General features: G+C 32.6%; 4 protein-coding genes and 1 pseudogene across 8 annotated transcripts; 4 read left to right on the top strand and 1 right to left on the bottom strand.

Moving 5' to 3' along the window:
- Positions 1-7,427: 7,427 nt before the first annotated feature.
- Positions 7,428-11,528, top strand: LOC139519169 (toll-like receptor 4). 2 transcript variants are annotated; one of them, XM_071311026.1, is made up of 2 exons: positions 7,428-7,611; positions 8,580-11,528. In XM_071311026.1, the coding sequence occupies exon 2, from the start codon at positions 8,589-8,591 to the stop codon at positions 11,073-11,075; it is 2,487 nt and encodes an 828-aa protein (XP_071167127.1). In that variant the 5' UTR covers positions 7,428-7,611; positions 8,580-8,588; the 3' UTR covers positions 11,076-11,528. The 2 variants fall into 2 exon arrangements, with proteins under 2 accessions (XP_071167127.1, XP_071167128.1); XM_071311027.1 differs by having other exon boundaries at positions 7,446-7,577.
- Positions 11,529-11,612: 84 nt separating this feature from the next.
- LOC139519173 (toll-like receptor 4) lies at positions 11,613-24,046 on the top strand. 3 transcript variants are annotated; one of them, XM_071311036.1, is made up of 4 exons: positions 11,814-11,859; positions 15,806-15,896; positions 19,305-19,526; positions 20,893-24,046. In XM_071311036.1, the coding sequence occupies exons 3-4, from the start codon at positions 19,481-19,483 to the stop codon at positions 21,786-21,788; spliced, it is 942 nt and encodes a 313-aa protein (XP_071167137.1). In that variant the 5' UTR covers positions 11,814-11,859; positions 15,806-15,896; positions 19,305-19,480; the 3' UTR covers positions 21,789-24,046. The 3 variants fall into 3 exon arrangements, with proteins under 3 accessions (XP_071167136.1, XP_071167137.1, XP_071167138.1); XM_071311035.1 differs by lacking the exon at positions 15,806-15,896 and having other exon boundaries at positions 11,613-11,859; XM_071311037.1 differs by lacking the exons at positions 11,814-11,859; positions 15,806-15,896 and adding an exon at positions 14,489-14,590.
- Positions 24,047-24,739: 693 nt separating this feature from the next.
- Positions 24,740-25,309, bottom strand: LOC139521285 (uncharacterized). The gene has a single exon (XM_071314758.1). The coding sequence runs from the start codon at positions 25,307-25,309 to the stop codon at positions 24,740-24,742; it is 570 nt and encodes a 189-aa protein (XP_071170859.1).
- Positions 25,310-32,439: 7,130 nt separating this feature from the next.
- On the top strand, positions 32,440-40,010 carry LOC139521284 (toll-like receptor 4; annotated as a pseudogene).
- Positions 40,011-45,792: 5,782 nt separating this feature from the next.
- On the top strand, positions 45,793-58,087 carry LOC139519164 (toll-like receptor 4). Of its 2 annotated transcripts, none has more exons than XM_071311001.1 (2): positions 45,793-45,936; positions 55,392-58,087. In XM_071311001.1, exon 2 carries the CDS (start codon positions 55,397-55,399, stop codon positions 57,926-57,928), a length of 2,532 nt encoding a protein of 843 aa, XP_071167102.1. In that variant the 5' UTR covers positions 45,793-45,936; positions 55,392-55,396; the 3' UTR covers positions 57,929-58,087. The 2 variants fall into 2 exon arrangements, with proteins under 2 accessions (XP_071167102.1, XP_071167101.1); XM_071311000.1 differs by lacking the exon at positions 45,793-45,936 and adding an exon at positions 47,377-47,401.
- Positions 58,088-61,556: the final 3,469 nt, after the last annotated feature.

The following is a 61,556-nucleotide window of genomic DNA, read 5'->3' as shown; positions in this document are numbered from 1 at the left end:
TTAATTGGATGTTATTGTAGCAATAAAACAGGGGACACGCGCCTCGTTAATCTCATCTGATGTTCCACATTGTGTGTACTATTATTACCTTAGGGTGAAGCCACATCTAATGTTGTTCCTATCAAGAACAATGAAGTATACTGTTAGAAAGGAAATAATATTTCATGTTTTTGTTTCAATAAATCCTTCAAGGGAAAGTTGAAATTTTTTTGTTTTTGTTTCCATTTTTAAGCGTGTGCTTTTCCTTTGCTCTACCAAGCTGACTGAAGCCATTCAACTTTTATGTTTAGTATAAAGTAAATTGTCAGCATTTCAGTTTATTACATATGGAAACAACAACACTACAAGGTCAATTAAATAGTTCAACTGAGAAATAAACAAACACAGAAAGGGTAGACGATGCATGAAGATACTGTTGTTGTTTTTTAACACATATACATGCCTTTCATCGTTAGGAATTAATCCAGTTACTTAGTACGTCTTTGATACTGCGCGGTATCAAACGACCCCTTTGGTACAGGGTTTCAATTTCCTTTTGGGCAAGGGAAAAAGGTTACGACTCGAATGATAACAATTTGGTTTCTTGTGTTAAAAAGAATGATCTGTATTGTAAACCAATAAAAAAGGAATTTATTGCTTAAGAACCACAACCTGATGATTCTAATTTGTTCATCCTTAAACGGTATAATGCATCTATGAAAAGAATGAATGTTTACAAAAACAGAATTAGTTGGTTCGATAAAATGCCTGGCCATTCACTTGAAACAATGAATAAAGCCATAGCAGAGTACATAGGAACTTATCCTATTGAAGTAGTTAACAAGCATGGTAACGCTAAACTGACAAATCAAGAATATATCAGAACATTACCTGATACTAAATCGCAAGTTAGATCAGAGATAGAAGCTGGTAAATCAGTTAAACAAATTTTCACTGATAACTTTGAATCTGAACATCAGCCACGTGACTCAAAATATGTCCAAAACGTTAAATATCATGTAAATAATGAAAAAAATCCTTTCAACAAACAAAATATTGCTGATGATATGCTGTCATTAACATGAATTCTGCCAAACATCCTTTTTTGAAAGAAATTGTTCAGACCACAGGCAAACCACTAAGTGTTATCTGCTACACATTTTACAGATTTCCAAATGAAACATTTTGCCAGTGCCTGTAAATCATCAATAGTTGGTGTTGACAGAACATTCAATTTGGGCGCCTGCTTTGTCACGACAACTGTTTTCCAGGAAAACAAACTTAAACGCAAATGGAAAAACACAAACCCAATAATAATGGGACCAATTTATTTGCATTGGGATGGTGCTTGCCACACCTACCAACGTTTTTTACTCATATTGCCTCAGTGCTTGATACAACAATTAGTGATACCTTGCTTAGTTATAGCAATCTTGTGATTGGTTCAGATGAGGAAAAGGCTTTAATTAAAGCTATATATATATATCAAAGACAGTTTTCCAACATCTGAACTAACATTGTGCACAATGAGTGAAAATGTTACAAGGCATTTGAGAACAAAGGTTGGCGTAAATGACAAAAACGCAAAACCAATTTTATCAGACTTATTTGGGGATAGCGGTCTGATAGAAGCAGATACTACGGTAGATTTTTCCACTAAGATTACTGATATAGAAAGAAAATATGAAGACTTCGTTGGTCCATATCTTACGCAAAAAGTTATTCCTAATCTATGGGATTACATGCATGTACAATGCACGCAAAACAGAGTCGAGAGATAGTGACCACATGGCATTGTGATAAGCTTTCGTAAGCATGCAAGCTCATTTTTTCTTAAGCTCCTAAATTATGGCTAGTACAAGAGAAAAAAGAGATAATGCTGGTGATAAACTCAAAGACATAATTGACAGTTTGAAGCCGAAAGCAACAAAACAAAACGAAACACACGAAAAAAAAAACGAAGATAGCGACAGTGAAAGTGATGGGGAATTTGCGGAGTCCTTTGAAAAGTTAACTGAGGATAATGACAATGAGAAAATTGATGCCTTAGAAAAGGAACTCAAACGTTTGAAACCCGAGAAAGGAAAAGTGGAGTTTAAACGAAAAATTGAAGAGGAAAAAGACAATCTTAAAAACCTTCAACTACTGCCAACAGTTCAGCCGTCCGTTGCCGCGTTGGTTAAAAATTCTACAAAAAGTGAGCAAAATCATGAATTTTCTGACATTATTGCATGTAGCACAGAGAAATCAGGCCAAGCAATGCAGATTGTTGATTTTCTTTGGCCAGAGCCTATCCCTCAGTTCCAAACCATAACACTTGCCGGGGATATGGAATTTCGGGAAGGCAAAAAGAAAACCTTAGACAAATTTCTATCGAAGAGTGGGGTTTCGCTAACATTAGAATTTTACAGAAATTGCTAAAAAGGAATACCACGTTAAATGTTAATACATATCTTAACTATACAGCTGACATATTCCGTCTCGCCTCAAAATATGTTTGGTACTCTATCCTGCTCTATGACAAACAGTACAGAGACATGCAGGCGGAGGAAAAATTTACAAGGGGGACGTATCGTCAGGATTTAAGAGATTTCAACTTGTGTCTAAACGTGAAAATCCAACAACGAGAGCCATGAACGATGCCACAAAATCGCATGGAAACAATCTGCTAATAACGATCGTCGGCGAGGCCCCTTTTTACCCGACGGGCAAGTAATCTGCAGGAACTTTAATAATAACTCTTGTTACCGCCAAGATTGTCGAATGATGCACCATTGTGCCATTTGTATGTCAAGCAGTCATTCTGCTATCTCAGGTCACGGACACAGCAGTGCCACTCATATTGATAAAGTCGCAAAAAAACCCGTATGCGCCTCAGAATTAAGATTAACTCATGAAGCAAAAAACTTAAATTGTTTACGTTTTGAGGCATGGTACCGATTGCTGCCTGCTTCTGTTGACGACAGAGATTTTATTTTAAACGGTGTAAAAGATGGTTTTGAGCTTAGTGTTGTTTATGGTCCGCATCTGCTTGTAGATAGGAAAAATTAAGGACCTCATTAATTTGTTTACTTATTTCTTTTGTAGGATCACTTTCTAAATGTTTGTAAAATTTTGTATTTGAAAGCTGACGATTCCCTTCTTCAATGTAGTCGGTTTTGTTGATCTCTACAACTGCACTTCCTTTGTCTGCTTGTTTAATAACAATATCATCACGGCTTTTTAAATTATTAATGGCTTGGCTTTAGAAAGCATTTCATTTATTCCAGAGTTGATTTGTTTATATGAAGAGATAGCAAAGGAGAGTAAAAGTTGGAGAAGCCGTAAAGAACAATTGAATTAAGTTTCGTCCCAACGTTTCATAAATCTGAAGGACTTTACACCCGGTGTTTGTGGTGTCAATTTTAATATTCAACCCGTTTGGTATTTTGTTGTTATAAATATATGATTTAATGTTTGAAACATGATGTTCAACTTGTATTTTCTGTTTTGTTAAACTTCGTAGTTTGTTAAAATAAGTTCTTTGTTTCATGATCTTAGCAGGAAATAGATATGAAAGGATTTCACACAAACATATGTGTAATGCGTCATAATGCGTGTTGCCTGCGAGAATAATATATAACACGCATCACACATATTTTTGTGTGGAATCCTTTCATATCTATTTCCTGATAACACTTGCTCCCAAAACTTCATAATGAAGGGATTCCGGGAAGATCGATAGTATCTGCAACCGAATTCGTGGATTACCATCTTAGACCACATGTTAGAACAATGCCATCTTACATTCAAGATACTACAGATTATTTGAAGAAAATGAATTCATTAAATCCCTTACCAAACAACACAATTTTGGTATCGATGGATGTGTCTTCTTTATACACAAATATTCCCAAAAATGAAGAAATAGTCGTAGTATGGAACAATCGTAAGGATAAACATCCCCCAACAGACTGTCTGGTTAAGTTGCTGAGACTAGTGCTTGAAAACAACAATTTTGTATTCAACGACCAGCACTACTTGCAGGTTGACGGTACCAGTATGGGAACCAAAATGGCACCTTCTTTTGCCAACATTTATTTTCACAAACTGATCCACGCTTAAATAGATTGAATGTTGATTGTTGTTATTTTTAGACATTATATACATATCATATTTATATATATATATGTGTATTTGTCATATGATACAGTTTTGTGTGCCATTATGTCGTTTCCTTTAAAAATACCGTAACAGAGAACTAGATTAAGAAGAATATGAGGCTATCACAGATGTGTCTCTTTTAGAATAATTCAAGAATTTCAGTTACTCAATAAAAGAAAGAAAGAATCGTTTTCGTCCGTATCAAATGTATATTATTTATAAAAAACAAGATATATGTATATAACAACCATGTATCCCGAAAAAGGAAACCTAGTTAAAATTAAAAACCAATTGTTCAGAGAACAATTGAAGGTCTTTCCACCAGTTAATATCTATTTTGATATTAAAATATAAAAAATCAGTTTAAAATGTCAGTTCATATGGCTTTATGATGTATAGATATGAATTTAAAGCAAAGGTCAAAATCTAGAACGTCAAATTAACCTATGACCTTGACCTCAATTTTAAGGTCACAAACTGAGGATCTCAAATCAAAAGACCCTAGGTCTCTAATATGTATGGTTAATAAGTTATATCACTTTACACATAATTTTAGATATGATAGGGGCAAAAACTCCCATTTGTTGTCTACGCACCCTTTCAACTAAAATTATGAAGTTACGACATGTCGCAACTAACAATTTATACAAAATAATTTGTTGATATCTTATAAGGTTAATGAAAATGAGTGAAAATAAGACAAATTCAAAAATTAGAATATGACCTTGACCTTTGACCTTGACCTAATTTTCATTTTTTTGGACCAAGGACCTCAAATCAAAAGATCCTAGGTCTCTATCACTTATGGTGTTCCAGTTTAAAATACATTTTAAAATTTCAAATACAAAAGGGGAAATAACTCTCATATGGAGCGTTCATATTGCTTCGGTCGAAATGGACAAATCATGCAAAAGATATAACGAGCAATTTTATAAAATAAATTTGTCGTAATCTTTTACGGTTGCGAAGGAGTTGTGAACACAAGCAAAACAGTGTTTGGGGAGATAACTCCTACAAAGAAAAGTATTCGGTTACGCAGGGTAAATTTCAAAAGCGCATAAACTGTTCGATATCATATACCAAATATCTAAGCGACATATTGCGAAACAAATGTTTATCGCAAGAACAAAATTTGGCGGAAGAAAAAAAAAAAAAAATTAAAAACCAATTGTTCAGAGAACAATTGAAGGTCTTTCCACCAGTTAATATCTATTTTGATATTGAAATATAAAAAATCAGTCTAAAATGTCAGTTCATATGGCTTTATGATGTTTAGATATGAATTTAAAGCAAATTTCAAAATCTAGAACGTCAAATTAACCTATGACCTTGAACTCAATTTCAAGGTCACGAACTGAGGATTTCAAATCAAAAGACCCTAGTCTCTAATATGTATGGTTAATAAGTTATATCACTTTAAACATAATTTAAGATATGATAGGGGCTAAAACTCCCGTTCATTGTTTACGCACCCTTTCAACTAAAATTATTTAGTTACAACATGTCGCAACTAACAATTTATACAAAATAATTTGTCAATATCTTATAAGGTTAATGAAAATGAGTGAAAATAAGACAAATTCAAAAATTAGAATATGACCTTGACCTTTAACCTTGACCTTATTTTCATTTTTTTGGACCAAGGACCTCAAATCAAAAAATCCTAGGTCTCTATCACTTATGGTGTTCCAGTTTAAAATACATTTTAAAATTTCAAATACAAAAAAGGGAAATAACTCTCATATGGAGCGTTCATATTGCTTCGGTCGAAATTGAACAAATCATGCGAAGGATATAACGAGCAATTTTATAAAATAAAGGAGTAGGGGCAATAAGGCCCTTATTTGGCCCAAAAATTACTGCAAATTTAAAAGTTATCATACATATTTTTAAATTACTGAAAAGTATTTCAGGTAGAAGGTATTCAGAAAAACAAAATAATTTTGGACATTGAACAAGTTACCCTGGCAACAAATCATGCGTTAATTTGCATATTTTGTAAAATTTTGTGATTTTCCTTGTTTTTCATCAACTTTTTAAGTATATTTTTGATTGGAAAAGTATGTGCGCACCCAAGAAACAACTTTATACTTGGTGAGATTTTGTCAATAGTAATAATAAAGCTTCAGTTCAATTATTTTGTTGTTTCTTGGCTGCGCACGATGTTTCCACAACAGATATTAAGATAGAAAACTGCATAAATTCTGAACTTTCATCGTTTTTGTGAAAACAGTACATATTGTGACGTAATTGTGACGTCATCACATAAGAATCTTAATGTTTTTTATTTATATTTCTTGACCCAATGCATTTCTAAAGATTATGTGCAAATTTGAAAAAGTTATCAAACATTTTATTTTCTTGGGCCAAAACCAGGCCTTAATGCCCCTACTCCTTTGTCGTAATCTTTTACGGTTGCGAAGGAGTTGTGAGCACAAGGAAAACAGTGTTTGGGGAGATAACTCCTACAAAGAAAAGTATTCGGTTACGCAGGGTAAATTTCAAAAGCGCATAAACTGTTCAATATCATATACCAAATATCTAAGCGACATATTGTGAAACAAATGTTTATCGCAAGAACAAAATTTGGCGGAAAAAAAAAATAATCAGAAGAAAAACAATAGGTCTTTCCACAGAAAAGTGGAAAGACCTAATAATCAGAAGAAAAACAATAGGTCTTTCCACAGAAATGTGGAAAGACCTAATAAATCTACATATAAAAACGAAGACAACTCTTTAGTAGAGATCAAGTGACGAAGTTAATAACTATAGGTCATGTGTATTGTTTATTTTCATATCGCTCAAGCATAGCTCAAACACTTTGCTATATTTTCGGTCCTTATTGGTTACATCACCTCATAGTTAGATATTCGAATGAGATTTTTTATTTCAAAATAATTTCACAAATATCTTAACCCAAACATATTTAATTTACTATATTCCGCATATAAATATATTTCATTAATTTAAGCCTTAGTGATTGGAATAATGTAGTCATTCTAGCTATACTAACTCTCGAAATGCTTTTCCGGTATGTATCATTCATTAAAGAAAATATGTGTTGCTTATTTTATTCCTTTAAAATATGATGTCTGTTGAAATGAAAGCGACAATGTTAATTCAATTCTATATTTTATTTATGATCATATCCTTTAAATTAAAATTAGAATAGAGTAAGAGTGTGGTAACAAAAGAAGATTCACAATAATTGTATTTTAAATATTTTGATTTAAAAAAACCAAGATTAATCTGAAATGAACGAGGACATGAGTAAAAATGTATCAAGACTTTTAGAAAACCTATTTACTGAAAATAAATATCGCAAGTGCTCAAAGGGTTCCGGTAAGGAAAGAGCATCTTCAAAATTGTGAAATTGTGAAATTTTCTTTTTGCGTACAATCCCCCATGGTCATTAATCTGATTTAATGTTATACAATTTGTCAGCGGAGAACGAGGTAAATGTTTTTTTTACAGAATATTCTTTTTAAAGTAAGTTAGCTTTAGATAATTTTCAATGATAATAACAATAATCATAATAATAATGAAGCTACTACTTTAACTTACAAAATTAATGTTACGCAGAAAAATGTACAAAAAATAAACAAAATACGTATTTTGATACGTCTTATTAAAATTAAGTCTATATCAGGCCAGCACAAGAAGATTACGCATGGTGCTTTTGCTGTTTATCCAGACCTACCTCATTATCATCTAAGATCCTGAATCTTATAATAATTTTGTTAATAATACCTTATATACTACACAAATTTCATAAAATAGAGTAAACACTTTCCTTTTTTTAAAGCTTTAAAATAAATTCTATCAATACTAGCAACATTCTTTGAATCTCTACAAATTTTTTTATAAATTAAATAAATGTGTTAGGATGGTTTTTGGACAAATATTGTTAAGACTGTCCAAAGATAGCTTCAAAAGGCATATTTTAGATAGGTCCTACACCATCCTTAATCCGAAAAGGACATTTTTTTCTATGATATGTTATTTGACATGGTCCCAGGATTAGATTTTCACTCATGGACCTAAATATCAGAGAAGTATATTTATTCATTAATGGATGGTGTGAATTATCATTATCAATTACTTATCAATTCTGTTTACCAAACCAACTTAAGCGAAAGTGGTGTCTGACATGAGACCTATATAATTAGGTTATAACATCATACTGTACCGACTAAAGTGTTTTCTAACCTCAGACCATTCACATGATTTACATAAGACATAAGACAATAACTAAAGTGTTTTGAGACATGAGACTTATTGCATTTAGCCATGACCTTAGACACCGATACACTTGCACACTTTGGACGTCAGATATACGATGCATACTATTTATTTTATCTATATATTTGTTTGTTTCATTAAAATTTATAGTACGGTTTTACTTTTTATTCACCTAATGATAAGTTGTACTGGAGTATTTGAATTATATTTTGTAGATTTAAATAATGTTCCTCATAATCAATCTGATGTTTGTATACCTAACTGTCGGCCATGTCAATACAGATGCTGCAAGAGGAAGGAAATGTTACTTTTCAACAAAATGTCGTTGTTTCTCAGTTTTACCGACACAAAACTACAACGCTGTATGTTCCAACTCAACGTTGCATGCCATTCCAGTCTTCAAAGATAACATACACAGCATCGATTTAAGCTATAACCGTATACAAAAAATTGAAAACAAACATTTTAGTAATAATGGCAATCTGAAGGAATTAAATCTGTCACACAACAAGATTAAATCATTATCAAAGAACAGTTTTTATGGACTGCGAAAATTGTCGATGCTGATTGTAAGCCAAAATGCAATAGACAGTGTAGAAACTAACACATTTTTCTATTTACAGTCTTTGGCATATTTAGACATGAAACACACTAGAATCAATGTTTCAACTCTGCAATCTCTTCCGTTTCTTAAAACATTAAGAATGGACTTCATACTGAATGAGAGTAACAATTTATCATTTACACTTTTGCATTTAAAACATCTTGACCTGTCAGGAATGTCTGGTAGATGTGAGGCTAGAACATTGACCGAGGATGTGTTTAAATATATTCCTAACATAGAGGATTTAAACCTTTCCGCGTGTAAAATCAATTGGATCTATAAGGGAACTTTTCAATTCATGAGGAATCTTTCAATATTAGACTTGTCTTATAATCCATGCCTTACATTTTCAGAGGCTGAAAATGTAACTCACGATTTGATATACACCTCCATCAAGGTTTTAAAAGTGAATAAAATTCATAAGACATTTCAAATGAATACGATGATCAAACGTTCACATTTAAGAAACTTGAAGGGAACACATCTTATAGAACTACAAGTAAATAGTAATAGAATACAAAAAATGGAGAAAGGGGCATTACTTCAGCTACCGAGTACACTTCGTACAATATCAATGTCCGATAATGAATTTTCATACGGCGATTATCTTTCGGATGTCATCTTTTTACCAGTTGAACATGCAAACATTTCCGAATTGTTCAAATCTCACATTCCTTCAAAATACGAGGAACGTTGCGAGCATCGAAACGAAAGCAATTTTCAGGAAGAGGAAATAAAAAACCACATTTCGTCAATACGACCAAATTTTGTTCCTTTGCCACGGAGGCTGAAATCAATTGTCTACCGAAATTGTTTGATTCGATACGAAATACCAGCAATGAAAATGTCGGAAAACTCAATCGAGTATTTTGATGGTCATCAAAATATGTTCTTCTCTTTGATAGGTCCATTGTGCCCCCTTGATCATATGAGATATTTGGATTTGTCTGGTAATATGTGTTCTAATGTTTCAAAAGTTTTTTTCAAGTGTATCGGTAATCTACAGATACTGCGATTACAAAATAATCTTTTAGGATTTGTTCTGCCTGATGATGTTAACGGTGAAGTATTACAATATGTTCCAGATCTTAGAGAAATAAACTTATCAGAAAATAGAATACCAACATTACCATATTATTTTTTTAAGTCACAAGTTTCAGTTCGACGTTTATACTTAGATGGTAATTTGTTAGATTATCTTATATTCAAGATTGACCATATGAAGGACCTTAATTTTCTAGGTCTATCTAACAACCGATTTTCGTATTTGGATAAACCAGCAAGGGATCAGTTAGAAACTGTATTTAAGAATAACAAAAATTTAAGCATTGATATAAGTGGGAATCCTCTAAAGTGTACGTGTGATACCAAAGATTTTATACAATGGATGGGAAACACTAAAATTATATTTAATAACCTGCATTTCTATTCGTGCAGATTATCTACCGATAAAAAACAAAACTTAAATAATCCAAATCGTTTATATGAAGTTTTGCAAAAAGAATGTGTCTCTTACACGTCCTTAGTTATAGGCTTAATATCATTGGTTGTTTTATTTGTTCTCATTCTGACTTTTGGGTTAGTGTACAGACATAGGTGGAGAATTCGATATATGTACTACATGGTTAAAATACGATATTTTGAAACTAAGCAAAAGACTCACGAGAGGAAGATATACAGATATGATGCTTTTGTGTCATACGAAAGTAATGATCGATCTTTTGTCCATGGACAATTTCTTCGAAAACTAGAGAATGATGCTGGATTGAAATTATGCATTCATCAAAGAGATTTTCTCCCGGGACGTGATATTGCAGAAAATATAACTTCTGCTATTCACGACAGTCGTAAAAGTGTCGTCATAATGTCTCCAAACTATCTAGATTCATATTGGTGTATGTTCGAATATAACATGGCAAGAGTTGAAAGTATTTATTCAAGAAACAAAGAAAATATTTTATTTCTTGTTTTCTTGCAACAAATGTCACCTAGAAGTTTGCCGTTACTTGTTTTAGAACTTGTGCAGTCACAATCGTACATAGAATACCCTAATGATGAATATGGAGACACAGTTTTCTGGGAAAAACTGAAAGAAGTTTTGACATAGACGCCCTTATACTTTAACTATGTCAAAGACTTATAATTGACGTTGATTTGCTGAACCTAAAGCTGTCACAATTACTTTCAAACCTAACACTGGGTTAGCGGGAAAAATCCGTTTGGTCACAATGTTCTTTATAAATAGAGGTATACGTAGGAAGTGTTTCCAAACTAACATTCAAGAAGATTTAAAAGAGGTTTGTTTTCTAATGTGAACTCTTTTTTTTTTATTATTTCGGAAACTTTTAACATATGTTAGCTGTGTGTGTTAAATTTTAGTGTTGTGTTTCTGTTACCGTCAATGATAAGATAACTAAAATTTATAAAAGTTTTAAACGTAAAAAACCAAACTCTTATTTCTTAACCCGGACTTGTCATTCGGTTTTTTTCCCCACTAATTTGCTTTATCTTGACATATGAATAATAATTTAAGTTTATAAATACCACCCCTCATATCTCATTACTTTTGTTTGTTTTCAATTTATTGTATTCTTATTGTCAATAAGTGTTTTATTGATTCATGTTGATTTTATAATAAAAATAGAGGTTATGGGTAATCGTCAATGATACAGGAACCATACGACAGAAACAATCAAAACACATAGAGTGCTACAATCTCCAACAGTTCCAAGAAATTATTCACTAATGAAAAACTGACGTGAAAAGAAATATTGTAGACAAACAAATTAATCACTTAGTCTACATCCTGCGTCAAAACTGTTACAATGAAGATTGTATTGCACTTGTAGTATCAATTAAGTAAAGGAAGAAATAACATCTATTTTAAAGCTGTAAGTGTTAAATTTAAAGTGGATTTTTAAATCAGATGATCTCGTCTGTTCTGCGAAGACTTTACAAAAAGTTTTTGGCTTTTCCCATTCTTTGTCATTGAACCTGCTTAAAATTATTACAGAAACGCACAACCTGTACATTGAAGTCATATCTGTCTTGTTTCTTAACCTCTTGTATCTCTATAGTTGTGCATATAAGAGTCACTGCAACTATCTTTTATTTTTGTATTTATCACGAATTTATTTCTGGTTTGATACCTATGTACACTACCGGGTCGATGCCACTGCTGGTTCACGTTTCGACCCAGGGGGTATCATCAGCCCAGTAGTCAACATTTCGGTGTTGACGTGAATATCAATATGTGGTCTGTTTTATAAATTTCCCTTTTACAAAACTTTGAATTTTTCGAAAAAACTAAGGATTTTCTTATCCCAGGCATAGATTACCTTAAAGGGAAATCACACTATTGTTTATATGCATCGCTCTCGGCGCCGCTATAGTGTCGTGGCCGTATTTGACGTCGCCGTTTTCAATTCCGTCGCAGTGGTTGCTTATTTCTAAAATGGCGGCCCGCTCGAAGGGACTTTTCACTAAAGCAGAAGAAAGCAAACCACGTTTTGATTTAAATGCAACAATGAAAATGCTACTTGAAATGGACACAATCACAATGTATGGCAACAAAAATAGCCGATAGTGGTCTTGATATGGTCTTGATATGAATTACTGTCCTCTCAACTCATTTTTGTATTAAAAAAACCTTTAAGCTGGGGTCACACATTCACGATTTTTACCGCCGTCCTTGACAGGACCATTCCCGATTAAAATTTGTCAAAAGTCTGATCAAGATCCTGTGAATCGTGGATGGAAATTCGATTTGTATCTTTCGCCAGGTAAAATTCGACCGAGTCTGTCACGACTGCGTCCCGATTCTACCGAATGTAATCCGACAGAGATCAGATAGTGACAAGACAGTGAACCGTCGCTGACGGAAGTTATCCGTTCGAAAACTGTCGGCATAATCTGGATGATCAGGTACTGTCGGAACGTAATCCTATCACGGTCCGCTCTATCGCATTGCAAACGGCTTTGTCTGGTCTCAGTCGTATTGTATTCTGTTATTGTCGGGACTTCTCCAGATCATTCCCGTTCCACAGGACACCGTCCAGAATACACAGAACATTGTTAGGAATTCGATCCGATACAGCAGAATCTGTCACGACATAGGCACGATTGTAATCCGACTAGACAAAATCGGCTGAGTTTCCCCGAATGTTACGGGACGCACCTAACTGTCGGGGTGCATAATGCGGGGTTCACACATTGCCGATTATTGCTCCCGTTTGAGATCAGACAGCGATACGACACGAAAAGTGAAAAAGTCGGATTAGTATCCTCAATTATCTGGAATGTCCTATTATTGTCTGAACGCAGTCGTTTTAGTTCGTAACAGATTCCTACTGGTCGGGAAGGGTCCGAATAGTTCGGCAAAGCACCCCGACAGTTAGGTGCGTCCCGTAACATTCGGGGAAACTCAGCCGATTTTGTCTAGTCGTATTACAATCGTGCCTATGTCGTGACAGATTCTGCTGTATCGGATCGAATTCCTAACAATGTTCTGTGTATTCGGGACGGTGTCCTGTGGAACGGGAATGATCTGGAGAAATTTGTTCGAACGGATAACTTCCGTCAGCATCGGTTCATTGTCTTGTCACTATCTGATCTCTGTCGGATTACATTCGGTAGAATCGGGACGCAGTCGTGACAGACTCAGTCGAATTTTACCTGGCGAAAGATAAAAATCGGATTAGAAGCGGATTTAGAACGGGATTGTCGGGATAAATTCGCTTGGAAACGGTTGAATATCGACGCTTCCTGAACAATATCTGATTGTTGTCGTGATTAAATTTTGAAATTTTGAATTTACATCCACGATTCATAGGATCTTGATCAGACTTTTGATAAATTTTAATCGGGAATGGTCCTGTCAAGGACGGCAGTAAAAATCGTGAATGTGTGACCCCAGCTTTAAGTTTACTGTAAAGTTAGTATAAAATCAAATCAAATATTTATTGATCTCGCAGATTTCTTAGTTGTATGAAACAATATTGTAAAAACAAAGAGATACTAAAACTTGTTGTCGATCAGTTCAATATAATCAACACGTAAATTGGCGAATATGAAATCCGTCCGGTCATTTTTTTTTGTAGAAAAAAACAATTTGTTTAATTATTTTGTTAAATTTTCATATAAGATAACTATTAATCTCACATATTTCTGAGTGGTATGAAAAAATATTGTAAATCAAAAGAGATATTAACACTTCTTGTCAATCAGTTCAAAATACGTAAAGCGTACATAGAGTGAAATCCTTCCGGTCATTTTTTTTTTGCTCAAAAATATTTTTTTTAAAACTATTTTAGTTAGATTTTCATATAAATAGTCTTGTATCTCTAAGGTATTCAAATATCAAAATAATCTATCAAATAACAAGAAAGTTCCGGTGAATATCCTGTCACAATCCGGGCAATCGTCCTGTCATTAATAGTGTAGCCCAGCTGTTGGCAGCGTATCGTCGCGATGCGGTATGTGGGATTCAGCGTATATTTTCCGGAAAAAAAATAACAATATATTATTACCACGAGAAACAGCATGTAAGCGTACAGCTTCCAGAACTTGTAGTTTTCTGTCCAGCATAGGGACGTAAACAAGAACAAGGAGTTTCTGTCGACTGTAAGTTTTCTCATATCACATGAAACGTCATTACTATATATAGTCTTCTATACTACATGTATAAACAATTCATCAAAACTTAATTTCACATTTGTATTTATCCGGCTCAGCCTGTCGGGTTATCGAAAGCAGGGTCAAAATTCATAAGTCAATATGTTCTAGTTCTGAATATGTATTTAACTTGTCACTGGTCGTTAATGTGTGAAGTGTTTGAAATATTATTTATTTCGCATGTGACGAAAGAAATTATCCAAGTGTCATCCATCTTTCCTAAAATATTCCTTTGGTATCTTACGTCTCTCTTTTCTCTCTATTTTTTTCTTTATCTTTTGGGGAGGTGGAGCACAAATGCACGAACACGAGTGATATCTAGAGTAATTATATAGTTGTTGAAATATCAAATGTTATTTAAGAATAACGCCATTTAAAAATCCCTGTAAGAAGCATACAAAATTTTACATCGGTTGCTTGCTGTCGAAATTAATGAAAACTTAGCACCGTATTATAAAATAAATCATACTCAATCTTTCTTTAATGCTTTGTAAAGGCTTACATAATTTAAGCACCAAAAAAAAATATATGTTGCTGTATTTCTTTAAACTGTAGCTACATGCAGCAAACTGTACGACTTGCAGATTAAAACATACGACGCTAGACGTCATAGCAATATGGGAATATCAAACATTATGCCTAGTTATTTTGGTCCTATTGATGACTACAACAACAAAAGTTAGAGCGCTATTTCTATATTTTGGTATAAAGCGATTCTTTAAGTTTTGATGACGTCATATCTCGAAAATAACATAGGTGACCCCAAATTTTTTTCCGCCTAAAATATTGTAATAAGTATGATCTGTCTAAATGCAAAATTTCAATGAATTATTATTAGTAGTATAATTAGTGTGATTTCCCTTTAACCGTGTTTGGCACAATTTTTTGGAATTTTGGATCCTCAATGCTCTTCAACTTTGTACTTGTTTGGCTTTATAACTATTTTGATATGAGCGTCCCTGATGAGTCTTATGTAGACGAAACGCGCGTCTGGCGTACTAAATTATAATCCTGGTACCTTTGATAACTATAAATATATATGTTTGTTTGACGTAATAAAATATTAAATAATAATCTTACATTTATGAATCGTTAGAAATAACAAAATGAAAAAAGAAACAAAGATATACGAAAAAAGCTTCATTAAATTCAAACATTATACAGGAAACCAGTCAGAAAAAGAGTTACAAAAATGCCAAACTTCTAGTGACTCGAATGATTCAACGTCCTCTATCGACCAATGAAGCAATCGATAGTGAGTCAGAATATAACAACTGGATTAGTCGGGTTAAACTAAAAAAAGAAATTCCATAAAAACTGACAATATGAACGTTATTTGTTTTTCAATCAACGAATCGAAAACAACTGTCACATCCTTGACTTGGAAAGAGCATTCTCTAAGGGAAATAGTGGGTTTATTGCTAGCCTAACATCCCGTTTGAATGAGTTTTGTTTCAAGTTCCTTAAAATTTGAATGAGCAACCTAAACAAACATAATAGGTTGATATGCCAAATTGGTATCCAGAAGCCAAACAGACACCATAGAAACTGGCAATTAGCAGTAAGAGAGGGACGAAAGATACCAGAGAGACAGTCAAACTCATAAATCGAAAATAAACTGATAACGCCATGGCTAAAAATGAAAAAAGAAAATCAGACAAACAATAGTACACATAACACAACATAGAAAACTAAAGAATAAGCAACACGAACCCCACCAAAAACTTGAGGTGATCTCAGGTGCTCTGGAAGGGTAAGCTCATCCTGCTCTACATGTGTCATCCATCGTGTTGCTCATGTTATAACAAATCCGGTAAATAGTCTAATTCGGTAGGACAAATTCATGAAAGGGAAGGAGATTGTAGTTACGACCTAATTTTTTTTTTATAGCAAACTGCATACAGAAATATCCATCTTTTTCAAGTCATGTGACAAATTAGTAATCTTATTGTAAATATGTTTATTGATAAGAACATTATAATCTACATAAATGGGAAATGGTCGAAGATTATTTCTTTCTGTTGTAAATAGTATACATTCATATATATATATATATATAAATTCCAACTGAATCCGAAGTCTTTAAAGACTTACATGTACATGTAATCCGTTGTACCGATTACAATTTTAGTCTGGTATGCATTAGTTTATTCATTACTTGAAATTGGTCTTTAACAGCTGTTAGTATCTGCGAGTACTTTTTTGGTGTATAGAATTATTTCGAGATATTATACACATCCGTCTGGAATGATTGTTCTGAATATGATCTTATATGCATGGTTCATTTGTCAGTGTGTAATTTAAAAGGTTTGGTTCTTTTCGCAGATACCTCAAGCGATAGGGTAACCATTTTTAGTGTATTAATTATAAATTCATCATCGAGATCAGGATTTATTGTGATATTGGTCAATAAATCCGAATTTGAAATTTACGCTAAAAAAGGGGGCCATTTTAGGACCTTACTGAACATACTCCTTTAGAAAAACAAACACGCGTTTCGTCTACAAAAGACTCATCAGTGACGCTCTAAAAAATGATAAACTTATCAGTAGCAAATTGGGAGAACAATTAGAGAGGTATGTACTCTTGTTGTAGAGATACATTCAAAAACTGACGTTATAATTGATGAAAAATAAAATTGAGAATGGAAATGGAAAACAACGTTTAAAGGCTTTCTTGAAGAACGAAACATACAACCCAACATCAAAACATCAAGACAACCAAGACACGACTTAATTTTGTTCAGACGACTTTTTATGCTCCTTCTTACATTAAAATTGGAGAAGTTTTGATAATTTCACTCGTACAATCTGCCTCTTGTAACTTTCTGATATATGTATCATATGTTTGTATTATCCTCTATTCAGCTTAGTTTTCAGATGAGCTTATGCCCTCCGTACTATCTTGAGAAAGATGGAAGTGTCAATTCTGTATGTTGGGGCTGATTTGATTTTAGAATCACTAACGGTTGTTTTATAGACGAACTGTAATTCTGCTGTACTAAATTTTAAGTCCGGTTAAATTTTGTAATTCTACCACCATATCATATGTTATGTTGTTAATTATCATTCAGATATATAATCGCCAAAGGTTACTATTAAAATGTTGATTATAACAACAGAATTATGTACTCAATATTTGAGGTATGTTAATATCTTATTTGGAAATTAGTATGGCGTTCATTATCACTGGACTAGTATATATTTGTTTAGGGGCCAGCTGAAGGACGCCTCCGGGTGCGGGAATTTCTCGCTACATTGAAGACCTGTTGGTGACCCTCTGCTGTTGTTGTTTTTTATTTGGTCGGGTTGTTGTCTCTTTGACACATTCCCCATTTCCATTCTCAATTTTAATATCGTTTACTTGATATTCTTAAGTGCGTTTAAAAAACATCAATCTAATCAATCAAACTAATGCATCGAAAACCTAGAATACCGTTGTCATTGATACTATGACGTGTGGTATGATTGTCTATCGAAAACCTAGAATACCGTTGTCATTGCCAAGATACTATGACGTGTGGTATGATTGTCTATCGAAAACCTAGAATACCGTTGTCATTGCCAAGATACTATGACGTGTGGTATGATTGTCTATCGAAAACCTAGAATACCGTTGTCATTGTCAAGATACTATGACGTGTGGTATGATTGTCTATCGAAAACCTAGAATACCGTTGTCATTGCCAAGATACTATGACGTGTGGTATGATTGTCTATCGAAAACCTAGAATACCGTTGTCATTGCCAAGATACTATGACGTGTGGTATGATTGTCTATCGAAAACCTAGAATACCGTTGTCATTGCCAAGATACTATGACGTGTGGTATGATTGTCTATCGAAAACCTAGAATACCGTTGTCATTGCCAAGATACTATGACGTGTGGTATGATTGTCTATGCCAAACTAATGCATCGGAAACCTAGAATACCGTTGTCATTGCCAAGATACTATGACGTGTGGTATGATTGGCTATGACACACCTGTCCACCACATTGCATTTGACAAAGATATAAGCAATGATTTGTCATCGTATGACTTTCATAAATGGGAAACCCGTGCTGTAAAGTCAGCTTAAAAAGGCCAAACATGAAAAATGTGAAACATTCAAACGAAAAAACTAATGTCCATAATAATCAATACAATTTACGAAAAACAAGGCAGAATATGTTGGGGTTCTTACCATGTCCTTGCATGGGACATAAAAAGAAATTTCAAGCCTCAGATTGACAAAAATCACAGAAAATAAAATGCATTAATAAAAGCAAGGGACTCACGTTGTGAGAGTACTCACAGCTACTTAAAGCTAGATCAGAGCAATTTTAATAAACAATCACGTTTTATAAACCCTATGATGAATGAAATATGTTTGACAAAAAGCCAAAACCTGTGCAATTATTCAACAATTAAAGGCTAGACAAATTATTGAAGTTGAAGATGATGATGACAGCTCTCCATTACGTATGGTGATGCACTTGGTTGTGGTGTGGCGTTCGAACAATCTCAATCTGTTTATTCCGGAATTATTTTGTAATAATACAAAACAAGGAAAAATAACATTATAAACAACAATGATGTTCAATGACTTAATAAATATTTTCGTGGAACTCGGTAACTATTGCTGAAGTTATTTACAGAAAAGAGTTTATTTTGTATTATAGAAAGTTCAGCATCGGTGACAAAAAAGGGATCGAATTGTCTATGTATGTTGGAAAAGGCGAATATTCCTGGTTAAAGTATATTACTTTGTAGTCTGTCATATAGGGCGACATACATATGATTTTATTGTCCATCTACATTTAAAGTCTATTGAGAAGGTCGCTTTTCAAACTAAATAATGAATGGTCACCAACAATTATCCATATCAGTTTGGAGGAAACCTGGTAAGTAAAACATATTTAAATGGTATTCATAATTGTACTTTTAACCATTTTATTTCCCCTCATTTTATTTAATCTTTTGAGATAAGTTAATTCACTATTTATATCAGTTTTGTTATAAGGTAAAGCTATTATTGTATATTTATTTTGATAATGCGCCTTATGATGGTAAAATAAATAAAATATACAATAACGAAACCTGGTTACAATATGTAAGCATCCATTTCGTCAGATTAACATGTCAGACCACCTTTTACAATTCTCTTTTTAATCTACGATATTTTTTTCCAAATTTCACAGCTTTTACAACTTCTCAGAAACCTGGTATATCTTAATTGTACAAAAACGACCGTTTGAAAGGCGACTATATAATACTAAAAAAAAACCTGGTATAATCTGGAGCGCAGTTATCCTCATTTGTTAATGCAAAATCATGGAAAAGTAAATTTTAGCTCTAAATATATTTTCACTAAAAAGGTTTATTTTTGTAAATTTGTCGATTAGTTTACTTAAACCATAAGTTACATGTAGTAAGTAAGATATATATTTTCTCTGAAATTGAATATGTATAAGGCATAAAGAAGCTTAAAAAATAAAGCACATTTTATGATCTGTTTGATTATTTTTTCTTTTAGGATTATTATAACAATATAAAATAAATGCGTTTTAAGTTATTGAGTAGAATTTTATAAAATAATTACACCTTATGTAAGAATCCTGGGTTTTGATTGGTTAAAATCCAGTTTATTTTCACTAATTTACTGTTATCAAATGAATATCGTTCATTTGTTAACGCCGCCGGGGGATATGCAAAAAGGATATGCCTTTTTTACCCTCTCTGCCGTGGTATTAGCCAAAACATACTCTATCCGACTGGACGCTTGTAACGTCACGATCATCAATGCGTTGCTGACGTTAACATTCGGTGTAATCAAACAGATATAGCATGTTCTTGAGGGGTATTTGCAAAAAATACCAGTCTTGAGAATGAATTTCCCTCGACTTACGGCTCGCGAAATTTAACATTCTCTCGACTGGTATTTTTTGCAAGTACCCCTCCTTAACATGATATATTTGTTCACGATAAAACAAGGGTTATTTCAAAATACAAATTTAACTCATGCTATTTTGTATTAATTTTGATAGGTAAAAAAAAATCTATATAACCATATGAATATTATGTATTTTGTATAAAATTAATAGAAATTTTGTTATAAATGAACACAAGGGGGGAAATAAGACTTCTACCCAAGGTTCATATTACTGTTTTATAATAGAGTCAATATTTTTAACATGTTCAATGATAGGGGAGTAACATGCTACCGAAATAATTGAACCAACTTATTTTTTTATTATCATTATTTTACAGAAAGTTCCAGACTGATGAAAAACTTAATAATAGTATGGCTTGTTCAAAGTTATGCAAATGTGGTTTCTGGCAGATTATGTCCATCAGATCCACTTTGTCAATGTACCCTCTTTAAACAAAATATGGATTGTTCTGATAGAAATATAACAGAAATTCCTGCATTACCAGCCCATTTAATTGAAATAAACTTCAGTGGAAATACGATCAAAGAAGTCCCGGATGACGTTTTCTATAACAACGGTTTACTTGAAATATTGGACTTATCACACAACCTTATTTCTAGTTTACATCAAAGGTCATTGTATGGACTAGTGAATGTTAAAAGACTACTTCTGAATAACAATTATATATCATATGTACATTGCTTAACCTTGACTGCATTGCAGAGCTTGATTGAATTAAACTTTAAAATGAACCTTTATGACTCATTGGGTTTGAACGTAACGGGAATTACGCTTATAACTGCCAAATTAGACTTTCGACAACCGACCAATATGACGAGAAAGTTTTGGAGCATGCCGACCCTCAGGAATATGGATGTATCTGGTGTGACTGGTATTTGTAATGTTACAACGCTAACATCAGAAGTATTCAAACTGTTGCCAAAACTTGAAACAATAAATCTTTCGGCATGCTCTATCAATTATATTTATATAGGAACATTTCGTAAATTAAGCAACCTAATCCATCTAGATGTGTCGTTGAACCGATGTTTGAAGTTTTCAGGTCTAGAGAATATTACCAACGATTTGCCATATACATCAATTAAAACATTGAACATAAACAAAATTCATCAAGCTAATGAATTAACTACAGAAATATCAATAAGACATTTCCAGAATCTCAAAAATACAACCGTAGAACTTTACACATTGAAGGCAACAGAATTCAACTAGTTGAATCTGAAGCGCTTTTGTATATACCAAAAACCATGCGAAATGTTTTTGCGGCGGACAATCAATTTTCTTTCGGAGGATTTATTAAGGATGTTCTGAATATTTCGATACACTTTGTAAATGTATCAAATATGTTTACACCACATTATCCTATTGAAAAACCAGAAATATGTGATTTTCCTGAAGACAGGTGTATTCGATCAGAAGATGGACATAAACGATACTTGCATTCGCTTGAAGAAGAACAGAACAATATTCAACCTTCTATATCGATCCCTCCGAACATGACAAAGGTTATTTACAGAGGTTGTAATTTACGATTCGAAATTCCTTTTCTCCGTGTATCAAGCAATAAGGTGAAGTTTATTGACGCTAGCTTTAATATTTTTTACTCGTGGAAAGGACCAGTGAAGTCATTCAACTACCTTGAGTACTTAGATATGTCGAACAATTTTTGTATAAACGTATCAAATAATTTTTTCTTGAGAGTTCCAAATTTAAAAAATCTTTACGTTCAAAATAATCTACTTGGATTTGTCTTGCCGAAAGATACCGATGGCGCAATACTACGATATGTTAAGAAGCTTCAAGTTATTAATTTAGCATATAATAGAATCCAACGGCTTCCATGGACGTTTTTTAAACAGCAAAGATTGTTACGAAAGTTGAATATAAGTAACAATATGTTAAATAATATCACATTTGATATAAGTCATATGGATCACTTGATGTACCTTGATATTTCAAAAAACAGACTGTCATCCCTTTCTCAAAGTTTCCGTGACCAGCTGCAAGAAAAATTCAAACAGAATGAAAAACTGAAAGTTGATATAAGCGGGAATAATTTTCAATGCATTTGTGACAATGTCGATTTCGTTCAATGGGTTTCAATATATCATCCACATCTTGACAACTTACATTTAACAAGATGCCAGCTTAAAGACAGAACCACACTTGACCTGAAGGAAGTTCAACATATATATGATATGCTTAGAAAGGAGTGTTCATCATATACTGCTCTGGTCATAGGAATTGCTATACTAATCGCCTTCTGTGGTTCAATAGTTCTTTGGGGTATGATATATAGACACAGGTGGAAAATACGTTATCTATACTATATAATCAAAAGTAAATACCATGGAACAATAAAAGCACCAAGCAGCACTGATACTCGCGAATATAAATACGATGCATTCATTTCCTACGACGAAAATGACTCAAATTTTGTCCACAATAATCTTCTACATCAACTTGAAAGAGACGGAGGACTGAAACTATGTATCCATAAAAGAGACTTTGTTCAAGGAAACGACATCGCGGCTTATATTACGTCATCTATTCATGTTAGTCGGAAAGTAATCATTGTCATGTCATGTCACTTTCTAGAATCGTACTGGTGTATGTTCATATACAACATGGCAAGAATGGAAAGTATTTATTCCAGAGATAAAGAGAATATTTTATTTATGATTTTCTTGGAACAAATCCAACCTGGGCAGTTACCACTACATATTCTTGAGCTTGTACAAGATCAATCTTACATTGAGTATCCGAATGATGAATATGGCAACACAGTGTTTTGGGGAAAGCTAAGAGACGTCCTTGTAGGTTAATATTGGTACAGATAAGAAGATATAACAGTTCGAAGTTCTAAACTCTCAGAACGGATTTAGAAGAATGACTAGTAGATGTTAGCCCTCATCTTCATATACAATAACGTAAACTTTGATTCCTTAAGTTTCATAATCTGTAATAAATAACATATTCCCAACATTTTACAATATTTCTAAACATGTGTCTGGGCATTGCAAAAATTCATGTTTTTCTCTGACTGTTTGTGACATCTTTACACTTAATCCATTTGATGTTGGATGTGTACGGATTGATAATTTAGTCTTAGATGAATGATTTTTAAAATTAATTATTATTGCCTTTAAACTAGCTGTCAGTAACTGCGAACTCTCTCAGATCTGTACTTTTTATTGGTGGGATAGCATTTCTGTATGCTTCCATCTGATGAGTTAAGCCTTTTTCAACTGATTTTTATTGGTCGTTCTTATGTTGTACTGTTACACCATTGTCCCAGGTAAGAGGAGGGATGGGATCCCACTAACGTGTTTAACCCCAACACATAATGTATATATGTGCCTGTCCAAAGTCTTGAGCCTGTAATTCAGTAGTTGTCGTTTGTTGATGTGCTACATTTTTGTGTTTCGTTCATTTTTTGTAAATAAATTTGGCTGTAAGCTTTCTCGTTTGAATTTTTTACATTTGTCATTTCGAGGCCTTTTGTCATTGACTATGGGGTATGGGCTTTGCTAATTGTTGAAGGCTGTACCGTGACCTATAGTTGTTAATGTCTGTGTCTTTGGTCTCCTGTGAAGCCGGACTTGTCTCATTGACAATCATACCACATCTTCTTTTTTATATATATATATCTAACTGATTTATACCATTATTTAGATAATGGAAGGGTGAAGCGCTCGCATAAAACGTTAAATCCCGCTATATTGTTTATTATTATTATCATATTATACAGTATTTATAACAGCGCATTATATAAAATTAAATTACTCCAAGCGCTTTACAACATATATCCATTCACATATATAAGTATTCACAATAAAATATGAAAGCTCATGTTAAAAAAAAAATATTCTGAAACAAACAGATTTTAAAAATACAGCAATTTGAAACAATAAGATTGATATAAAATGGGCATGATGAAATTAGGGAGATATTGAATCCGTACCAATAAAACTAAGTTTAAACTTCGAAAACATTTGCAAATTGTTTTATAAAATAACCAAAAAAGTAAGTTAAAATTCAAAAAAGTAATCGCTTTAAAGTTAAAAAAAATACAATGATATAGAAATATTTTAAGAACTATGAAAAGCATGTCTGAATAAATGAGTTTCACACAAAGGATGTTTCGTAGATCACTTGGTTAATCACTCCACAGAACGGCTGCTGCTTTCTTTGTCGAATCTTCTTTCCCCATATGTTTTAGTTCTTACACGTGGCGTTGTTAAAATCATGGAATATTTAGATCTAATTGCTCGCATTGGTTTATATATTTGAACGAGTTCTTGTAGGTAGACAGGTGCCTTCTCGTGCAAAGCTTTGAACACATACACAAGTTTATACTGGCATTGATATGTTACGGACAGCCAATGGAGAGACTTGAGGATCGGTGTTATGTGGTTATACTTCCTCTTCCTTGTAATGACCCTGGCTGCTGTGTTTTGGACGCTTTGTAATCTTTGAATAGATGTTGCTGAGAGTCCATACAGTAATGCGTTTCCATAATCTAAACGAGAGTTTACCAGAGCGCATACTAACGTTTTGCATGCTTCTTCGGTAATAAATGGTCGAATTCGTCCAATGTTTCTGATCTGATTAAAACATGATTTTGAAACATCACTAATTTGTTTGTGTTTGTCAAAGCCAGAAGCCAGGAATTCTTTAGTTGTCGTTGTTTGCTGTCTGTTATATCTGTTTTTCATTAATTGTTTTGTCATAACTCAGCAGGCAATTGAATTTAATGATTGCAAAGATGCACAGTTTGTCATGCCAGGCCTTTTATAATATACGATATGGGTTTTCCTCATTTCAGGGAAGGCTATATATTGACCTATATCTGTCTTCATCCGCATTAGTTGGTCGCTTTTGCAAATCATTTTATAGCAATTATACCACCTCTCCTCATTTTCATAACGAGCAGGACATGAAAAATATTTCGATCAATCGAAACGGGAAACGCAGAAATCTAGTACTTCGAAGTAGAAATAGACAAAGTTTAGCCTTTATGATATGGTGACGCAATTGTGCGCTACAAAACAAGCTGCTACATGATAGAAATTTAACGATACATAGACAAATTTTTTCTAGTATAAGTTTACGTTATTTCCAAGCAAGCAACAAAACTTAAATGTCAATTTGATCTCAATATGAAAATAAGGGTGTGTGGTATAAAGTAAAATTCTAAAAATACTGAACTCCGAGGAAAATTCAAAACGGAAAGTCCCTAATCAAATGATAAAATACATCAAACTAATGGACAACAACTGTTATGTTCCTGACTTGGAACGGGCACTTTCGAATGTAGAAAGTTTGTGGATTGAACCTAGTTTTATAGCGCTAAACCTATCACTTGTATGCCAATGAGACAAATAAGGTTTAAATGTAGTGGACGATAGCAACTATATGCATCCGATCAGCCTTCAATAATAAAAATAACCAAATATCGTATAGTCGGCTATAAAAAGACCGACATGCAAAATATGGATCATATCATTTGAGAAAGCAAACGGAATAACTTTAAAAAAACAGTGTATTAAAAACAAATATGACAGATATGAACCAATGACAACCACTAAACAACAGGCGGGAAAAACATGGTTGTGAGCGCAAAAGCGTACCCTAACCTGGATTTTGTCAATTTGGTTATTTGAAGCTGTTTTAATTTAAGAATTCCGAGCTCGGTATTTTTTTTTTAAGTCTTCTATTTATAATAGACAAACCGCCATTCTACCATTCTAAATGAAAAACCTGATTAATTTAAATAATATAAAAAAGAAGATGTGGTATGATTGCCAATGAGACAACTATCCACAAGAGACCAAAATGACACAGACATTAACAACTATAGGTCACCGTACGGCCTTCAACAATGAGCAAAGCCCATACCTCATAGTCAGCTATAAAAGGCCCCGATAAGACAATGTAAAACAATTCAAACGAGAAGACTAACGGCCTTATTTATGTTTAAAAAAAAAGTAACGAAAAACAAATATGTAACACATAAACAAATGACAACCACTGAATTACAGGCTCCTGACTTGGGACAGGCACATACATAAATAATATGGCGGGGTTAAACATGTTAGCGGGATCGCAACCCTCCCCTAACCTGGGACAAAAGTATAACAGTACAACATAAGAAGTTTACCTTAATATTGAGGCATCTCTTTCTTAATTTAAATTATGTTAATATCGTTAACTTCATATTCTTTCGTGCATTTATAATGAAACCAACTAATTCATCGTAACTGCGGAACCGTAACTCTTAGCTCATTATGTTATTTTTTTACTATTTGTCCAGTCTGTCATAGAGGGCAGGTACCTGATTTATTGTCCCTCTGCATTTAAAGTCTTTTGAGCACGTTGGTTTTCACAAGAAGTAATGAATGATCGCAATCAATGATCAAAATCACTTTGGAGAAGGCCTGGTAAGTAAAAGATACTTTTTGTCTTACTTTTTTTTATTACAGTTTAACAGTATTACATTTATGTAATTCTTTGAAGCTTATATTTTTGCCTCTTACTTTTTTACTTTGTACCCTATTATTTTTAGTTTGTTAAATGAGCTCATTATTTGTTTTATATTGTGGAAAGCGCTCAGAGGAATTTTTATTTGATTATGCGCTTTATGGTGGCACGGTTCTATTTTAGCCAATAGAGATAATGATAGCCTTTTTAGAATGTTCACCACTGTCTAACACTGCCCAAAATTCTACAGTCACATGTAACTGAAGTATATTTATTTTAATATTCAGAAATGACTTTGAACATACATATTGTATCATGACCGTTTACTTTTCGCTATCTTTACAAACTGAAGGGCACTGGTGCTTTATTGTCTTTTAGCACTTTTAAATGTCTGCAGTGAATACAAAATTCTCAAAAATTCTCAAAAATTCATTTCCACCTGTATGAAATATTGTTTCATATTTTTCTACACCTGATTCATTCCTAAGTTTGTATTCATGAGTAGACTTTTAAAACAATAAAAAAAGGAGAGTTCTGTTAATATAAATTTTTAACTTGTTAAATGATGTGTTTATAAGTAATAAAAATAACATTGCAAAGAAATAGCATTTTTTCATGAATGAACAAATTTTAAAGGCTTTTTTTGTATATAAAATTCTACCTCTAGTTGATATGGCTATTTAATAAAGGACGAAACATTTTTTTTTATAATCATCAATGAAAGAGGGGTTTAGCTTTTCTTGGTCTTTTTTGAGAGAAACAAAATGTTAGTAGGTAATCAAGTTTCTATGATGAGTTTATTTATTCAAATCGATTTTCGAGATTTTTTGCTCATTTTAAATTCAATGAGGAAACGTTTTGATCACCCTCCAGCAAGTGGTACAATCCATTTGATATATTTCATAATATCGATATTTTATTTTCTAAATAGCCAGTACTTCAAATTCAAAACTTTTGTAATGAAGTAGCATACAATTGGTCAAAGAAAGCTTTTGAAAACAATCTTTATCATTTTGTCTTTTAACTTGGATTTACGATGCATGTCCCTACACCACATTGCACACAACAGATACGGTGAATAAACTATAATACTTTAGATTGCATTTATGAAAATCTATAGAGCAGAGAATTTAGTTTTTTCTGTAAGATAACTTCATATAAATTATATAGATTCAAATATCTTTTCACTTCTTACGATAATGTTAAACTTCTACAGAACTTATAAAGAATGTATAGGTCAGTGCTTGCTAAAAACAATTAGCCAAGGTACAGTGTTCATCTTTTATTCACAAAAATTTCTTTAATTGAACCTCGAAAACCCATCTGAAAACAGTTATCAAATTGTAAATATTTGACTTACTTATAAATAAAAGCAACAGTAGTATACCGCTGTTCAATTCATTCATTCATTCAATTCATTCATTCATTATTATTACCGGGCTTCATCTTATGAAGTCAAAGGAAGATTTTAATATCTATAATAGCAGGATGTTTACGTATCATATAATGATATTTGCACATAATATAATGATATTTGCAAATTGTAGCAGGATATTTGCACATTGTAGCAGGATATTTGCAAATTGTAGCAGGATATTTGCACATTGTAGCAGGATATTTGCACATTGTAGCAGGATATTTGCACATCATATAACGGTGTATTTGCACATCATATCAAGGAAAATATCTCTCCCAAATGACTATATCTAGTGTTGTTACACAGCACATGATGTATAGTGGGAAGTATATGGTGTACGATAAGCTATTGTTGGTCGCCGTAAATGATAATAATCATACTTCCTATACCGTTACATTAAATTTTAATTTACATATATACGTCTAATAAAATTGAGAATGGAAATGGGGAATGTGCCAAAGACACAACAACCCGACCATAGAGCAGACAACAGCAGAAGGTCACCAACAGGTCTTCAATGCAACGCACCCGGAGGCGTCCTTCAGCTTGCCCCTAAACAAATATATACTAGTTCAGTGATAATGAACGCCATACTAAACTCCAAATTGTACACAAGAAACTAAAAGTTAAAATAATACAAGACTAACAAAGGCCAGAGGCTCCTGACTTGGGACAGGCGCAAAAATGCAGCGGCTTAAACATGTTTGTGAGATCTCAACCCTCCCCTATACCTCTAGCCAATGCAGAAAAGTAAACGCATAACAATACGCACATTAAAATTCAGTTCAAGAGAAGTCAGAGTCTGATGTCAGAAGATGTAACCAAAGAAAATAAACAAAATGACAATAATACATAAATGACATCAGACTACTATCAGTTAACTGACATGCCAGCTCCAAACTTCAATTAAACTGATTGAAAATTTATGTCTACATCATATGAATATAAGGCACAATCCTCCCTGTGAGGGGTTTAGCATCATACCATCATAACATATATGAGAAGAACATAACCCGTATCATGCCAACGACTGGTGTATTAATAATAAATGTGTTAAGTTCCGATGCAAAGACCCTATAAGTGAATCAATATTAACGCCAAAATATGCACAATAGTAATGTAACTATATCCCTTCCTAATAAGTCTATTTAAAGGTTTTGTTAGCTTCTTAGGTGAATACTGACATTTTTGTGCTTCATAAAGAATATTTCCATAAAATATTGGGTGTGAAATACCTGAACATATAAGCAGTCTGCATGTTGAGCTATATTTCCGAATGATGTCCTTATACCGATGATAAAATTTAGTAAATGTTCGGACTAGTTTGCATTTTTTTGTGATATCGAAAACCCTGGTGTAATAATTTTTCAGAAATACATAAATTTCTCTCGTTAAAGTCTAAAACATTGTTACATACACGAGCGATTCGTACAAGTTGAGATACATAAACACCGTAAGATGATGACAAGGGAACGTCACCATCTAAAAACGGATAATTAACGATAGGAAATGAGAAATCATCTCTTTTATCATAAATTTTAGTATTAAATTTTCCGTTAATGATATATATATCAAGATCGAGGAAAGGGCAGTGGTCATTGTTAGTATTAGCTTTATTTAAAGTAACTTCAACAGGATAAATTTCTTTAGTATATATACTGAAGTCGTCATTATTGAGAGCCAAAATATCATCCAAATATCTAAAAGTATTACTAAATGTGTGTATCAGATGTTGTTTCGATGGGTCTTTGCTGATTTTTGTCATAAATTGTAACTCATAGCAGTACAAAAAACGGTCCGCAATAAGTGGTGCACAGTTAGTCCCCATTGGAATTCTGGTAACCTGCCGATATACGGAATCTCCAAAGCGAACAAAAATGTTATCTAGTAAAAATTCAAGAGCAGATATAGTATCAAAGCATGTCCAATTGACATAGTTTTTTTGTTTATTGCTACTAAAAAATTACCTGAAAGAGTTTGAACATATATATTCACATTCTGACTTTTTAAATGCCCATTTAATTAGGTGTGTGAATTTTTTCTTAATGAGAATGTGAGGCAATGTGGTATATAGGGTAGAAAAATCAAAACTTTGAACAGATTCAAAATCACTAATATAAGCATGCAATTTACCAAGTACTTCCAACGAGTTTTTGACACTCCAAAAGTAATTAATTCCACTATTTTCGAAGGCCTTATCTGAACAATTTATTATCAGGTTTTTTATTGTACCAAGTGTACTGGTAAGAAGAATAGATAATTTAGTAGTGGAACAATGGCTTGAAGACGAAATAAATCTATATTTGTAAGGTGCTTTGTGTAGTTTCGGAAGTAGTTGGGACTTTCATTGTTTTTGGTTTTGCTTGTAAAGCGGTAGCTAAAAGTTTATGTTTGTTACAGATGCCGTTTTCTGAAAATGGAGTCAGTTGGAATGTTGGTGATTTCTTTCTGTAGAACCTCAATGTAAAATTTACGTCAAACAATAATAATATTGTTAATAGCTTTATAGGCCGAGACAAACATGTGACAACTTTACTGACGTTCTTGATCGGATAATCGGCGGTAATATATGGCTAGTAACTAATATATACTTCGTCTCAATCGTATATTTTTTCATGATTGATTTCAACCTTAATATAATAGATTCAGAAGAATAGTAAATTAACTGCATAAATGTATATACGGAACGTAAATAATGCTATGTTGATCAGTTTCTGTCGCATGAATAGAAACAAATCGACAGAAAAAATAGCCTATTTGTTTAACAAAGGAATTCTGACGATCTGTTAAATTAATATCAATAATTCTTATAAGATCAGTATACTTATATGGAATACGTACGTTCATATGATTGGTCGAGAAGCCCTTGGCGTTATTTATTTTTCGAAAGACGACGTCGTCAGAAGATGTCAGACCACCAATCCCTATCTATTCAACCAAATTTTGCAATTTTCACAGCTTTCTAAATGTTTTAAGCATTTCAATTTCCAACACATGTTTAAAGTCTTCTAAGAAAAGATTGCCCGTCATAAGATAAGTATTACTAAAATTAACCCTTGGTGTTCTGGAAATCTGTAACTAGTATAATATGGAGCGCATTGATCCTCATTTTTTTACGAAAATTCATAGGCAATTACATTTAGGCTGAACATAGTCTAAATCTATTTCTCTTTCACTAAAAGTTTCATTTCTGCAAATGTGTTGGTTAGTTTAAGTAACAATAAGTCTTATCCAGTAGGTCACATTTAGAAAAGGGGACGGGATTGTAAAAAAGACATGATGAACATATCTGCTTTCATCCGTGAAACTAATATCCCATAACGGTGAACCTACTCAGCACTTTTTGTGCTGACATGAATTATCATCGATATGGTTATATTTATAAATTAACTGTTTACAAAATTTAGAATTTTTGAAATACTAAGGTTTTTCTACCTCAGGCATAGATTACCTTAGCTGGATTTGGCAAAACTTTTAGGAATTGTGGATCTCAATGCTCTTCAACTTCGTACTTTATTTGGCATTTTTATCTTTTTTGGATTCGAGCGTCACTGATGAGTCTTTTGTAGACGAAACGCGCGTCTGGCGTATATATAAAATTTAGTCCTGGTATCTATAATGAGTTTATGATGGCGTCTGTAAAATTTACGAAGGGATCATTTCAAATTACATTGTAACCACTTGGAACACTTGGCTTAATATTTTTCTTGTGAGCAGCAGCCTTCTATCAAAGAAATCATAAAGGTAAATACAAGCCCTTGAGTATTGAATCAACTAGGAGATATACACTTTGTATGCAGGTGCTGCTAAAATGTTGCTACAAATGGAAAGTTAAAAATTTGGAAGCTGAAATCATCTCTTTTGTCTCAAGGTTTTGTTTTCAGCCGACCATCATTGCCAATTTCTAGATATAAGTCTAGATATGAGGCAGATGTAACAGTATCTGGTTTTTTATTTATCTCAATGTCGATGGGGTAAATGCGTTCAACATACTAGTAGTTACAACATTTTGAATTATTTAGTGAGTGATTTCATCTTTTTAGCGGTAAGTAAAGTTAAAGGACACTGTTAACTTTTTTTTTATTCGCCCTGTATAAAGTCAGCATCATATGAACAAAGGAATACGTCCAACAAGGTGGACTGTTGGTTCCCATTGGAATGACGATTGTTAGTCTAAACGCAACAAACATGAAATAATATGTATTTTGATGAGGTTATACAAGTAATAATTTACTTTTTTAAGAACGATTGAATCCCCCAAAAATTGAAAATCATGATGTATTATTTCATTGATTGATAGAGGAACCATATCCCCAAAGGGGACAAAATAAATTGCCAAAATGCACCAAAGATCATCTTAGTTTAACATGTTTTTGAATTCGTCTTTAAACCATCTCATTATTGGATTCTTTATTTGTTTTGGAATAAAAGTACCAGTAAAGCTAAGCAACCTACATCAAATAACAATATTATATTGGAATTCGCTACTATGAAAGTCTATGTCAAATTACAGTAATAAAGAATATTAACAAAAATACCGATCGCCACGGTAAAATCAAATAATGAGCGAAAAGGATAGTTAATAAAATTTGAAAAAAACTAACACTCGAATATACACCTGGAAAAAAGTATTGCAACACCAAATTGAAATTGAATTAAAAAAAACACTCAATATTTTTTTGTGATATAATTTGGTAAAATAGAACTAGTTAAACATTATTTAAGTATCACCTGAGTTTAATCAATAAATATCGACTCGATAAGTTTTTATCTGCACATGCAGCTACTGTACCCGTAAACAGGAAAAAAGATGTTTTGATCCTCATTGTTTTCAACACTTTAAATAACCAAGTTTTTAAAATTATGTGATTGACACCTTATAATGGGTCCTTGACAACTCTTAACTGCAGCAAGATGGCAGATTATCAGCATAAGAGAAGCAGGAATGTCGCTGTAACAACTGCACGCATTGTTGGTCATCACCATTCCACTATAGTCGTTTTGAGAATAAAAATCAGGCAATAAACGCTGTAAAAGACCTTCCGAGATAATGAAGACCCCCTATACCATTTGCTAGAGAAAATCAAGAGCCTTTTAACAAGAACTGTTCGAGATCAACTCATCGCTACTGGTTACCGTGCGATAATACCATTTCGGAGACCTTTGCTAACGAACAGACTTACAGTTTTCCGTATCCAATGTAGTGCAGAGCTCGCCAAAGTTGGAAATACGCATCGTAGAGGAAGATCCAATGTTCAAATGGAATTTGGTTCATCTTCCTTGGCCCGATCGTAGCCCGGCTTTGAACCATATTGAGCTTATATGGGACACTATTGGGCGGAAAGTGAACGAAAGGACACCCCAGTTCAAACACAACATGAAATAAACAATTCCCTTCATCAGAAATGGTTGCTGCTACCTTAGCAACAAATTAGTCGATTTATGGCAGGAATCAGAAGACGTTAAGATGCGGTTATCCGTTTGAATGGAGGCTGCGCACAAAGTACTAATTCTTTGGCGTATAACGATCAACCATGATGTGAACAGTCATCTGAAGATTAATTTTGAAATGTCTGACATTGTAATGTTCGACTACAGTGAAAGTTGTAAAATGCGTTTTTTTGTACAAAAAACCACTTCATTTTGTTATTAAAATTGTGGTTATATAAATCATTTTTTTTTAAAACATTTTTTGTTCGTTTCAATGCCAATGTTATCATGAACTATGTTTCAATAATATTATACACATATTTTATTATATTCCATCCAAAAAAAGAGGCTGATTTTTCAAATTTTAAAAAATCAAGGTGTTGCAATACTTTTTTCCATGTGTATATATAAATCAACGGAATGAATGGAAACAAACTGCCATATTCGTGACTTTGTACAGGCTTTCTATAATGAAAATGGTTGATGAAAACTGATTCTATAGCTAATCAAACCTTCCACCTTTACGACAGTTGTTTTTAGTTCCGTTATATTAACAAAATTTGGTGAGCAATCTAATTAGATTTAATTGGTAAACGTTACTATAATAAGAATCAAGCACCCAGAACTGTGTAAATATACATCACAGACTTGTACTGGGTGAAGATATACTGCAAGTTTGACCCTTTTGCGGAGATAATTGATTTTCGAAACATAAAAAATGAACAAAAAAACTTTATTAAAAGTAGCGTCCACATCGTTTTTATGGATTTACTTTCTTCATAAGAGATACATTGTTTAGCATAATAATCAGGTATTTCAGTGTTGTGTAAAAACACCTATGCTACACGTAAACTACACAGAGGAACACGTAATCAGTATGAATGAGTTTCTTATTGACAACATAATTGTTGAATTTGGACAATGTCAACAAATTGTCGGCATTCTTATGGGAACTAACTGTGAGCCTCTCCTTGCCGACCTTTTCTTATTTTCATATGAGTCGGATTTCCTTTAAACACTTGTCAAAAACAAAAAGGTCAAAGAAGTCAGATAATTTTCAAATTGAAATATATTTGGGGGTCAAATTGAAGTTCACATGACAACGGATTCAATGAGGTCGAATTATTCTCATGCAAGTGATTAATTTATAATCAATGTTTTTTTAGCTTATTTTGACAAAATTGAACTATACTGGCTGCTAAAAGCTAATTACTATTTCATTATTGATTGAGCCAAAAAAAAAGATATCAGCTTTTTTATTCATCTCGTAGCCTGTGTCCCTTTAATATATACTCCAGAACTAGAAATTAACGAAACAACTGACACGGCTTCGTCTGCCTCATGTTTAGACTAATACCTCAAATTTGACATAAATAAAAATCAGCTCAGTACCAGAATCGATGACAAACGTGACGAGTTTGATTTTGAAATTATCAATTCCCCCACCTTAGTAGCAATATAACAACGTCACCTGCATATGGAATATACATTTACCAACTCATTCGGTATTCAAAAGCTTGCTGCTGGTACTTAGACTTTGTAAAACATCACCAGCGTCTTAGCAGAAAGTTCACGAACCAGCGTTATGAATTCAAGTTAAACACGATGGTCGTGAAATATAGATTCTAGGTACTGACGTTGCTTATCATCTTAATTACGTGTTATGGTGTTCTTTTATTTGTCTTTGTCAATTATTACGTTAACTGTTTAGTCTATTTTGGTAATACTCAATTGACCATTGGCACGGTGTGCTATAGTAAATATTTGTATTCTTGTCTTTCATTTTTTACAAATGTGCTTTGTCTATATGACTTTAAGTTTATCTTTGTTGATATATTTGTTTGTTTTATTAACACAATGTTGACTGCTGTACTCTGTTTTTGAAATTCTTGCCTATTATGTATATTTGTTTAGTTCACACAGTGTTGTCTATATAAGAAGCAATTGTATGCGACTATCATACAATTGAGAGATTAAGTTAGCTATAAATTATAAAATCAACCATTTCTACATAAGTAAATGCACGTACCAAGTAAGAAATGCGAGGGTTGTTATTCATTCGTTTGATTTGTTTCATTTGATTAGGGACTTTCAATTTTGAATTCCTTCGGAGCTCGGTATTTTTGTTATCTTATTTTTAGTTGCACCGTCGTCAAAAATTTCTTTTGCTATCCGAATAAAAAAAGATTAAAATCCATATGAGAGAAAGAAAAACGTTTTCAATGTGATTGCTCATAAACTCAAGCATCTACTGATATTTACAGCTCATTTTCATGTTATCCAACCATTATTATTTTCCAGAAAGGTCCGGAAAGATATACACCATTACAATTTGTTTAAAGTTATACGGTAGTGGTTTCTGGCCAATTATACCTAGATGACCCACTATGTAAATGTACACACTTCAAACAAAAATTGGATTGTTCTAATAGGAATATGACAGAAATTCCTGCATTATCATAGAATTTAACTGAAATAAACTTCAGTGGAAATACAATCAAAGAAGTCCCGTATGACGTTTTCTATAACAACGGTTTACTTGAAATGTTAGACTTATCACACAACCTTATTTCTAATTTGCATCGAAGATCATTGTATGGACTACTGAATATTAAGAGGCTACTTATAAATAACAATGTTATATCATATGTACATGATTACGCTTTGACTGCATTGAAAAGTAAAATCACAAAAATACTGAACTTAGAGGAAGATCAATTGGGAAAGTCCACAACCACATGGCAAAATCAAATAACAAAACGCATCAAAAACGAATGGACAAAAACTGTCATATTCCTGACTTGGTACAGGCATTTAAAAATGTAGAAAATGGTGGATTAAACCTGGTTCTATAGCGCTAACCCTCTCACTTTAATGACAGTCTCATCAATTTCCGATATTTTTACATTGATGCGTTAAATAAACAGACACAATAAATATAATAGTCAAAATATGGGTACATCAGTCATCATCGTTTAACAATTTTAAAAGGAACAATTTAACAGAACACAAAAACATCTACTATCTACGAACACATTTATTGATTTGAGTGTCTGACGTCAGAAAATTTTATACGTCACATAAATTTGTCGTTCAATGTGCGTACAAACAATTTTAAAATTTTCATGGAAATGTTAGCATACAGGGTTAAAAAATCAAAAGTATGTAAGAATAAATTTAAGAAATAGACCGAGATTTAAACTAGTCCAAAAGTTATATATAGAATTTATAAGAATCCAAAAATAGTTAATTCCACTACGCGATTGAATGATTTTGACGTTTGTGGTTCAACGTATATTGTAATACATCATAGAAATATATCATAATGACATATAATAGAACAATATCATACTGACGGGATCTTTTAAAGTACATAGTCACGTTATAAGAACAAAAGAAATACAAAAAGTCGCAAATACAAAACAAACCACAAAAAAATGAAAGCCAATACAAACACATTGACGAGATGTATAAGTACCGAGCCACGTGAAACGGATATCACATAAAACCATTCAACAGTAAAAGTAATATTAATAATAGAACAAAGACAAATGAAAGAACTATAAAACACGTTGTTAAGATGATAAACAACATCAGTACGAAGAATCTATACATCAAGACCATCGTGTATTATTTGAGAAGTTGATACGGAATATTTATCAACAATGTCTTGGTACCTTCCGATGAACTTTTTTAGAAAAAGAACGAGACGTTCTTTGACATACCCCTGTTTCATCAACTTTCTACTCAGACACTGATGACGTATTACAAAGTCTGAGTAGGAGCTGCAAGCTCTTGAATATCGAATAAGTTGGGAAATATATATCCCATATGCAGGTGAAGTTGGTATATTGCTACTAAGGTGGGGGAAATTTATGATTTCAAAATTAAAATCGTCTCGTTTGTCATAGATTCTGGTACTGAGATGACTGTGTAAGTCAAATTCGAGATATAAGTCTAAAAATGAGGCGGAGGAAGCCGTGTCTGTTGTTTCTTTAATCTCTAGTTCTGGGGGATATATTAATGGAAGAGCTTGCTTGAACTTAACTTCAAAATAAACCCTTATGACTCGTTGGTTTGAACTTTACGGGACTTTCGCTTATAACAGCCACATTAGACGTTCGGCAACCGACCAATATGACGAGAAATTTTTAGAGCATGCCTACTCTCCGGAATATGGATGTATCTGGTTTGACTGGTATTTGTAATGTTAAAATGTTAACAGCAGATGTGTTCAAACATTTACCAAATCTTGAAACAATCAGTGTGTCGGCGTGCTCTGTTAATTATATTCATAAGGGGACATTTCGCGCGAATTAAGCAATCTAATCCATCTAGATGTGTCGTTAAATCGCTGTCTGAAGTTACGGGCTTAGAAAAATATTACCAACAATCTGCCTTATACTTCAATTAAAACATTAAACATCAACAAAATTCAGCGAGCTTTTTGTATTAAATACGGAAGTAACAATTAAACAATTTCAAAATCTCAAAAATACAACCCTATAAGCTTTATACATTGAAGGTAATAGAATCCAACTAATTGAACCCGGTGCACTTTTGTATCTACCAAAAACAATGCGAAACGTTTACGCGGCAGACAATCAGTTTTCTTACGGAGGCTATATTAAGGATGTTGTCAAAACTCCAATACACTTTGCAAATTTATCAAATTTGTTTACAGCACATAATCCTACCGAAAAACCAGAAACATGTGATTTTGTCGAAGAAAGGTGTATTCGATCATGCGACGGGCAAAAACCATTTTACAAAAAAAAATGTACGAACGATATTTGCATTCGCCTGCAGAAGAGCATAACAATATCAGTCCCGCCGAATATGACAAAATTCATTTACAGAGGTTGTAATTTGCGATATGAAATTCCTCTTGTTATTATTTCAAGCAATAAAGTAAAGTATATTGACGATAGCTCTAATATATATCAATTTATGAATGGATCAGTCGTATCGTTTAACTTTCTTGAGTATTTAGATATGTCGAACAATTTTTGTGCAAACGTATCAGATAATTTTTTTCTGAGAGCTTAACATTTGAAATATCTTTACGTTCAAAATAATCTACTTGGATTTGCCTTGCCAAAAGATACAAATGGTGCAATACTAAGGACTGTTGAGAAGCTGGAGGTTATTTACTTAGCGTTTAATAGAATCCAACATCTTCCATGTATGTATTTCAAACAACAAAGATTACTACGCACGTTGAATATAAGTAACAATATGTTAGATAATATCACCTTTGATATAAGTCATATGGATCACTTGATATATCTTGATATTTCAAAAAACAGACAGTCATCTCTTTTTCGGAGTTTCTGTAACCAGCTGAAAGAAAAATGCAATCATCAGAATGGGAAACTAAAAGTTGACATTAGTGAAAATTATTGTTGATGTGCTTGTGACAACGTAGACTTCGCTCAATGGGTTTCAACATATCATACACAGCTTGTCAATTTACATTCAACAAACTGCTATCTTAAAAATAGAACTATGGACAACATGGGAGAAGCACAATGTATATACGCTTAATCTAAAAATAAGTGTTCATCATATACTGCTCTGATCATAGGAATTGTTATACTAATCGCTTTCTTTGGTTCAATAGTTCTTTGGGGTTTGTTATATAGACACAGGTGGAAGATACGTTATCTATACTATATAACCAAAAGTAAATACAATGGAACAATACAAATACGAAGCAACAACGATACTCGCGAATATAAATACGATGCATTCATTTCCTACGACGAAAATGACTCAAATGTTGTCCACAATAATCTTTTAAATCAACGTGCAAGGGACGCAGGACTGACAATATGCATCCATAAAAGAAACTTAATTCCAGAAAACGACATCGCGGCTAGTATTACGTCATCTATTCATGTCAGCCGTAAAGTAATCATTGTTATGTCATGTCACTTTCTAGAATCGGACTATTTATGATTTTCCTGGAACAAATCCGACCTGCGCAGCTACCACTACATATTCTTGAGCTTGTACAAGGTCAGTCTTATATTGAGTATCCAAATGAAGAATATGGCAACACGGTGTTTTGGGAAAAAATTAAAGAAGTTCTGTCGTGCTAATACAGAATGAAAATGAATTTGTTATATTCAATACCATGTATATAGAAGTGTATAACGCTTTCAGGCTATACGGAAATTGGAAATTTAAACAAGACAGTAAAAAAAGTGATTTTTTTTGCTGAGCGCCGTAGGGATATAACCATATCATTCTATCCACCTCGTTCCATAGGGGTTACAAGAGATTATATAACGCAGACGATTTTAACAACTTATTTATAGCATTTGATTAACAAGATTTGTTTTTTGAGTTGTTGAGGACACTATTTCCGGAAATGTTGGTTTTTTTTAAAATCTTTTGAACATTTCTTTATCACGCTCAGTATTGCAGAATTATTTGGGACACCTTTTTTTCTTAGATAATTCAATCTGGATCTTGACTGAAAAAGATTGTAATCGATTTATTCTTATATTTTTGAATCTATATGGAACCACCTTTTCAACAGCTGACCAGAGGCGGGGTCAATTTCGTAGCTGCTTCGTTGAACTTTGCAGATTTTCACTACTGAACATAAAGTTAGCTTAGTCGCTACATAGATTAAGATAGCACAAACAATTCATTTTTAACGTTAGAGAATCTAAGATGACGTATTATATATATATATATATATATATATCTAATAGTCCAGTCAAACTAAGATTTAACCTCAAACTAATTGCAACAGAAAATGTTTTAGTTCTAATCTATAGCATAAAGCCCTAAATATACACAGAAAAAAGTCCCATAAAATCTAACTTGAAGAAAACTCCATGCTAAAGATTAAAACTGAAAAATCTTCTGTTGCAAATACTTTTAGGTTAGGGTCAAATTTATGCTATATTGACTGGACTATAAGTAAATGAAGACATATGATACAGATATTTATATTTTTTATTCAAGCGTATAAAATTTGAACAAAGATTGGCACAATGTTCTAGTAGAAAAGGGACTATTACCATTCAGCAGAATGATTTAACATCGACGCATGTTTAAAGCGAGCTTGCTACGAAGGTCTACGTAGCATGTCAATGTCAATATAAGACATACAGGATATTCTAGCTACTATGGTATTAAATGCTCAGTCATTTTTGCTTGCCACTGACTTCAAATGATTATTTGGTTTTCCCTTTCTAGTGTTTGACGGTACGTTTTGAAATATACTATAAGAATTTAAACTATTGTGAGTGCATCTGTATTTGTTGATAGCTAAATAATATTTTATTTCTTATTATATATAGACATATGAAGATGTAGGAATATGCATGATTTATCGCTATTAGAAAAGGAAAAAACAAGAGTGCACACGCTGAAATGTCTCGCCTTCTATACTAATCATTGATATTATGTTGATAGTCCTAAGTATAAAGCTTAGTTTTATTACAACTGTCTCATAAACTTAACATTAACCAAGATAATTACTAAACAAAGACCAATGAACCTTGAAAATGAGGTCAAGGTCAGATGAACCATGCCAGGCAGACATGTACAGCTAACAATGCTTCTATACAAAATATATAGTTGACCCATTACTTATAGTTTAAGAAAAATAGACCAAAACACAAAAACTTAACACTGTGCAATGAACCGTGAAAATGAGGTCACCGTCAAATAAAACCTGCGCGACTGACATAAAGATCATAAAATATTTCCATACACCAAATATAGTTGACCTATGGCATACAGTATTAGATAAAAAGCCAAAACTCAAAAACTTAACTTTGACCACTGAACCATGAAAATGAGGTCAAGGTCACATGACATCTGCCCGCTAGACATGTACACCTTACAATCATTCCATACAACAAATATAGTAGACCTATTGCATATAGTATGAGAAAAACAGACCAAAACACAAAAATTTAACTATAACCACTGAACCATGAAAATGAGGTCAAGGTCAGATGACACCTGCCAGTTGAACATGTACACCTTACAGTCCTTCCATACACTGAATATACTAGCCCTATTGCTTATAGTATCTGAGATATGGACTTGACCACCAAAACTTAACCTTGATCACTGATCCATGAAATGAGGTCGAGGTCAAGTGAAAACTGTCTGACATACATGAGGACCTTGCAAGGTACGCACATATGAAATATAGTTATCCTATTACTTATAATAAGAGAGAATTCAACATTACAAAAAATCTGAACTTTTTTTTTCAAGTGGTCACTGAACCATGAAAATGAGGTCAAGGACATTGGACATGTGACTGATGGAAACTTCGTAACATGAAGCATCTATATACAAAGTATGAAGCATCCAGGTCTTCCACCTTCTGAAATATAAAGCTTTTAAGAAGTGAGCTAACACCGCCGCCGCCGCCGCCGCCGCCGGATCACTATCCCTATGTCGAGCTTTCTGCAACAAAAGTTGCAGGCTCGACAAAAACAATTGGATAGTTTGAAGTCCGTTTGGTTTGGGTGTTCGTTGTGTATTGTATATACTACTTTTAAAACTGTATGTTTCGACCACACAAAATAAAACTTATGATAGGAAAGTATTTTGATCAAAAGTTAAAAAGAGGCGAAATATACTCATGTTCATACTAGAGAGACCTTCAAACTGATACATGTAAGTCGAAAATCAACTGACAACGTCATGGCTAAAAAAAAGAAAATGACCACCAGATAACAATAGTTTAGAAAGCACAACATAGAAAACTAAATTCTGACCAACACGAACCCTACAAAACTTGGGTTGATTTCAGTTGCTCCAGAAGGGTAAGCAGATCCTTTAACTCGTTTAGGACGGGACGGCCTAGTTTGTTGATGTGTTTTGTGTGTGTTACTCGTTTCAACCGTTAGTTTTTCATGTTTGAATTGATTTATAACAGTCATTTTCGGGCCCTTTATAGCTTGCTGTTCGATGTGAGCCAACTCTCCGTGTTGAAGGCAGTACTTGGACCGATAATGGTTTACTCTTTACACATTGTAACTTGGATTGAGAGTTGTTTTAATGCTACCACATTCTCATTTCTGTTTGAATATTTCTTTGGCATGTTTCGCCTCTCTTTTGCATACACTAAGATCATAAAATATGTCATCGTACTGTTTTGCCATCTAATGTCTTAAACATATTTTATCCTAAAATCCAAAGTCACTAGACTTGCATAACCTATCTTTGATAATTTCATATTACTGAATATATCATTTGATCAAAGTAATCACTTGATGTGAATTTCCTAAATATCAAAATTGATGCCTTGGTTTGAATTTCACTACAACAAAGAATAAACAGTGATTTGTTTTGAAAATTGAACTGTCGTGGCAACATTTAATAAAAATTCATTCAAACAACAAAAAACAACAACAACAACTGTTACAACAACAGTACTCAACCAAACTATTTGCCAATCAATAAAATCTTGATGACGATTGAATTATTCATTGTATCACAGCTTGGCGAACGAAAGTTGGTGGACTCAAGGGCGGTCAATTTTAGAAATATTTCCGAATGAGCAGCTGAGCTATCCATAGTCTGCATACAATGAAGTAAATTCCGCTCTGGTTGTGTGACTGTGTTCAATTAAGCATGTTACCATGACGGATTTTTGTAAGAAGAATGAATAAAACCAGCAGCAAACAAAGTTCAATTCATAAGGGTGGGAGAGGACGGGTCTAAATTTTTAACATCCTCTCCGTTTGGTTTTCAAGGTAAAAGTGACTGTTAACTTTTACTACTTACAACTATCACATGCTCAAACAAGCATTTCAATAAGAGTAAAGGACGACTCGATTTGTCGAGTCTCAGTACACTTATATGTTAATTCAAGAAACGAATTTAATTTTCATTTTATTAAATTTTACTATTTGCATTTCCGTATACTATCCAACTTAGAACACATTCAAAACAATATAATTAATTGTCTATTACTTTTTCAGTTTTGCTGGCAACTTGTATCAGATGCATAATTATTGTAGAAATTTAAACTGACACTAGTGTTTTTAGGTTAATTGTTTATCTTTTGTATTTTTGTATGTATATTCATATATTCGTTATTGCTGGGCCTTTGGAGGTTGCACTTTGTAAATACAGCTGTTTCTCAAACCACGCCTCTTTTGGGGAGATTTAGAATATTCATAGAAAATTGATTTTTGTTTACATATTGGTTCCCAGTTATGCTCTCTGTGTTACATCTCATAGAGACATCACTTCGGAATGTTACCAGTAAATATACATGTGCATATTGTTTACATTGAAATCTGTGGTAACTCTTCATTCGAGGTAGGGATAGTTTAGTGTTAGTTTAAACTCTGAAATGTTCAGGGCATATAAACGTTGAAAATATACCGCACAGTCCTATATTTTGACCTTTGAAAAATATTGTAGTGTATATGAACTTTCAATTCTAGGATAAGATTTTTTTTCAAAACTTCATAGTGAAAGTGGTACAGTTTTAGCCGTAAAAGGAGTTCCTATGGGAAATTGCATTGTCAATATTTAAAGAAATGCAACCTATTATAGGTTAAAATATATTTGTATTGAGATAAAAATGTTTAAATTTCATATATGTAAAAATTACCAGATGAATTGACCAAATGCAGGCATTTATAGATAAGAGGCAGTGTGCGTTCTACATCATTTAAATAAAAATCACAGTGAAACTAAAGTATGATCGTTTTACAAAAAAATATAAATGTAGATATTTGTGGTCCGGTGATAATCTAGCATCTAGGTAATACAAATCAATATCAATAGATCAATCATAAGTATTCATGTTTTGGACACTTTTTTTTATTTCATTGTAAACATACATGTATTAAACAGAGACAAAGCTGATTTATTTTCTTCAAATATTCACCTCGATCTAGCCTTGTTTTACTGGGGCAGCGAGAAGGAAAACACTGTCAATCAATACCCATATAGTTTCACAGTGATTCAATTCATGATGATCAGGTTCCTCGAGAACATTCACAAAATGATCGCTATCATCATTTGTGAGACATTATATTCCTTGTTTCTTTTGATTGTATTTAGAATTCCTCGTCAAATCAAAATGCTACAATTTTACGTAACAAAGCTTCATATAACACACGCGTGTGTTTACCAGATTACTGCATGGGTTAGCACAATTATATTTCATTGTGTTGTACTGCGAACAAGCTAAAAAGGACAGAATTTGAAAGAAAAAAAGATATAGGGATCTTCAAATCGAAAACTATGTTGCAAAAGCAATCATAGTTACATTGTTTAACTTTGTGTAACAACATGTTATTTAAGGAATGACTGTAATATTTTTTCTGTCTATGAAGAAATCACATACAAAATTTGGTGCACACTGAATAACGCGCGTAGCGGGTTATTTAACAGTGTGCACCACATTTTTTATGTGATTTCGAATAGACAGAAAAAATATTACAGTCATTTCTTATAATTTAATTCTAAATTCCATTTTAAACCGTAGAAATCCATGAAAAAACGTTGATGACGTCACGGTCACATGTCTAAATTATGTCTATGGGCTCATAACAAAAAAACGTCAGCCAATCAGAAGACGCATTACAACCAAAATTAAATTATTCCGTAATAGCAGGTGTGCAACCTGCTATTACGGAATAATTGAATTTTGGTTGTAATGCGTGCACTTATTGTTCTTAATATATAATGATTACGATACAACGAAATTTCACCTATCCGGTTATTCATACGTATTTACTTAATATATAATTAGTATACGGAAAAATTGCATGATGCAACTTAAAAAGTAGAATCAAACAATTTCATTCGACGAGAAGTTGCCAATATTTGTCAATGAAGATAAGAATTATCATTCCCCTAAATCTGTAAAACTTACTTTTCACCAAAGACAAAGGACAAGGATGTGAAATGAAGGTCACCGTATAGCTGTCAACAATAGGACAATCTATACCTGACAATATGCTATTTAAGACACAACCACGACAAAAAAAATCGTACTTACTTATACTAAAACAGAACTATTAGGTAAGACACATAAAGAACATTGTAAAATTAAACATGTCTGCAATAATACGACTCCTTAACTAAGGAACAGCGACAAAGCAGTACAACAAACAACAAGTTGTGACTGTGAAGAGCTGGTCTCATCAGATCTGTACTTCATACAAAAACCAGCTAATAATAACAAATATTCGTAAGTTGCCGTGGAACCCAGTGACTTGTCTAATTTTGCTGGTGTCTATGTTTTCAGTGTGTTACGGGAATGCACATAATAGATTTACAGTTAATTAAATAAAACGTTAACTTTGAAATGTTTGAAAAAAAATGCTTGTTAAAATTTAATACAGCATTCAACCAAATCTATAGATTTATAAAAGATTAGAAAAATAAATCTATTGAATGAACAAATGATAAAAATGATAATATCTTTTAATTGTAAGAAGCTTCAGTCCAAGTTTGGTAAACATCCTGGATGGTTTATTAATGTTTTAAAAACTTTAACTGCAGACTGTCAGCAATGTTAACTTGAAGAAAACTAAATCCAAAAGTAATATACTGAAAAAACAGGAAATGCATTTTTACCGAATTACTTCTAGATGCTAGCGTTTTATCTTAAAGCCGCTTCTTTTCAAGTTTGGTACAAATCCAGGATAGTTCCTAAAATTCTAAAAACTTGAACAACAGAGGGAATGTATTTTTAACTCGCAGAAATACTAAGTCAGTGTTATAAGAGGATTTTATTAAGAAAATGGGTTTCTTAATACTATCTTAAGATTATAAACAAGCGTCTGTCTAAGTTTAGTAAAAATCCAGGATAGTTTAAAAAAGTTATTGAAATTTCAAACTCTTTAATTAGAGAGTGAATATTTGTGGACGCCGCCAACGTATATATATTTTTGGGTTGATGTTTAGACGAGTTGTATATATATACATACATATATATATGTCACGATATCTCAGTAGCATGGGTTCGAATCCCGGCTAGAAGAACCAAAAGCAAATTTACAGATCTAACATTGTTGGGTTGATGTTTAGACGAATTGTATATACATAATGTACACAGCCATAATGTAATAGCAGGTGTGCAACTTGCTATTACGGAATAATTGAATTTTGGTTGTAATGCGTGCACTTATTGTTCTTAATATATAATGATTACGATACAACGAAATTTCACCTATCCGGTTATTCATACGTATTTACTTAATATATAATTAGTATACGGAAAAATTGCATGATGCAACTTAAAAAGTAGAATCAAACAATTTCATTCGACGAGAAGTTGCCAATATTTGTCAATGAAGATAAGAATTATCATTCCCCTAAATCTGTAAAACTTACTTTTCACCAAAGACAAAGGACAAGGATGTGAAATGAAGGTCACCGTATAGCTGTCAACAATAGGACAATCTATACCTGACAATATGCTATTTAAGACACAACCACGACAAAAAAATCGTACTTACTTATACTAAAACAGAACTATTAGGTAAGACACATAAAGAACATTGTAAAATTAAACATGTCTGCAATAATACGACTCCTTAACTAAGGAACAGCGACAAAGCAGTACAACAAACAACAAGTTGTGACTGTGAAGAGCTGGTCTCATCAGATCTGTACTTCATACAAAAACCAGCTAATAATAACAAATATTCGTAAGTTGCCGTGGAACCCAGTGACTCGTCTAATTTTGCTGTTGTCTATGTTTTCAGTGTGTTACGGGAATGCACATAATAGATTTACAGTTAATTAAATAAAACGTTAACTTTGAAATGTTTGAAAAAAAATGCTTGTTAAAATTTAATACAGCATTTAACCAAATCTATAGATTTATAAAAGATTAGAAAAATAAATCTATTGAATGAACAAATGATAAAAATGATAATATCTTTTAATTGTAAGAAGCTTCAGTCCAAGTTTGGTAAACATCCTGGATGGTTTATAAATGTTTTAAAAACTTTAACTGCAGACTGTCAGCAATGTTAACTTGAAGAAAACTAAATCCAAAAGTAATATACTGAAAAAAACAGGAAATGCATTTTTACCGAATTACTTCTAGATGATAGCGTTTTATCTTAAAGCAGCTTCTTTTCAAGTTTGGTACAAATCCAGGATAGTTCCTAAAATTCTAAAAACTTGAACAACAGAGGGAATGTATTTTTAACTCGCAAAAATACTAAGTCAGTGTTATAAGAGGATTTTATTAAGAAAATGGGTTTCTTAATACTATCTTAAGATTATAAACAAGCGTCTGTCTAAGTTTAGTAAAAATCCAGGATAGTTTAAAAAAGTTATTGAAATTTCAAACGCTTTAATTAGAGAGTGAATATTTGTGGACGCCGCCAACGTATATATATTTTTGGGTTGATGTTTAGACGAGTTGTATATATATATATATACATATATATATGTCACGATATCTCAGTAGCATGGGTTCGAATCCCGGCTAGAAGAACCAAAAGCAAATTTACAGATCTAACATTGTTGGGTTGATGTTTAGACGAATTGTATATACATAATGTACACAGCCATGTATCACCATCAATGCTGGTGATCCGATGGACAAATCTGTTGTAGAGTTGTCACTGCCTCAGACGTACTTATAAATATAATTATTTTCTGTGACTGTATACTTCATTAATTTGTAGGATCCTTTACTATAGATAATTTAGCTGATCTGTAAAAATAAAATCTTCATGCCTTATATATCATGTACTGTAGTACGACGCTAGATTAAAACTGACGCGGAAAGGTAACACCCGGCCACCGAAAGCTTCAATTTTTATGAAGCCCAGGTGGTCGTGTGATCTAGCGCACCGGTTACAGTGCAGGCGGTTTGGTGTCACGATATCTCAGTAGCATAGGTTCGAATCCCGGCGAGGGAAGAACCAAAAATTTGCGAAAGCATATTTAGAGATCTAACATTGTTAGGTTGATGTTTAGACGAGTTATATATATATAATATATAACAAGTCAAAAAGGGTACAACATCACATTTAAATAACTGTAATATGAACAAATATTAGATATTTCGGATAACAGATATCCTTCTGTTATCCGAAATATCTAATATTTGTTCATTTTATAGTTATTTAATGGTGATGTTGTACCCTTTTTGACTTGTTATATATTATATTTTGTAGTGTACAGAATTATATTACATGATCCATCGCCCTGTGAGGTTAATCGTTGACTATTTATTCAGTCATTTAATATATATGTATATATAAGTACGTCTGAGTCAGTGACAACTCTACAACAGATTTATCCATCGGATCACCAGCAATGATGGTGATACCTGGCTGTGTACATTATGTATTAGTATATACAACTCGTCTAAACATCAACCGAACAATGTTAGATCTGTAAATTTGCTTTCGCATATTTTTGTTTTTGTTCTCCCCTCGCCGGGATTCGAACCCATGCTACTGAGAGATCTTGACACAAAATCGCCTGCACTGTATCCGGTGCGGTAGACCACACGACCAATCCAGGTTTATAAATACAGTTAGTATGGATGCTAGGATATGCATAAAGCATGACATGATATACATATGTCAATTCTATGCCATAATAATAATACTTTATTTCCGTAAGCAAATACAGCTTATTGGATTTACACAATATAAATATCCAATAGATAATATACAGCATAATATAACATTTATACACAAATTATACAAATTAATTAAAGAATTAAGCGGAGTATGACATATAGACATATTAAACTAAAAATAAACATTTGAATAACTAACCATTACGTGCTTTTTCTGCCAAAAATAAATATTTTCCAAGGTTGTTTAGCTCTTTGACATTTCTTACAGATAACAGTTGTACTAATTTAAAAGTAGATGGTCTCTCATAGTAATAACTCTTTATATATTTACATCTGATGTCGTTATATTTATCACATTCTAAAATAAAATGATATTCATCTTCAATAGCATTTTTATTACACATACTACACAAACGTTCATTTCTGGCTATACTATAGTATCTACCTGTTTCTATACATAGTGCATGAGCATTAATTCTATATCTAGTAATATAAGATCTATACAAACTGTTTAATGGCCGACTAAGGTAAAATTGCATAGTGTGACCATCGTGTAAATACTGATACAAAGTACATTTCGGCGAATTTTCAAAATATGATAAACCTTCAGATACATAATTATCTATAACTCTTTGTTTAAATTCACTCAAAAATAATTGACTGTTTCTAACTCTCTGTGAAAACCAAACATCACTAAAACCATATTTACATAATAAATCTCGTACTTTACAAGACCAATTTAGCTTGTCATTTGGCTTCACACAACTAGATTCGTACATATCATTATATACATGTTTTAAAATACAGTTCTCTGTGTCTAACAATCTCAGCCAGTAGGTTACCATTTTCACATATCTATTTACATACAAGGGCACTCTGCCTAACTCAAAATATACCATGTTATTAACAGTTCCTTTTCTAACTTTTAAAATTCTTTTCATATAATACAAATGCAATTTTTCTATATCTTCGGCTTTATGAAAGCCCCAGACTTCACTGGCATAATTCATTATACTTGTAACATAAGTATCAAATAAAGATAGTAAAGTTTCTATATTAAAAAATTCATCATATGTTTTGCTAAGTAAGCTGAAAGTAGCTTTTCTACCCTGTTCAGTTAATGTCTTTTGTGTTAAAGAAAATATACCGTTATAATTAAACAATAAACCCAGGTAAACAAATTCATTACATACTTCTACTACTTTACCATTTAAATACCATTTTTCGTTATCTTTTATTTTACCTCTATTACGAAAAATAACAATTTTTGTCTTACTTAGATTTATATGTAACCCATACTGTGTTGAACACTCATTCACAGTATCTATCATTTTTTGTAACTCAATAACACTTTCACTAAAAAGAACTGTATCGTCTGCGTACATAAACAAATATAAATTTAACATTCTGACTTCATATGGCTCAATACCCTGTTTGATTAATTCTATTTCTATATCATTTACATAGAGCGAATATAAAAAAGGGGATAATGACTCCCCTTGCATCAATCCTGCGTTACAACTGAAAAATTCTGAAAACTGACCATCTAACTTAACACATGTTTTCAATTTAGAATACATAGATTTAATTAAACACAATAGATTACCAGTTATTCCACACTTTAGCATTTTTTGCCATAAAATAAGATGTGAAACGCTATCAAAAGCTTTAACATAATCAACAAAGCAACAATATAACCGTTTTCCTTTGCGTAAAGATTTAGCTATAACAGAATGAAGAGCAAAGATTGCGTCCCTTGTACCATATCCTGGAATGAAACCGAATTGCGCATCTGTCAAAATACTGTTTTCTCTACACCATTTCATCAATCTAGTATGTATCACCGATGTGAATAATTTTCCAACGTGAGAAACCAGTGATATTCCTCTATAGTTACCCGTATCATTCATCGAGCCCTTCTTGAATAGTGGTACTAATACACTAGTAACCCATACTTCTGGGAACCATCCTGTACATAATATAACATTAAAAAGCTTGCATAGTAACGGCAGAAGGACAGTTTTACATTCTTTAATAAATTCATTTAAAATATTGTCATATCCTGGTGCTTTTTCACGTTTTAGTTTCTTTACACATATGTCTATTTCTTGTTCTGTAAAGGGGCGATCTAATTCTGAATAAACCACATCATAGTTTTCATCATTTACTTGACCATCTATAATATTGTCTTTCGATACTAAATTCTTGAAATGTGTGACAAAGTCATCTAATGTTAAATTACTATTAAGTGTTTTTCTTTTCCTTCTAAATTTTCTGTAAAAGTATTTTGGGTTGGTTCTTCTCATCGAACTAAACATATCTCCTCTCTGGGTTTTGTAACGTCTTTTTAAAGTATTTTCCATACGCTTAAACCTTTGTTTTGAAATGTTTGAGGAAAGTCTATTTTCCTCACTTCTACATAAATTAAACTGTGATAATGCTCGTTTGTAAGTCCGGTATAACTCTTTACATTCGTCATTTATCCACGGCTTATCTCGGTTAAAACCAGTTACTCCTAAATTTCGTTTTTTGCCGTTACAATAGTCACACTTAACAGTTTTTATCACTTCTCTTTTTGTGTATTTTTCTGTAATGTTTAAAAAAATGTCGTTCGTTTCAGCCACAATATCGTCAATATTGTCCGTTTCATTCATACTATTCACAAGATCGCTTATTTTATCTGCACTTGCACAAAGGTCTCTCTTTATATCATCTTTATACTCTTCATTCCAGTTATAGGTATTATATTTTATAATTTTACATGAACAAAAATCAGTCAATGATAATCCTTTCAGTTTGAAATCAATAATTACAGGAGCATGACATGAAAATGTATTAAAATTACCAATCATAAAATTATTTACTATAGAAAAAGATTCATGAGATAATAACACATAATCAATAACGCTACAACCATTTTTATTTTGAAATGTAAATTTACCACTGCTTTTCCCGAACCGTCCATTACATACTCTAACCCCAGACGATTTACACAAGTCCAAAATCTTTCGACCAAAAGTGTTAGCAGGCTTTATGTCCTCCGTAGTTCGTTCACTAGGTGAATCAGGTGTGTAATCAATTAAACCACTTATATCACTTTGTAATTGAGTACTCAACAGATCATGCCCTATAAAGTCGTTTGCTTTACCAATTCGTCCATTCAGGTCACCAATTATAGCAATGTTACCTAATGCACCATAATGCTCTATATGTTCCTGTAAAACTTCAAATACGTCACAGTCATATTTGCGGTAAAATATATTTTTATCTGGTGGTACATATATAGCACATAAATATAAATCTTTACAATCAGACATTATACTATTGCTTATTTTCAACCATATCATACTGTCTGCACAACATTTTAAGACCTCAAGATACGAATTTAACCACTTTTTATGAAAAACAATAACACCGCCTCCATTACATTTCTTCCTTTGCACATAATTTTTTTCGTAACCTGCTATCTCAAATTCTTTTGGACATTTAACCCAACATTCGTTAAAACATAATATGTCATAATCAGCAATTTCATGTTGAAATTCGGCGTCGGCTAATTTTCTTATCAAACCTTTAGAGATGTTCCAAGAACATACTTTCAATGAATATTTAACGGTTTCTTTTCTGTTTATATTTGTATCATCCCCCGCTAATTCCTATTCATCGTATAAAACTCCCTCAACGAATAACTTGTCCCCAACCAAGTACGCAGTCTTCTTTTCTTTTCGTTTTTCCAACATTACCGGTATTAACTTTTTTCGTTTGGCTAACACTTCTTGTGGATATTGTGGACTAATTCCGAAATCTGACCCCTTTAGTCTTTTTGACGACTTTCGTACCATCTCGCGGTCACTGTACTTAGAAAATTTTACCACTATTGGCCTAGGTCTACTTTCTCCGACTTTTTTTTTACCCAGTCTGTACGCTTTTTCTAATTTAAGGTTCGCTTTGGCATTTTCAATTTTCAATGTTTGTTCACAGAAGTCTAAAATTATGTCTAAACAGTTTTCTTGTATGTTTTTCTTTCCTTCTCCGATATTACCTTCATCTACATTACCCTGAGCCCCGTTCGTCTCCATTTCTACATTTACTATTTTTTCTTCAATTGCAAAAAACAAAAGATTGTTACTCAAGTTTTGCGCCTCAACACCTGCTAATCTCTCCTTCACTGAATTACTGGTAGTTTTTGATACTTCAAAACTTTTTGTCAGAGTTTGAATTTTAGCTATTATCGATTTGTGTTCATCTTTAATGTCTGACATAAATGCAGCACTATGTTCCAATACACTTATTCTTTCTTTACATGTAATTATTTCGGTATCGACATTGCTGAATTTCTGTTCAAAATTATTCAATCTGTGTTCAATAGAATCCAATTTATTGAGTTTGATTTCAATATTGTCTACTTTACAACATAAAGTTTTAAGCATTAACTCAATATCACACGTATTTTGAAGCTGCTGTGGTGTTGGAGGGGGAGGCGGGCTTGTGAAAGGATGTGGGTACTGCTGGAACTGTTGTACAGGCGTAAAAGGGTATGCCATATTTGGAGTACTGGACTGAATTGGCGTGTATTGATTGTAACCTTGATTCATAGTATTAATTTGATCGTAACTATTCGTTGGTGAACTGTTATTAAATGTACTCAACGTATTTTTAGTAGACACTACCTTGTTTTGGTCACTCTTTCTTTTAACTGTACTGTTTGTAAACAAAGAACTGTCCGAGGTAGAATTTTCTGATGAATTATTTCCTTTATCTGGTGTCGATCGCTTCAGTTTCTTGTTTCTTCTTCGTTTTGTCATAACTTGTGTCAAGATAGAACATCCAACAAAATCATTATAAATGCTGTATAAATCCAATTAATTTAACTTTTTCAAGAAATGTTTTAACAAGAAAATTTCACTGCCGCCATAAGACACCCAGAACGATTTTTATTTTAAATTTTACCTATAAGACGCGTATAAAAGTAACAATGTTAATGTTATAGAGCAAACCATTCTACAAAATTAACCGATTCACTAATAAAGTTTTAACAAATATATGTTGACTTAATTTAAGAATGATTTTTTTTTCCACGAGCACCACCAACATTAGTAGCAAATATTTCAACAAAACTTTAAGAACAACGATTATAATCAAAACAAAACAAACACTTCCATATACAGTTAAACGGGTTAATACCACCCGAATTTAGTACAAACAACTTTTTTGTATGTTGTATTTGTCCCCTAGAGCTCAAGAGTTTATGCATGGTGTACTATCTATCATACTGTGAACAAAAGAAAGATTTCATTATATTTTCATATATTTCCTTTAAAATAAAAGCAACAGCTAGTAGCTAGTATAAATCGATCGGTTTTAATCTGTCACTCTGATTTGTTTTCGCTTAATTGAGCAAAGACTATAAAATAGCGGTGTATTACTGTTGCCTTTATCTACATATTCCGTGATAATTAATAGTTCAAATATAAATTGAAACGTGTTACAACTACTGCTTTCGATAACAAAACAAAAATAGTGAAGTACAATGTTTTACCATATATGGAATAAAAAAAGTAAACTTATGTATCTCTCATTTTAAAAGACCTTCTATTCAACTCTATTATTACACTTGTGCAGTCATTTGAAACTTTTCCTGTATATGACAATTCTTTCAGTATATTTTTCATTGTTATTCAACATTATACACCTAAGATGACCCAATTTCAAAAATCACTTTTTTGTCTACTCATTATAGTCCAAACTGACCAGAGGGACAGTCAAACTTTAAAAAAAGTAATACTCCATCTTCATGACTTATATACCATGTACGACGCTATATATGTTTAAAATCAGATACGCCTTATCCTCTCTAAAGATCATCAGCAGCAGAAGAAATTTGTAATTATTGTTCTATAATATTGTTAATATTTTACAGATACTATGGACAGGATGAAAACATTAACAGTTGTATGGCTTGTCTTAAGTTCTATAATTTCAATTGTTTCTGGCAAGAAATGTCCATTAGATCCTCCATGTAAATGTACACAGAAAACGGAAAAGATCGATTGTTCCAGTAAAAATCTTACAGAAATTCCTCCATTACCGAGGAATTTGAGTGAAATAAACTTCAATGGAAATTTGATCACGGAAATTCCTGACGATGTATTTCAACACAACGATCAACTTGAATCATTAGACCTATCCCACAATATAATTTCTAAATTACGGGAGAGATCCTTTTCAGGACTAGTGAGTCTTAAAAGACTACTTCTAAATAACAACAACATAATAGCTGTACATAAATATGCTTTGACTGTCTTCAAGAGTTTGATAGAATTAAACTTTAAAAGGAACCCTTATGACTCATTGGATTTGAACTTAACGGGAATTTCACTTGTTACGGCCAAATTAGACTTTCGACAACCGAACAATATGTCTAGAATGTTTTGGAGAATGCCGAATCTCAGAAACTTGGATGTATCTGGTTTTTCTGGTGAATGTAATGTGAAAACTTTAACAGCGCAAGTGTTTCGACTGTTACCAAAAATCGAAACAATAAATGTGTCGAAATGTTCTATCAATTATATTTACAAAGGAACATTTCGTGAATTAAGCTATTTGACCAATCTTGATGTGTCTGTAAATCGATGTTTAAAGTTTACAGGTATCGAAAATATAACCTACGATCTGCCATATACATCAATTAAAACATTGAATATAAACAGAGTGCATCAAAATTTCGAACTGAATACACAAATCACTATTACAAATGTTCAGAATCTTAGAAATACAACACTAGAAACTTTACACATTGATGGCAATAGAATCCAACTGATTGAACCAGGAGCGCTTTTGCACTTGCCTAAAACGATGCGGAATTTGTTTGCAGCAGAAAATGAATTTTCTTATATATTTTATGGTGGCTTTATTGATGATATCACAAAGGTTCAGGGACAGTTTGTAAATATATCAAATTTGTTTGCAGTACATAACCCAACCGAAGTACCAGAAACATGTGATTTTGTTGAAGACAGCTGTATAAGATCAAAAGACAGCCAAATATTATCACAACTTTACATGCATCCACAGTTGGTAGTAAATAAGACTTATCCAGCTTTTATACCCGTATCGGTTCCTCCAAATTTAACTACGTTTATTTGTAGAGGTTGTAATCTACGATATGAAATTCCTCTTGTTTTTTTAACAAGCAATAAGCTGAAATATATTGACGCTAGCTCAAACATATTTTTTTCTTGGACTGGACCTCTGAAATCTTTAGACAACCTTGAATACGTAAATATATCGAATAATTTCTGTTCCAACATATCTAAGAACTTTTTCATAGGACTTCGAAATCTTAAATACCTTTACATTCAAAATAACTTACTTGGCTTTGTTTTGCCAAAAGATGTAGATGGCGAAATACTACGAGACGTTAAAAAACTTGAAGAAATTGACTTGTCTTTAAATCGAATCCAACAGCTTCCATGGATGTTTTTCAAACAGCAGAGATTGCTCCGAAAATTGACTATAAGTAATAACATGTTAGAAAATATCACATTTGATTTAAGTCATATGGATCACTTGATGTACCTTGATATTTCAAAAAACAGACTGTCATCTCTTTCTCAAAGTTTTCGTGACCAGCTGCAAGAAAAATTTAAACAGAATGAAGAACTGAAAGTTGATATAAGCGGGAATAATTTTCAATGCATTTGTGACAATGTCCATTTCGTTCAATGGGTTTCAATATATCATCCATATCTTGACAACTTACATTTAACAAGCTGCCAGCTTAAAGACAGAACCACACTTAACCTGAAGGAAGCTCAACATATATATGATATGCTTAGAAAGGATTGTTCATCATATACTGCTCTTGTCATAGGAATTGCTATACTAATCGCCTTCTGTGGTTCAATAGTTCTTTGGGGTATGATATATAGATACAGGTGGAAAATACGTTATCTATACTATATAATCAAAAGTAAATACCATGGAACAATAAAAACACCAACCAGCACAGATACTCGCGAATATAAATACGATGCATTCATTTCCTACGACGAACATGACTCAGATTTTGTCCACAATAATCTTCTACATCAACTTGAAAGAGATGGAGGACTCAAACTTTGCATTCATAAAAGGGACTTTGTTCCAGGAAACGACATCGCGGCTAATATTACGTCATCTATTCATGTTAGTCGTAAAGTAATAATTGTTATGTCATGTCATTTTCTAGAATCGTACTGGTGTATGTTCGAATACAACATGGCAAGAATGGAAAGTATTTATTCCAGAGATAAAGAGAATATTTTATTTATGATTTTCTTGGAACAAATTCGACCTGGGCAACTACCACTACATATTCTTGAGCTTGTGCAAGACCAGTCTTACATTGAGTATCCGAATGATGAATATGGCAACACGGTGTTTTGGGAAAAACTACGAGAAGTCCTAGCACATTAATACTGGTACAGATAAGAAGAATAGCAGTACTGATTTTCGAAGTTCAAAAATCAGAACGGAGTTAGCGATCGTCTTCTAATACAATAAACTTTTTAATTCCTAAGAATCAGATCTGTTAAACAGCATACATTATATGAAATAACATACTATACACATGTATTATGTTGTCATTTTATGAATTTATCTTTCATTTTGATGATTAGTCGACATTTATTAAAATTTATTAATCTGATTTTGAATAACTACATCCAATATGAGGTCAAGGTCATGTGAAACCTGCCAGACAGATATGTTCCCTTTGAATCATTTCATACACAAAAGATAATTAACTAAATGAGTATAATATCTGAGAAATAGACCAAACACAGACAAAACATGGTTTGATGAAACATGAAGTTGAGGTCAAGGTCAGATGAAAACTATAAGACGTACACCTGATAATCATTCCTAAAAAAAGTTGAAATATAGCTTATTGCATTTAAGATAGGTCTTGAACACGTATATTTAACCTTTCTCTCGACCCATGAAATGACCAATCTCAGATGAACCGTGCCTAACATTTTACAGACGTTGCAATTGAGAAACCCAAGAGTATTTCACTTGACATAAAAACTTTTTTAAAGCAGTCACTGAACAATGCATATGCTGCCAAGGAGAATGGACATATGACAGATGAAAACTTCGTAACACAAGTTATGTGCATAAAAGATATGAAGAAACCAGGTCATATACCTTCTGAAATGAAAAGCTTTATACGAACAGTTTACCTGTGTCCACTCACTTTGTGAAAACTAGATATGGCCCTTTATTCTTCTCTGTCATATGCTTGAATATAGTTTCACATATTTTAGATTTGACAAACTGATGTTAACATACAAATTGAAATTGTTACGCTGTTTGTAAGACACAAATGATGACCCCGCCTAACCATAGGAAATTATAAATTTTACACTATGGATGATGGTGTAACCGATCTAAAAGGAGAAAACCAGACAAACCATGATCTATTTATGCAGCTAGTAACAAAATAGTGACTGTCATTTTAAGAATACAATGTATTTGAAGAAAAAAAAATCAGAAAATTTGTAAAATAAATAGAGAATGTGTCCCATGCATATCACATAAGGTTAAAAGGGACATAACTAAAAAATGGTTAAAGTTAAGCTATCCAAATTTGTACTTGATCTAAATTTTGTGGTAATAACAATTATGTATAAGTATCATATCATGCGTTAGAGAATGGAAACAAATAAATCAGCAATTTTCCGTTTGTAGAGGGGCATAACGGTCAGAGTGACACAACCAAAATTTAAACTTGATCTGTTTTTTTTTGGTAATAAGCATTGTATATAAGTTTCATACCATTTGGTTGAGAGAACCTAAAGTAAGAGAACATAAACTAAAAATTTAGCAGTTTGTCCGATTGTTACAGGGCACAACTCTAAAACGTTTTTAAGGGCATACGATACAGTTACAGGGGAGGTAATGACGTTGCTAACGTAAAATGTTATTTTCGCGACGTCAAACTATGACATATCGGGAAAAGATGCATTTTTTGACTATTTTTTTATCATTCAAACTGATTTAATTTGAAAACGAGTGCATGGACCCCTATTTTTTTAAACGACATTTTGTTTCATTTTGCAGGGAGATTATGTGGACCAAATTTTATAAAACTGTAAATAAAGGAATTTTTTTAATTTTGATAAATATACAGCAAAAAAATACGATTTTTTCTTAATTCATGACCATTTGATAAATATGAGTTATTTCTGAATAATAAATGCATAATTTTCTAGAATACTTATAAAATACAAAAATTACAAATTATCTAACAAAAAACAATTTTTGTTTATCTTTTAAAATAAAAAAGTTATGGCTTTCTTTCAAAAGAGAAAATTCGGCCACAAATCCGAATTTTGAGCAAATATACAAAATTTCAACCTCATTTAACTCAAAAAGTAGCACATGAAGGTATATTTTTTATTACATATTTGATTTAAGCAGGCAAAAACTAGCCTATATGGAAATTTTCATCAAACTGTAAATACAGGATCAAAACTGCATCGTATGCCCTTAAAAGTGAAGCCCCAAAAATTCAACCTTGATCAGTATTTTGTGGTAATAAGTATTTTGTATAAGTCGCATACCATTTGTTTGAGGCAAACTAAAGATAGAGAACAGAAACCAACTTTTCATTTTTATTACATAAATAAGGCCGTTAGTTTTCTCGTTTGAATTGTTTTACATTGTCTTATCGGGGCCTTTTATGGCTGGCTATACGGTATGGGCTTTGCTCATTGTTGAAAGCCGTATGGTGACCTATAGTTGTTAATGTCTGTGTCATTTTGGTCTTTTGTGGATAGTTGTCTCATAAGCAATCATACCACATCTACTTTTTTATATTTGCCAATTTTGGACGTACAGACAGACAAGGGTAAAACTTAACACCTCCTCCGCTACGGTGGGGGCATAACAATCTAAATCCTTTGTCCATGCCCTTTTATTTTGTGTATGGGCGTCCTAAAAACACTAAAAGTTGTACCTCCAAAATTGTAGGGGGAGACAGACGGAGAAACAATGTATTCTAATCTGGACAGAAGGACAGACTAACAGAATGAAAGGGGTAAATTAATATGCCCTTGCCTTTTTGTCGCAGGTGCACACAAAAACAGAAAACTGTTTAGAATAGAACTCCTGCAGGAATCTGAAAATATCCCTCTATTAATTAGATTTATCCAAAGCGTCTTTCTGTTTTAAACTTCATCAAGAACGCTCACAGCCAAACATTTTAAACCCGAAAATGTTAAAACAGGTGAAAACCATTAAAATCATCATGATCAATGCGAAATTAATCTGGAAAATAACACAGTTCTAAACACAGACCAAATGGCAACTTTTCTTCCGTTATTTACAGTTGTGTAAAAAAAATACTTGCACATTTTACTTTTTAAACATTTTCATTTAAAAAAACATGAACAGTTGCCATCATTTTAGTTCTAGTAATTATCTGCCTTTGTCCACATTGATGATATTTTATTTATTTATTTACATTGATTCACCATCATGTTAGTTCACAGAAAATTATTCTTTCTCTATATTTATCCAAAACATGTGTGCATCTATGGTAATTTATTTGAATTTCGACATTTCTATTGAAAAAAAATTTAAAATGTGATTCTATTTAAAACATTTCTACTCTTGAACATCCTCAGCTTTTGTTTCATTACAATAAAATAGTAATTAAATAACATATTGCTGCAAAAAAAAAAAACAACCCATCAATTTTACTGACAAGAAAAATGTTATTGAAATGTGCATGTGAATGAAATTTTATTCAATTGTTTTTATACATAAATACACATTACTAAAGCACATACATAAGTATAAAGTGCTTATTGTTTAACAAATTAAGTTGTATTACTATTTTTTTATTGTCTTAACATTTATTTATTAAACAGACAAGAATCAATAACTTTATCACACTGCAAATACATTGCATTTATAACATGAACAAAACAATAACTTAGTCACTATTCTTTAACACAATGCATACCCCTTGCACATGATTAAAAGGATAAATTAGCTTTCATGCCTCATGGTCGTTTTCTAATAATTATTGTCACAT

Source organism: Mytilus edulis, chromosome 4 (assembly GCF_963676685.1).
Source record: "Mytilus edulis chromosome 4, xbMytEdul2.2, whole genome shotgun sequence".
In the NCBI taxonomy this organism is placed as follows: domain Eukaryota; kingdom Metazoa; phylum Mollusca; class Bivalvia; order Mytilida; family Mytilidae; genus Mytilus; species Mytilus edulis.
Note: the sequence above shows the minus strand (reverse complement) of the source record. Positions and strands in the feature narration are given on the sequence as shown.

Coding starts and splice junctions, on each gene's coding strand:
- LOC139519169 (XM_071311026.1), top strand. CDS start 8,589: ATGTTCCTCATAATCAATCTGATGTTTGTATACCTAACTGTCGGCCAT.
- LOC139519173 (XM_071311035.1), top strand. CDS start 19,481: ATGAATGGTCACCAACAATTATCCATATCAGTTTGGAGGAAACCTG. Junction 19,527..20,892: donor ATCAGTTTGGAGGAAACCTG/GTAAGTAAAACA, acceptor ATTATTTTACAG/AAAGTTCCAGACTGATGAAA.
- LOC139521285 (XM_071314758.1), bottom strand. CDS start 25,309: ATGACAAAACAATTAATGAAAAACAGATATAACAGACAGCAAACAACG.
- LOC139519164 (XM_071311001.1), top strand. CDS start 55,397: ATGGACAGGATGAAAACATTAACAGTTGTATGGCTTGTCTTAAGTTCT.